General features: G+C 44.0%; 6 protein-coding genes and 1 long non-coding RNA gene across 10 annotated transcripts; 4 read left to right on the top strand and 3 right to left on the bottom strand.

Annotated features, from left to right (window-relative positions):
- Window positions 3,652-7,549, top strand: LOC8055431 (serine/threonine-protein kinase Nek6). The gene is made up of 13 exons (XM_002454047.2): window positions 3,652-4,002; window positions 4,156-4,222; window positions 4,518-4,583; window positions 4,723-4,769; window positions 4,895-4,940; window positions 5,066-5,146; window positions 5,238-5,280; window positions 5,380-5,426; window positions 5,788-5,869; window positions 5,974-6,023; window positions 6,131-6,204; window positions 6,287-6,338; window positions 6,424-7,549. Exons 1-13 carry the CDS (start codon window positions 3,917-3,919, stop codon window positions 7,279-7,281), a joined length of 1,599 nt encoding a protein of 532 aa, XP_002454092.1. The 5' UTR covers window positions 3,652-3,916; the 3' UTR covers window positions 7,282-7,549.
- On the top strand, window positions 11,135-12,762 carry LOC110434823 (basic proline-rich protein-like). Its single transcript, XM_021459560.1, has 3 exons — window positions 11,135-11,170; window positions 11,379-11,467; window positions 11,880-12,762. The coding sequence occupies exons 1-3, from the start codon at window positions 11,135-11,137 to the stop codon at window positions 12,760-12,762; spliced, it is 1,008 nt and encodes a 335-aa protein (XP_021315235.1).
- Window positions 18,993-23,459, bottom strand: LOC110434325. 4 transcript variants are annotated; one of them, XR_002451746.1, is made up of 4 exons: window positions 22,951-23,458; window positions 22,682-22,774; window positions 19,546-21,924; window positions 18,993-19,340 (listed from the first exon to the last, which is right to left on the bottom strand). It is a non-coding gene; the product is annotated as an uncharacterized LOC110434325 (long non-coding RNA). The 4 variants fall into 4 exon arrangements; XR_002451747.1 differs by having other exon boundaries at window positions 22,707-23,459; XR_002451745.1 differs by having other exon boundaries at window positions 22,682-23,458.
- LOC8070582 lies at window positions 26,280-27,709 on the top strand. Its single transcript, XM_002454044.2, has one exon. The coding sequence runs from the start codon at window positions 27,031-27,033 to the stop codon at window positions 27,352-27,354; it is 324 nt and encodes a 107-aa protein (XP_002454089.1). The 5' UTR covers window positions 26,280-27,030; the 3' UTR covers window positions 27,355-27,709.
- Window positions 29,789-31,707, bottom strand: LOC8070581. Its single transcript, XM_002452322.2, has 4 exons — window positions 30,962-31,707; window positions 30,630-30,812; window positions 30,420-30,517; window positions 29,789-30,084 (listed from the first exon to the last, which is right to left on the bottom strand). Exons 1-3 carry the CDS (start codon window positions 31,434-31,436, stop codon window positions 30,447-30,449), a joined length of 729 nt encoding a protein of 242 aa, XP_002452367.2. The 5' UTR covers window positions 31,437-31,707; the 3' UTR covers window positions 29,789-30,084; window positions 30,420-30,446.
- Window positions 33,328-38,740, bottom strand: LOC8055428 (glycerophosphodiester phosphodiesterase GDPDL3). The gene is made up of 9 exons (XM_002452321.2): window positions 38,314-38,740; window positions 37,196-37,489; window positions 36,900-37,012; window positions 36,315-36,813; window positions 36,076-36,114; window positions 35,710-35,997; window positions 35,363-35,502; window positions 34,182-34,674; window positions 33,328-34,085 (listed from the first exon to the last, which is right to left on the bottom strand). The coding sequence occupies exons 1-9, from the start codon at window positions 38,435-38,437 to the stop codon at window positions 33,814-33,816; spliced, it is 2,262 nt and encodes a 753-aa protein (XP_002452366.1). The 5' UTR covers window positions 38,438-38,740; the 3' UTR covers window positions 33,328-33,813.
- LOC8055427 (DNA (cytosine-5)-methyltransferase 1) lies at window positions 54,622-63,318 on the top strand. The gene is made up of 20 exons (XM_002454043.2): window positions 54,622-55,130; window positions 55,244-55,340; window positions 56,494-56,601; window positions 56,681-56,818; window positions 56,903-57,002; window positions 59,654-59,832; window positions 59,915-59,980; window positions 60,063-60,275; window positions 60,417-60,475; window positions 60,550-60,616; window positions 60,707-61,036; window positions 61,127-61,195; window positions 61,267-61,353; window positions 61,416-61,503; window positions 61,621-61,742; window positions 61,820-61,924; window positions 62,069-62,112; window positions 62,196-62,265; window positions 62,366-62,469; window positions 62,634-63,318. The coding sequence occupies exons 1-20, from the start codon at window positions 54,622-54,624 to the stop codon at window positions 62,833-62,835; spliced, it is 2,757 nt and encodes a 918-aa protein (XP_002454088.2). The 3' UTR covers window positions 62,836-63,318.

Below are 70,011 nucleotides of genomic sequence, written 5' to 3'. Positions count from 1 at the left end.
AAGAACGCCAGGGCCCAGCAGCGGTGGTCCGAGTCAAAAGCCTACTACACAGCAGGCGAAAGAAGGTGGCATGCATGATTAGGCTAATCAGCAACCCCCGGGCCGCTGATACAGAGAGGTCTCTGGCTCTAATGTGTCCGTCATGATATTTAAGTATGGTTTGTTTGAGAATATAAGGAAACTTTTGTTCTTTGAAACGGCTCCCGGCCGGGCCGGCCCAACAGACGCCTTATTTTACTAATAACATACTACTAGTAGATAATCCTTTCCTATCCTAATGATTAATATGTTGGCAAATCAGAGGTGTTGAGTCCCGTATAAGTCCACATACATACTGTATACATATAGATATAGTATGTGTCAGGGTGCATCATCGAGCAACCAGCAGTTGGGATGGGACGAGATGAGCTGTGCATTGCGCGCATGCTAGTCTCATCTCAGTCTATGTGTACATCCCTAAATTTAAATTAAGCACGAGTATATTATTGACATGAAAAATCAGATTTGGCTATCTGAATTATATATGTGTGTGATAACAAAGGATGATTGAACTGCGTCCTAACGACGAGACAACATTGTTGAGTCACGTATACCACGAAAAGCCTGTCTTGCTAGTTTTCTTTCGGTCGGGGGCATGGCGTTGACGTGGACACCCAACCTATTTGCAGCGTATGAGAAGGATGCGTGCAGGATGTGTTGTGAACTTGTGGTTTTTTATTTTCACCACGGGTACAGGGCCACGAGATGGGTGGCACACGACTGTTCCTGCAGAGTGCACACCACACACCTGTGTACTCGTTCCAGTGTGAACAGTGTGCCGAACAAATCTGGATATTGACCTTTATGACCACAGATCTGGTGACTGCTGACTGGTGGTGCCGCCGCATGCACGCGTGCCGAGGAGGGCGGCACATGCGTGCCTGGCATGGGCGGTGGCAGTAGGATGGCATTCCTACTGTACTGTACCGGCGCGTGAGGATTGAGGAACGGACAACTCCGGCGCTATTATTTTTTAATCACAATATTCAGCCAACAAATTAGTCCATAAGATAGGGTCCACTAGAGATTAAAAATTATTCTTTCTAACCATCTCATATATCATGACACAAGAGAGAGAACATGGAGAGAGAAAATAACATTTTTTATTGCTTATGGGTAGTCTATACGGCTATGGGTAGCTTTTGTTATAGACCGCTATATGGACTACCTCCACAATGTTTCAGTTAGCTGATAGAGAATATTTTATTCCCTATAAACTACTTTATCTGAACATTGTGGTTGCCCTAACCGATTAACGCCTGTGCCCAGTCGATCACGGCGCCGCGCTTAATTAATTAATTGAATTAGTACTACGGATTACTACTTGTAGTATGACTGTATGAGGCGATCGATCCCAGATTTTACTGAAAGCGAGCGAAGCACATGCATCTGGCAGAGAAGGCCTAGTCACTTTTTTTTTTTGGGTTTGTTTATGCGTGGAAAAGGCCTCGTCACTTGAACGTACATGTGGCATAGTGTTGCGAACCGGCGATATGCCATCCTGCTGCTCAAAGTGCTTACTATGCGCTTAAAATTCAAAAACTTTTTATGATTTTTCATCACATCTTGCGATACATACATAAAACATTAAATATAGATAAAAAATAATTAATTGTACAGTTTATCTATAATTATAAATAAATTTTTTGAATCTAATTAGTTTATAATTAGATAATAATTACTAATACAAATAAAATACATTTAAAAACTTTTGGGCCAGGAACTACCGCTCTAGTAGGTAGACACATACCTAGTCGCGGAGACAGTGAGGCCTTGTTTACTTGCAAAATATTTTACAAAATATAAATAATATTAATTTCGTTTGTATTTAATAAATATTATTCAATCATAGATTAACTAGACTCAAAAGATTTGTCTTAACAATTCCGACTAAACTGTGTAATTAGTTTTTATTTCGTCTATATTTAATACTTCATACATACGTCTAAAGATTCGATGTGACGGAAAATTTGAAAAATTTTACAAAATTTTTTTGATAACTAAGCAAGGACTGACAGTTGTCGACGGCCAGTGGGCCGCACAGGGGCACTTGAGTTGAGTGTGAAAAGGCTACAGTCTCGACTTGAGCGTGGGGAAAGTACGACGAGTACTCCAGTACGTGGTAAAGCGAGTGAGCAGTAGCACTCGATGCACGGTAGGGCCGGTGGGTGCAAAGCGAGCGAGTCCGCCCAGTTGAAGAGCGGCCTTGTTGGCCCTTTGGTTTGTGCTAGTGGAATACTGCAATCCATTCCAGTGACTCAGCGAGACTGACTGTGAGAGCAATCGGTCTCATCCTTTCGTTCCATGTGGGGCACCTTGGTGGCGCCCCTATTTGTTTGGTTGAAATTTAGTTGATAAATCGGCTCATGTTTATTTATTATAAGAGAAAAATATTAATTATATCATGATTAATAAGTTATGCTGATAAAACATGTCGTTTCCCACCACTGCACTGACAGTCGGGGGCAAAGCTACGTAGTAGCTTGTGAGTGTCCAGGCATCCACAAATTTTTTTTAAAAAAATCAATATTAGAAATACATTTTTTATTATAATTGTATATTAAATTTTTATATCTATAAAAGAGAGACACCCATATCTAATTCGCTCTAGCTTTACCACACTCCTAACCGTGAGTGAACAGCCTCCGACCTCCGTCTCTAGACTCGCTAGATTGACATGGAGTAGTAAAAATAAGCTAAGGTCTTGTTTAGTTCCGAAAAATTTTGGGAAATGGACACTGTAGCATTTTCGTTTGTATTTGACAAATATTGTCCAATCATGGACTAAGTAGGCTCAAAAGATTCGTCTCGTCAATTTCGACCAAACTGTGCAATTAGTTTTTATTTTCGTCTATATTTAATACTCCATGCATGCGTCTAAAGATTCGATGTGACGGGGAATGTGAAAAATTTTGCAAAATTTTCTGGGAAGTAAACAAGGCCTAAGCAAAGCAAAACTAAAAACGAAGAGAGAGACGTGGGAAAGGAAAGAAAGGGCCGGGCCATCCGCCACCGCCAGGGGCCAACAAGGGCCCTTGGGCGGGACCCCACCGACGCGACCGTTCCAACGTTCCCTCCACTAGCCAACGCCGCAGCACATCAGCACGGGAGAGGGAGAGGCCAAACATACGCATCACCCCATTGATGACGATGATTAAAAAGAATCGCTAGTAGTACTAGTACCATACGAGTTTGGTCAGTTGCATGTCCAACACGCCTGCCTGCCCTGCCCAATTGCCTTAACCACCACTACTCCCTCCGACCTCCGTCTAATCACTCGTGATCACCACGCTAACACACGCACAGCGAGGCAATTAAGGCCTAGGCCCCCCGTGACCGTGAGTAGACGTTGCTGTTCGCTGCCTGCCGCACAGCAACAGCGTAGCCGCCGGTAGCCCCGCGGCCTCCTACTCCGTCCCGTACCCGTTGCGTTGGCCGGTCTCCGTCCCCGTCTGCCTCCTCCGCATCTGGCGGGTCTCCGCTTGCCCGGGCGGACAGGCTACCCGACACGACACACGCGCAAGAGAGGCAGAGCGGCCGGGCGCAACCGCGCGCCATCATTGCGGCGCGCCCGGCCTCGCCGACTCGTCGCCTTCCTGCCCAGTTTCCCTCTCGCCACACGCGTGCGTGCGCGCGCGCGCACACAAATAATCACGAGGCCCTCGCCGCGGCACCATCATTCATTCCACTGACGGACTCCTCCTCCTCCTCTCTCTCCTTTCCTCACGCACACCCCCGCTGACGGTCGTCAGTTCTCGCAACGGCCGCAGCAGACCACGCCCCGCTGCTCCTTCTTCTTCTTCCTCCTCCTCCTCCTCCTCATCCAAGCAGAGAGGGAAAGCCAGAGGCAGAGGGACGAGCGAGGGTCCCGGCGGCGATGGAGCAGTACGAGGTGGTGGAGCAGATCGGCCGGGGCGCCTACGGCTCCGCCTACCTCGTCCTCCACAAGGCCGAGCGCAAGAGGTGACGACTGACGATTTCCCCCTTTAATTTTCACATTCACCCGTCGTCGTCGTCGACCACTCCCTTCTGCTCCGCTTTCTCGACGTGCTCCGGTTCCTGATTTCTTCCTCTGTTGTTGCTTACCCCCCTCCGCCGCCGATGACTCCTGCGCAGGTACGTGATGAAGAAGATCCGCCTCTCCAAGCAGAACGACAAGTTCCAGCGGACCGCCTACCAGGAGGTAACATAAGCATTCCACCACCCTAAACCCTTCTCCGATTCATTCACGCACCCCCACTCCAGCACCAAGCAGAGTCGTTACAGATGCCTTGCTTCGCCGATCTTGTCCGTGCGGCCTGCATATGCAGTTATGCAGCCAGCAGGACGCGGCGGCGGCGGCGGCGGCGGCAGTAACGACACGTAAAATGAAAAATTGTTTGTCGACGGGGACAAAAAAAAAAGGAACTCGGTGTTTGCTTCAAATTCGCCGCACCCGACTTATTCTTCGTTTCTGGCTGCCTTTTCTGCTGCCGCAGATGTCCCTGATGGCAAGCCTCAGCAACCCGTACATCGTCGAGTACAAGGACGGATGGGTGGACGAGGTACGAACAAACATCCTCCCATGCCCAAATTCAATTCGCCCGATCCTCCTAATAAACTCCTAATCATGCTCCATTCCTGCCCGCACGTTGTCCCGTCGTCGACTGCGAACTCAAAATTGGAATTATTCGGTGGTTGTAGGGGACCTCCGTCTGCATTGTCACTAGCTACTGCGAAGGAGGGGACATGTAAGCTACCACCCCCAACTTCTATTTTCCTTTTCTTTTCCTTTCCTTTTTTTTTGATGCTGGTAAAAGAAATTCAGTTTTAACTGCGTATATAATGTCCTGAATTACTCTCACTGGAACCACAGGGCCCAGAGGATCAAGAAGGCAAGGGGAATCCTATTCTCAGAAGAGGTACACAGACAATACTGTTACTGTGATAAGTAAATGAAATCGTACTACTACTAGTATTTATTAATTAATTACGGCTGCACCCAAAACTCATTACCTCTGCCTTCTTGGCACTTCCGTGATGCCAGAGGGTGTGTCGGTGGTTCACGCAGTTGCTCCTCGCCCTTGACTACCTGCACTGCAACCGCGTGCTGCACCGTGATCTCAAGGTAGAAACAAACTCGCCTGTTCCCACAGGCTCTATTTCGTCAGGTATCAATCAGTGTCTTGACATTTTCCTCGTGTCCTGCTCCCCTGCAGTGTTCCAACATTTTATTGACAAGGGATAACAATATCAGACTCGGTAAGAAGATGTCAAGTGCTGAATTACTGAATCTGTCTTTATCAGGTAATATGTATTTTTTTTACATGAGTAAATAATAATTTACCATCTCTTTGACAGCTGACTTTGGGTTGGCGAAACTGCTCATGGAGGACCTTGCCTCGTCGGTAGGATAGGATTCTCCCTTTTCATTCAAGCATTTTTAATGTAAATAAGTAAATAATACCGGCAAACACTCATTTCTGGGTAGGAATTAGGAAACTGAACACAACTCTTCCACTAGTCATGTTCCCACACTGAATCACGACACGATGCTGTCACATGTATGTCTGTATGGCATTTGATATTAGCGACATTATTTAGAACTGATGTTAAAAAAAAAGGAAATTGCCATTCTGAAAAATAGTCGGCACAATTTCAGCATATCCCCACTAGAATATCCTAACCACCCAATAACGCGTTGAGTAATGTTTGGACAAAACCCATAATGCCTTGTCACTGATAATTTTAGTGTCTGCAATATTTCAGGTTGTTGGAACCCCAAACTATATGTGTCCAGAAATACTAGCAGACATACCTTATGGATACAAATCCGATATATGGTCACTTGGTGAGCTCCACATGCTACGTTTCTTAAATTTTGTTTCTGTTATTGTTTTATGATGTATGCCAGAATTAAACATCTTTGGATGCCTTTCTTCTTTGTACCGTCAGGTTGCTGTATGTTTGAGATTTTAGCACACCGTCCTGCATTTAAAGCTACAGTAAGTGCTGATGCAACACAGTCAAATGATACAATACTTCAGCATCTATACATGTGTCTTGGTCTCTTGGAAAGCCATGAAACATTTTTCTTTTGTTGTTTGTGAAGGACATGGCAGCATTAGTCAACAAAATAAACAGATCTTCAATATCTCCAATGCCCCCAATATACTCATCAGCACTGTGAGTTTTAATCTCATTTTTGTGATTGCCCAATTATATAGATTATAAAAAATCTACTAAACTTGAGCCTTTCTTCCCCCAGAAAGCAGATAGTGAAGAGCATGTTAAGGAAAAATCCAGAACATAGGCCTACTGTAAGTCTAAAAAAGTCAGTTAACTGTTTCGGCCAAGGCTTCAAGGCTGCCGACACAAGGTTAACATTCCCTGAAAATTTTACAGGCTGGGGAGCTGCTGAGGCATCCACATCTGCAACCATATCTGGCTGAATCGTGCAGCTGTTCACCAATCTATCTTCCAGTGAAGCCCAACAAAAGTAACCTGGTAGACAAGCAATCAAAGAAGCCAAGCAGTGGCAGAAAGCGAACTGTGAAAGCCAATGGATCCAATGAAACATTAGATACTGCAGCAGAGCACACTGTGGAAGCAAGAGACAGCTCGACGAACTTTTCAGATGTATCAACTATTGGTACCCAGGAAGCCTTGATTTTGCAAATGCCGGTGGATCTTGATGCCAGAAGCAAAGAACAGCAGAACAGCGATGTTCTATCAATTCAGCATGCAGCAGAGAACTTGATGGCGACAACTGATCAACAGATCAATGCGACTATACGTCTTAAAGCAATACGAACCAGTAATGTAAAAGAGGAGGCCCCAGTCACTGTTGCAAATCAAAAGTTTAATGAGGCACCAATACCAAATGAGGAATTGACAATTGGAGTAGTGCAAGAACAAAGGAAGGATGTGAAGCCACGCTCTTATCCGGCAGCAAAACCAGAGTTGTGCGACACAACTATAACAGAAGAATCATCGCCCATTAGCACACTAAAACTGGCGCATACAGAGAGCGCGCCTGCGGAGTGGGATCATCTGAACATAGTTCAGCAGAGAGCCGATGCCCTGGAGTCACTCCTTGAGCTCTGCGCGAAGCTCCTGGAGCAGGAGAGGCTCGATGAGCTCGCCGGTGTTCTTCGGCCATTCGGTGAAGGAGCCGTGTCATCCAGAGAGACGGCGATCTGGCTGACCAAGAGCCTGATGACTCCACCAAAGTTTGGAGAGTCCCCAACAAAGCTTCTGTAACAGAGATTGTAATTTGTTTCTTCGACGAGTGCCATTTCGAGAGTGTACATAGCTTCAACAGAATTCAAGATTGCTGTGCTTACCGAGGCTTGGGCTTTATTTATCTTGATGTATATGGTTTGCATGACAGCAGCCATTGACCATTGTGAGCGCTGACTATTTATTTACCGGCCTTTTTTATTTGTTGTACAATGTAGCATGAGCATAATTTCTGCTTCTGCTAGTGTTCAAGAAATAATGGAAATCATGCCGACTCCATTTCTGTTTACTTAGTACAACGTTCATAAGAGTGTTAAATCGTTGGCCTCTTGTACCTTCCTCAGCCTATACCAACTGGAATTACTGAATGGCAGGTAGCCTGAACCAAGGAACAGTTAGTTCTGGAATTCTGATCTTGAGTTATTGAATTACTAGAATCCAGTGTATGTAAGTACAATAACAAATGGGCACTGCCTCAAGACCATCATCATACCCTGGCTATCGAGTATTCGAGTGTGAATCTTGTCCTGACTCCATTCCTGTCTGTAGATGAAACTCCGTTTTCTGGACAGGCTTTGCCATTGCCACCCTTTTCCTTCAGCAACGCCGTGAAAGGAGCCTTTATTTGCCGTGCCTGTGCTATGCTTCCAAGGTAGGCCAAGCTATCCTTCCCTTTCCCTTGTTCCCTGTAACAAGCAACAAGTGACAACCCATCCCATGACTGCTCCAGCGCACCAGGAGTGGATCGCTATTAGTAGGCCTCTGATGACTTCCAAGGTAGGCCTCTGATGGGCCGGTCCATGTTTGGGCTATTAGTAGCCCATTAATAAATCCGGTTTCGATCCATGGTACAAGGCCGAACGAAACCTAACCATTTTGGCCCATGAGAAGGTCTGGAACCAGTTGCAATTGCAAAGGGAAAGAGACGTGTTCTTCCTTCCCCGGTCACTCTGAGGTCACGGTCAAATCTGTTGCCATGGAAATCAAATTATCTCAACTAGCACACTGAAATTGGCGCATCCTGCAGAGTAGGATCATCCGAACTGTTCTCGGCAGAGTCGATGCTCTGGAGCTCTGCACGAACCTCCTGCTCCCGGAGCAGAGCAGGAGTAGATCGCTTTGAGGATTCTTGTTTTTCGAGTGCCATTTCGAGAGTGCAAATAGTTTCAAATACGGAGGCTACCTTTACATGGCACCAGCCATTGTGAGCGCTGACTACTTTTTTTTATGTACAATGTAGCATGGGCATCCTGTCTGCTTCTACAAGTGTTAAAGAAATAATAGAAAAATCATGCCGATTCCATTTCTATTTACTTAGTATGTTCATAAGATCTGTAAATCGCTGGCCACATGCTGCCTACTAACTGGAGTTCCTGAATGTTTAAATTAAATGGAAATATACTAGATTCAGTGAATAGCAGGAAGTTGTCTGTGTACAAGTTCGGAATGCTGATATATTGAGTTACTGAATTAGAATACAAACTTCCAAAGTATGAATAAATGGGCGCATAATTTCCAAGATTCTTTTTTATTTTTTACAATGTAAACCAGTAACGCATAATTCAACGACACTATCATATCCTGGCAACCGACCTCTGCATTGTCTTTGATTGCTGTCAGTGGATCAACCCCCTTTCGTGGACAGGCTTGTCACTCTTTGTTTCAGCGACGCCGTGGAAGGAGCCTTTGCCGTGCTTGGAAGCAAGAGGCTTGGACGCTCTGTACTTGGTGCTTCTGCAGGGAAGGCAGGAGAGAAAAGAGAGGGGAACGCCGCACCCATCTCCTTCATTGTGGTCCGTCTGAATGTCTCTAGATTGCTTTCTGCGCGTGCGCATGTTCAGCGAAAAGATTAGAGTTTTTTTTTTTTTTACTGATGAGACGTGCGCAAGTTAATATCACCAATTAGGCCTTTGCGATGGATACAGTTAGATTTAACTTAATCCACATGTGCTGGCCTTCGCGTTGTGTCGGATTCACATCGACATGTGGATTGGGGTGAACTAGAATAGAATTTAAATTAAATTCACTCCAATCTATCTCAACACACATACATTGAGGCGAATCCAACAACTTCCAAACAAAGCCCTAGTTGGTTCTGCACATGAGATGGAGTGCATAATGAACCACAGGGATATTATAATGAACCATGAGGATATTATATTTAGCTAGTATTTCGTGGCTCAGCTAAATCGATGATGTAGGAATCATAATCGAATCGAAGTGCTATTCACAGCAATCGACGGCCCAGAAGCCACTTGCTAGAGCAAAGGAAAGCCGAAAGCGGCACCAGAGGTAGGAACGAAGAGACCAGGCCGGCCCTAAAAAACCAGTGCTTAGTTTTTGTTGGCCTTTTCGAACTTGTCTACCTTGCCCCAAACGATTTTTTTTTGCAGTACATGGCAAAATTTGAGACCATGGCTACGCAACGGGCTGGCCCGGCACGACCCGGGCCCGTGCTAGGCACGGCCCGATGTCATCAGGCCGGCACGACACGTCGTGCCCTACAGGCCATGCCTCTTAGGCACGTGGGCTTAGCCTTCGGCCCAGGCACGACACTATGGGCCATTTTTCGTGTCGGGCTGGCTCGAGGCCCATGTCGTCCTTGCTTCCATGGCCTCGGCCTCGCCGGCATTGAGGGAGGAGGCAGACAGGTCGTGACTGCAGCACTCTAAGGATGGTGGGGTAGGGGAGGAGGCGAGGGGCGTCGTTGACGGAGTCGAAGAAGCAGCGGCATCGGGGAGGTTGGAGGCGGTGGTCTGTGTGCTTCAACTTCGCTCGCGTGTGGGGAAGAGAGCAGAGGTTGCGGCGTCGCGCGCGTTGGGGGAGGAAGGGTGTAGGTGCGGCCGAATGATGCGCTACGCCCGAAGGAGAGGAGTGATGCGGGAGCCGGGAGGAAGGGCGCGGGCCCGACTCACACCTTGCAGAGTCGCAGGAGAAGAGTGGAGGCGGCCGTCATGCACACCATGTGGGAGAGAAAGTGAGAAACTAGGGTTAGAACTTGAAGGATGCATTATATATGTGACGTGGGCCGGGCTAAATTCCAAATTTAAGAGGTTATCAATTTGATGGGCCGTCACCGTGCTTTTCTCTTTTTACCAGGTCGTGTCGTGCCACCCGACATGCGTAGTGCGGCCCCAAGCACGGCCCTAAGCACTGGGTTGTGCCGGCCCGGGCCCAGCCATCACCGGGTCATGTTGTGCTCGTGCCGGGCCAAAAAAGCGGGCTTCATGCTGGGCTACCGGGGCCTCGAGCTGCATGCCCATATATAATGACTACCGATGTGGTGCTAAATTGCTAACGCTTTGCCTCTACTCCAATAAAAGCAGCGAGGCCCTGCGTGCGGGCGGGGTTGGGCAACCACAACAGCCTGTTCACTCGCTGATAAACCATATTTGAAAGTACTATTTGCTAATTTATTTTAAGATAAAAAGACTGTTGAATAATTGGTAGATTCGAATAGGCTTTAGAGTCCGAAGCGACGAAAGTGAAGCTGGACCGTGTTCTATGGTTGGGCTCCACGTTGCGTTCAGCCCATGACTTGGGCAAGGGTACGGTCCAAGAGTCACAGACGACCCGAAGAGCATCATCCGATTCGCCGACTATTCCGCTCCTCTAGCATTTGACATTTTTTTTAAAAAAATCTAACCATCAACCATGCATCGAATGATTGCCGGAGTCGACTAGTAGAGAAGAAAAGGTCCACCTGAATACTAGTAAGCACCTGATATCATGGTAACTTTCTCAAAGAAAGATTTATGGATTGACATTGTTTGTTTGTTGATTTATTTATTCTCTCAAGCAAGAAGTGATGATAGTGACCAAATCATCATCACCAGACATGGAGGCTTTAGCCTAGGAGGAAGCAAGGGAGGTCATGCTGCCTGGAGGGCACCTGCTGTGCTGCTGCCAGGTGAGCGAGCATGCATGCAGCCCTCGATCATTCGATTCGTCTACAAAGCAAAACATTGCTAGATATATCAATAATATCTCCGCATGCAGATATGCTCGCTCGCTCTGTCTTCTGATGAGTAGCGATATGCGTGCGTGCATAGACTATTTAGCAACAGTATCTGTGGGAGTGGGAAGGTACGGTACGCTTTGCTTGTCGGGAATGGCAGGTGCAGATCCAGGACAACAGCATCACGTCGCCGGCCGGCCGGGGGGCGGTAGCTAGGCGTCGCCTCACCCTCACGCCGGGTCTCGATACGTACGTGTCGTGGAGCAGCCTGCAGCACGCGCGGGCCCTCAACGACCTCTCGTCTCATTCAGTTGAGTTGAGTCATTGTCGAAGGGTCCATGCATCATCGATCCATTTCCATCAGGGGTGCTGTGGTGTGTAGCTTGATTAGCCACGAAGCAACAAATCCGGATTGGGATTGGGTTTGCATTATATATAATATATATATTCGCATGCGTTGCTCTCAATCTCAATCTCAATCTCAACAATCTCCTGCGGATAAGGGAATAATAATTTATAATAATCGTGTGGATGAGGATACTCTCTACTATAATTAAAATCTTATCCACATAAATTCTACCTGCAAGATCAACGACTCACAACACATCTCACAGATTTAATGGCCCAGATTAGAAGTATGATCACGACTTTACACCCTCAGCCTCGCGTCAATCACACATCACACACATTCACCACGCGTGCGTCTCCGTTGCCCGCCGCGAGCACGGCCGCTGCCCGCCCCGGTGCTGCGCCACCCGTCGCGCCCGACGGAGCTGCGCCAGTCCGCTCGCCCGCCCGTCTTCGCAGTGCGCTGCCCGACCATCGCCCACCACCCACCGCGAGCGCGACACACGCCACAAGCGCGGCCGCAGCTCACCCGGCCGCCGCTGCTCGGCCACCGCCCGCCGCCCGGCGCGTCGTCGGCCACGAGCGCGACGTCCGACGCGTGTGCGGCTCCGTCGCCCACCGCGAGCGTGGCAGCAGCTCACCCGGTCGCCGCTGCTCGGCCGCCGCTGCCCGCTCCGATGCTGTGCCGCCCGCCGCGTCCGCCGGAGCTGCGCCAGTCCGCTCGCCCGTTCGTCCTCGCAGCGCGCTGTCCGACCATCGGCCGCCACCTGCCGCCGGCGCGCCTCCCGCCGCGAGCGCGGCCACAGCTCACCCGGCCGCCGCTGCTCGGCCACCGCCCGCCGCCCGGCGCGCCGCCGGCCACGAGCGTGACGCCCGACGCGCGTGCGGCTCCGTCGCCCGACATGAGCGCAGCCATTAGCTCACCCGGGCGCCGCTGCTCGGCCGCCGCTGGCCACCCCGGTGCTGCGCCGCCCGCCGCACCCGCCGGAGCTACGCCAGTCCGCTCGTCCGCCCGTCCTCGCACCACACTGCTCGACCATCGCCCGCCACCCGCCGCGAGCGCGGCCGCAGCTCACCCCGCCGCGCTGCTCGGCCACCGCCCGCCGCCCGGCGCGTCGTCGGCCACGAGCGCGATGCTCGACGCCGGTGCTAGAGTCGCGAGACCGTCGCCGTGCTCCGTCCGTCCGTCGTCGTAGACGGAGAGAAGGGCATCCGTGTTCACTTTGTAAAACTGCTAGAGAGAAGAATTTTCTGATTTGGGTTTGATTAATTACAAGAAAGTTTTGTGTTCAATTTGCAAATAGTTCTAGGAAAAAAACCACGCTTATAGTGATTTTACCAAATTAGAATACTAAATTGTTGGAGAGAGATCTTTTTTGACTTGTCAAATAAAATAGCGACTTGCTAAAACTAATGATTACCAAATAAATCTTCATATCATAGTAGTAAAGGGGGTGGCTGCTGCTTTCTTGACCATGGTGGCATAGCAAGCGGATTCCATACCAACTTTAGAAGATTCATGATTTTTTCCATGTTGTATCCTATCCTGTTAATGGCTTTAGTATTTTCATGCAGCATGTTATTTCACTTGAATAACAGAACCAGTTTGATATGAGAATAGATGTGGCTCATTAGCCTTTTTCAGTCTAACTCACCAGATTGTTAGATCAAATTATCAAGACTTGGAATGGTCTCAGTTTGAGTATTTATGCAATACAATTATACAAATTGCTTATAGTAAAATATTTTATCTGGCGATTGCTAAGTTTTGACATAGTAAATGTATTCATGAATTACAAAAGTTAGTGCTAATTTAGTCTTTAATATTTAGGGCTTAATTTATGGTTTTGCTCCTGTTTCGGTATTCAAGACTAAAATTTTTTTGGAACTTTGATGAACTTGGCAGATAGTCCTACCAGCATGAGCATCGCCAAAAATGGAGAGAATATAATGTTACACACTAGAATGCCAACTTTATATGCACCCTTAATTCGTGATGGGGAATAAATAAATTCTATCTGTATATTCTCCTATCTGGAGCAGTTTTGTACAATGATCTAGACCGTTTGAAACTTCTGAACAGAAGTATTTTAATTTCTCTTTAGCTTTTGTCTTCTTGGCATTGCGTGATAGACTGAAGATAGGTGCCTAATTTTGTCAGGCATTTTTTATTTTATTATTCCTTTAATTGACCTCTACATTTTTGTTTTTCTTGCTTGTTTGTCCAGTAAGGCAGGTATACGTCTACGGTTTAGTATATTGCCCGTAGCGTTAGCACGGGCACTAAATATATGTTCCCAAATGAAGTACCGTAATTTTTATATAGACCTGTTTTGTTAGTGGGGTAGGTTTGTTTTTTAGTTTTTTGATTTATTTTAGTTTTATAATTTTTTTCTAAATATCACCGTAACGTTAGCACGGGCAATATACTAGTTAATAATTAAGGCCGTGATCATGCATCTTGGAACAACCACAGACGAGCGCCGTATATGGTCAAAGGAATGTTTAATTTGGCTATATAATCTAGTTTATGTAAGCGGGTAGACCACCAGTTTTGTGGAACCATGCATGATGATGGTAAAATTTAAAGGCAATATAATTATGGATTAATTTCTGAGAATAACTGGACTTATTTAATTAATTACAAACGGTGTGTTGCAGTTCATTTTGTAGGGATGGACTAGATAGTATAGACAGGGATTGTGGTGCACTGTATATATGCTTTCGCCTGCCTGTAGGTACGTAGGAGAAGAGAACAACACAACGCTACACATCTCCTCCCGGCCGGCCAGTCTACATCATATATCAAACAGTCTTTCGATATGCATGGGGAAGAAATTGTTCCATGGGTCCCACACTCCATAAGCGAATAAGCGTCACATGGGCACGAGAGGGAAGCGGGGAAAAAAAACAAAACTAAAGCAAAAACATGTATGACCGCAACTCCTCTCCGAACTAATGCGATCAGATCAGCAAATCAACGACGACTGAGGCCAAACTGCATGATGTAGCTGTGCTGCATCCACAGCCACAAACGATTAAAAAGGATCTAAAGAGTTCCCTCGATTTGTTTGGAATCAAGGATAGATATCGCGAACCTCGGTTGATAGTAACTTGCACAATGGTCATTGATAGTTATTCAATTACCATGCATCTACTATCAGAGGAACTATATATCCAGTTCCACTTTTATTAATTACGAGCAGGAATGTGATGATCCACTTTTATTATTAGCTAGCTGGAATGTGGTGATCATGAGAGTTTGTTATTTGTTGTATGTGTTGGCTTTAGGTAATGGGTCGCATAATTAGGCATCCATGGACCATTAACCTCAGTTAGTGCCACAGTTAGTGCCAGGAAAGTAGTATATCTTCTAGGAGTAGGTTTCTATTTTTGACCAGAGATTTCTAGGTTGGTTTAATCTATTGCTAAATGCTCCACCATTAATTCCATCTAAGGTAACTCTATACCCAGCTTAAGGGAATAATAGAGGGGGACGAAAAGAAGACCTTGCATCATATCCCTCCATATCTCCCTCTTGAGTTCTTCACGAAACCTGATATCCACGTCGTCCTAATAACAAGTCCCAGTGTAACATAAAGCACCGGTTGATGGTATCGAAAGGTACTGAATGTTTGTCTTGTTTGGATGGATCGGTGGTTCAGACTTAATGTTCTCCCGACACTGAAAAGTCACTTCCTTTTTTCCTTCATGCTGTGGTGCTGCCAAAGGGTTTTCACCTTTCCATGCATCTTTTTTGATGATAATGCAATTGATCAACAATGCTAACTATCCAACTATTTCTGGTAAATAGTATTCTCCTTGAGTTATTTGGTAATCCCATGTCTGGCCTTGTTCAGGACCCTTTTTGGGGAAAAAACTTGGGTGGACTCTGGGCTCATTGCCTCCCGGATGCGCCTCCTGACCAGATGCACGACGCGTGCTGTGCCTTCCATCAGACGGCCGTGGGAATAGGGAAGTTCTGGGAATAGATGCCATCGGCTTAGTTTCACGATTCCTTCGTCTTGAAGTCAGCCGGCACCAAACAAACGACGGCTCGGCTTCACTTCCATCGGCTCATAATTTAGACACTTGAAGTCTTCGTTTCGTCTCGTACGAGTACGCCGCCGTCGCCGCCTGTAGCCCTAGGCCCGGTTGCACACCCCACTGCCGCATCCATGGATGAAGCAACGACCTCCATGGAAGATGTTGGAGGCCAAGAAGACGGAATGACAACGGATGATCGGATGGCATCTTCTTCTCTCATGGATTATTCACGTGCACTACAATTTGATGCTGTTGGTGATGGTTGTGGAGAAGAGGAACAATAGGTAGATCAGTTATCTCCTTAAATCGTTCTGCATTTTTTTTACAAATGCCTTTTCTTCTATGTTGTTTGGTTTCTCAGATATAGTGCACATATTTGACAGAACACCATTGTTACCAAAGGAGTAGAGACCAACGGCGCCATTACACTGACATCTGGATCAGTGGAGAATGAATTACTTAATGAAGTCAGTTTTTTTACAATCTTACAGAATGTATGATACTTTTGTTTTACTTTCAGTATATCTTTAATTGAAAATTTATATGTACAGGAGGTGGTTCGTAAAGATGAGCAAAATTTGATCACTCCAACAGTTGGACAGACATTTGAATCTGAGGAACAAGCTTATGAGATGTACAACACCTATGCCGGCAAGGTTGGGTTCAGTATTCGAAAGAGCAAGACAAAGCACCCGAGATGGTAGTCTATGTCAGAAATTTATCGTTTGCAGTAATCAAGGATTTCGAGAAAATGAGAAATCGCAAAAGGATGTTACAAGGACGGGTTGTGATGCTCGTGTCCAGTTTAGTATTAGTAAAGAGGGGATTTGGAGGGTGCAAAAGGTCGTGGAACAACACAATCATTATCTTGCAAGTCCAAATAAGGCACACAAGTTGAGGTCTCAACGACAGGTAATAGAGGCAGACAAGAAATTAATTGGGCAGATACGGGAAGCTGGAATGAAGCCAGCCCAAGTTTATGAGTTCATGAAGGAGTTTTATGGAGGGGAAGAGAACATACCATTTTCTAAGAAGGATTGTGATAATGAGATTTCTCGCGAGCGTAGGCAGTATTTAGAAGCCAATGATGCACAAACACTATCTGAATATCTAAGAAATAAACAGTTACAGGATCCTGCATTTTTTATGCATTTCAGGTCGACAAGGTAGATGGACGTATAGCAAATTTCTTTTGGGTAGATGGTCAGTCGATCATGGATTACAAATGCTTCGGTGATGCTGTGCCATTTGACACCACATTTAAAACGAATAAGTTCGAAATGCCTTTTGCTCCGATTCTTGGTTGCAACCATCACAAGCAAACAATAATTTTTGGGTGTGCACTTCTATTCAATGAAACTATTGAATCATTTGTTTGGCTTTTTGAAACCTTTCTAACGGCAATGTCAGGAAAGCACCCCAACACAATTTTTACGGACCAAGACGCAGCTATGGCAGGAGCAATTGCTTATGTATTCCCAAATACAACCCACCGTCTTTGTTTGTGGCACATTTGCTTAAATGCTGCTAAACATCTTAGTCATGTAATTCATGAGTCAGATAAGAAAGGTGACAAGTTCCTAACAGATTTCAAAAATTGTGTATATGAAGACAGATCAGAGACTTACTTCATTGAGAAATGGCATGGATTGTTGACTAAATACAACATTGAGAATAGCTCATGGATGGCAAACCTATATGCTTTGAGGACAAAGTGAGCTGCGACATACCGTGACTCTTTTACAACAGACATGAACTCAACCCAAAGGAGTGAAGGTATGAATAATGTCTTCAAGAAAAGATTTCGTAGAAAACTTGGTCTTTCGGAACTCCTTATAGAATGTGAGAAGGTTGCAGTTAGTCTTCGTGCAAATGAATTGGATGCTGATTTTCAGTCACGTCGAAAGAACCCAGTTCCATACATTCGAAATCTACCAATGTTGAATACTGCAGTTGAATCATATACAAGGCGAATGTATTCGGAGTATGAGGAAGAATTTAAGAGACAATTTACATTGACTTGTGATTTGTTGGAAGCTGCCGGGACACACTTGACATTCTTTGTTAAGTATATGGAGTCTGATCGTGGAGAGGATTCCACCATTACATGCTCTTGTCGGATGTTTGAATCCATAGGTACGTGTACTGTTACATTTCAATTTGTACATTGTAACATGCACTGTAATATAGGTAGTAATTGGCAGCTATATCTTACAGGTCTATTGTGCAAGCATGCTCTAAGAGTCTTCAATACAAATAGAGTATACAATTTACCATCACAATATATACTGCCTAGATGGACAAAATACGCGAAAACTGGATTCTATATTGAGAAACAAGGAACTGAGAAGGGAGATTTGAAGACACAGGCAGCACTTATATCTCGACAGGCCACATCTCTTGCACTGAAGTGTTCGCCATCACAAGAACTTCTTGATAAATTTTTACAAGCCATACATAACTTGAACTTGGAAGCTGATGCTTATCTATGTGAGATGCATGAAAAATCCAATGAGGTTCCTGCGGTTCCAATTGAAAGTGTTCGAGATGCATTAAATGGTGTAATATCATTTAAAATTCCTCAGATAATAAAAGGTCCAAAAAATACACGTTTTAAAAGTGCTGTTGAAAAGAAGTCATCAGGGAAGAAGAAAAAGGGTGCTCATAAGAAAGGTACTGACCTGCCAAATACCTTTTGCTTATGTCTAAATTTTTACAAAAAAAATCATGAATTATCATATATATTTAATTGCAGGTGAAGATCTGGAAAACAATGTTGTCGAAACAACAGATGGATGTGCTGATCCAGCCCAAAAAACTGTACGACATTAGCTGAACACTTAAATATTGAATTATCATATACATTTTATTCCCTTACAATCATGGTTTTTGAACACTTATACTATATTTGACAGAATTTTAATGGTGGCTCATCTTCATCCATGGATGCTCCTTTCCTGCAAGATGGACATGATAATTCCACAATGACACACTTCAATTTAATTCCAGAACCTTCAACCATGGCTGCTCCATCTATTCCAGGAGGATACACAAGTCTCTTAATGGGAGTTGATCAGGATGCTACAATGCAAACTGTTGTTCGGAAGTTACATTTTGATGGAGTGCAAGAAAAATGAATCCATGTAACTTTGGACTTTTGATGTTACAAAGTCTCTTTTGCAGTTAGAAAGTCTCTTTTGCTCAGAACATGTAACTTTACTCTTTTCCTGTCATGGAGTGCAAACATGTTCAGACTATGTCCTTTGCTTTGAAGAAGAACCTGTTTAGCAGAATCATGAATCTATATAACTGTACATTTCAGAGAAACAATGCATTCCAGACAAATAATGCATTCCAGAGAAATAATGCATTCCAGTGCTGATCTCAAAACATTCAAATATATTTCATAGAGAAGTCACATTTTACATTACTCTTGTGAATCACCATACCCTAAACCTTTCTGTATTTCTTGTGAATCAACTACTCATAAGCAACCAAGCTCGCGCGCAGACGAGTTAATACATCGTGGTACAAGAGAAACATTTAGGCATACACTTGAGACCACCTCTAGTTGCACATGGGAGGTGCTGTGCATTTCAGCTGCTTCCAACGCTTTGAGTGCATCTTGGAGATGGCCAGTGTTGCTTCGGCCTCAGTGCATCTTGGAGAAAATGAATCTCCAGTCGCCCACTTTTGTTTCTGGCACAAATGCCTTAGATATACAACTCTGTGAAAAAAAGACAGTCAATAAATTTGATCTGGACAGTATGCTGAATTTGGTCTCTAGTTAACAAGACTTGTGCTAGTAAGGAAACAATGCTGTTATAGTGTCATGCAAATGCAACTAGACCTGACTGCATCTCATGGGCAATATGGAGAAAAATTTAGATTGGGGAATGTGGAGAAAAAAATTATATGGATACGGCACAAACCTGTAGAGCTCCTCCATGAACGGCAACCTATGGAGCTCCTCCCCGGAATACCCCACGGACCGCGCCGCGCAGCCGGCGAAGGGCGCAGGCGCGGGTGCTCCGGCGGCGGGGAGGCGGAGCAGTTCCCGACGGTGAGGGCTCTCTGCCGAGACGACATCGGCGATTGGGGAGGCATCGGTAGCCAGGACTAGGCCGGGACGGGGGACAGGACTGCGGCGGCGCCGGAGGAGCGTCTCTGACGAGCGCGGCGGCAGCTGGAGGGGCGCTCGTTGCGAGCAGGAAGTGCGGCGGCTGGGGCGTGGTTTGGGAGGACGACTGATTCCATTTGGAGCCGAGCCGCCTGCTGATGGAGCCGATGGGAATTAGGCCGCGTCGTTTGCTGCTGTCGTTGGATGAAGAACGTGTCCACGCGGCAAGCATCGAGGTGGGGGGCGCACGCAAGACACGGAGAGCCCATCGCCCACCCAAGTTTTTTCCCTTTTTGGAACCCATGAACTCGATAGGAATTTTGTAGAAATTAGTTTATTTTTAAAGAAAAAAAAATCTTGTGTGCCAAAAGGAACCTTTTTAGGGCTTAAAATTAGCAAGATTGTAAACTGATCTTGGTATCTATATCAATGTGTGGGGCTCTTGCAAAGTTGTTAATTTATTAAGATATTAATCCTAGAAAAATTTCCATATGTATATATTCTGTCAGCATCATGAGGACCAAGGCTCTCTACGTATCACCTACATCCTCTGAAGCATATAGGTGTAGGCCTAGCCTATATCCACAACACCATTAAAAAACTATTGACCAAGTTTTTAGTATCACCAATGGTAAAAAAATACCGCAAGGGAAACCATTTTTGCGGCAGCAATGAGTTCATTTTAGAAGAAAAGCAAAATGTTTGCTTAACCCTCAAACTATCAGCCTCTTGCCTATAAAGTACTCCCTCCATCCCCGAAAGCTGCAATTTCTAGAGTTGTCCTAAGTCAAACTTTTACAACTTTAACCAAATTTATAGAAAAAAATGCTAAGATTTATAGTACCAAATTAATACCATTAAATTTATTATAGAATATATTTTTGAAATATACTTATTTATGTCATAGATATTGATACTCTTTTCTATAAAGTTGGTCAAAGTTAAAAAAAAGTTTGACTGGCACGGATTCTAGGAGTTGAAGCTTTCGGGGACATAGGGAGTAGTTATTCTACCCTTTAAATTAATAAAAACCATATAAATAACCCTCCATGGCAGTTTTGAAGGTAGTTTTGTAGACGTGTGTGGGATATGTACCTATGCTTGCAAGCACACCCATATGTTCCCTCCCTCTCTATGGAGTTGTTCCAAATTCACTTCAGGATATTGGTCGGGCTTCTGACGGAGCGAAGCAGAGGCCCGTTGCTAGGGTTTTATGGAGACTTGATTCTCTTGTAAGCCGCCATAGGCCGTGGTTTTTCCCCTTCACATTGAAGGGGTTTTCCACGTAAATCATGTGTCTTCGCTGTGATTGATTTTCGTTTACTTCATATTACTATACATCGTTCATAACAACCCACGGCCCGACAAGTAGCATGCGACAGCCTATCTCTCACTCCACCTCCCGGCACTCCTTGATGGCATTGAGCTCACGCACCATATCTACGCCCTTGTCATTCAAACCCCTCCCACATCTTCCATCCGGTCACTTATTTGGCCCTTTAGTTTTTTAGGAGGAGAAAGCAAGAGGAAAAAGTTAAGAGGAGTCGATGGCAAGGATGCAAGTGTAGTGCATAGTTCAATGTCACCAAGGAGCGCCATGAGGTGGAATAAGAGACAATACACTACCAGAGCAGCGGAAATTCCTGTCGGCTAGAAACCGTCAGGAAAAGCATTAAAACTGTCAGAAAACATATTCCTGTCGGCCTGCCGTCAGGAATAAACCGACAGGAACGACTCAACAGGAAATATCACTTTTTCTTGGCGGTTGACCGTTAGGAATCTTTTCCTGACGGCAGTTCCTGACGGCCAACCTAAGAATAGCCCTGGACTAAAATATTGGCCAAATCCTGACGGTTATGCCGTCAGGAAACCAACTACAGAAAGTTAAAAAAAAAATACAGCAGCAGACCTCATTCTGAATTACAACCTCAGCTGTATGATTTGTACATACAGTTCAGATCCATCCATCAAGTTATTGGCATTAGAATGAAAAAAAGAATACTGCACAAAAGATTGGCATTAGAATGAAAAAATGAATACTACACAAAAGTCTAAATGAGAACTCCAAATGAATGACACCTCAATATGACTTCTAGTTAACTGTGCTAAAAGTTCTCTACAGAAGTTGGTCTAAACTTGAAATGAAGCAGCAAAAGGATGAGTTTGCAAGGTGCCCACAGCTTTGAATTTGCTGCAATAAAATAAAATAAATTTTATTAGATCAACTATTTGGTTCGACATGTCATATACATATATTGGTTATGAATCTGCAAGGTGATATTTTTAGAATGTGTCATACTACCTATATTAGTTCTGAATTGAAAAAAAATGAAGGCATCAGCATGTACCAACACAATGTAGACAATTTCAGTCACTTCTCAGATGTGAAGAAATAGAGTATGTGCATTTTTCACAGAAAATGTTTTGATAATAAATTTGCAATGAGCTTTAGTACTAAATCACCAAGTATATATGTGCAGGCTCCTATCTCGTGATCAAAATATACCAGATAACAATGACTGACTGTAGAAAAATTGATGCAGTACTTAATAATAGAAAAGAGATGACAGCTATGAGAAAATTTGATACAACAAATCTTGAACTAGTACACCATTTTCCTTATGTTACCAATGAGAAAATTTAGCAACCTGGAAGTTTAAATTTAAAACCTAATAAAACACCAAAATGAACCTACGAAGGACACTGCATTGTTTATTTCTCTGAATATTGTGCATTCACATTTTACTCTAAAGTCATTGTGCATTCACAATTTACTCTAAACATTGAGCAAGATCTCAACCAAGATGAATCCTGATTTTTTATTTGATTAACCAAATCTATCCTCTATATCTCAATCTGAACAAACCAAACTTAATCTAAAGGTTGCAGAATCAAGATTATGGAAACTAAAATAGAAGAAAATAATCGCAGTCCCTTCAGATAATTACCTTGTGGAGATAATACAAGCATTACCTTGTGAAATCCATCCTGTGCCACTTTGGCCTACCGTCCCAGTCACAAGCTAAGCACTAGATCTGCTTCTGAAAAATTCCAATTTCGTTGAAATCGATGTGTATAGAGTTTCAACTTGCATATGGCAGTGCTCCAACTATTCAACAATAAAGTTCAATGCATGTATCGATTCATCCCTAGCAGATCTATGTATTTGAGAAAAAAAAATGCCTAGCAGATCTGAGAAATAGCAGTAGGGGCTCACCTTCAGATGGGAGCACTGGCGTTCTGGAGGAGCTCAAGATATGCAGACTTGGAGGCGAAAGCATGGCTTGGACGGACAAGCTCAGCCCCGGCCTGGGTTGCAGCACGATCGTAGGCCTGCAGAACTCGCCTCTGGGGTGGGGGCGATGGTGGGATGAGACGTACCCGAGCTGTGGCAGTGCAGGGTCGGGACGGGAAGCGAACCACTACCTCTCCCTCCGCCTGTGCCTCGCCTACGAATACGCGGCGTCGACGTCCTCCCATCTGGATCTGGGCGCCGGGCCGCCGGTTGGTGGAGCTGCTGCAGGTGGAGGTGCGCCCCATAGGGCTAGGGCACCGACACAATTGGAGCGCATGCCGTGGATGGGGAGGAAGCGAGGGTGGCGGCGTGGATGGGGCGTTGTCCATGGCTGCTGAAAGCGCTAGTTTGGTTTTGGATAATTGATGAAACCCTAGTACTAACTTCTATACTAAGTGTGTAGACTTAATGAGGTTAGTACATGCCAAGTGATGGAGCAAGTGATGATCATGGTGATGACCACAACATGATCAAGTGCTCAACTTGAAAAAGAAGGAAGAGAAAAACAAAACCCTATGGAGATCAAGGCAAAGGTATTGCTTAGGATTTTGGTTTTGGTGATCAAGACAGCATAGAGGGTGTGATCACATTTAGGATAGATAGCCGTACTATAAAGAGGGAAATTCTTTGGCTAAGCGGTTATCAAGTGCCACTAGGTGTCATTGTTTATGTGCATGTATTTAGAACCTAGTGAGCTAACTTAACTCCTTCAAAGAAAATGATTGTGAAAATGCTAACACTGTGCACTTGTTGGTTTTCACATTGTGGTGTTGGCACACTTTGAGAAGGAGGTGGAGTTTGAAGGTTAGAGAGAGGATGGGTTCCTCTCTCCCTCCCGCCGAGCTTGCGAGGCGGGATTCGGCGCTTTTGAGAAAATGAAGTGCATATTTTCTATTGCGCCGGTGTGAGTTTTGGAGAAGTCGCGGGAGTGTTCCTCACCGGACGCTGGCTCAGAGGCACCGGACGCTGTGTCTGAGCGTCCGGTGTGCAGACTGCCTGGCTCAGGTAGGGTTAGGCACCGGACGCCAGGCATCGGACGCAAGCTGGAGCGTCCGGTGGTCTGAGTCCAGTGTCCGCGCATTTTGCAAACCTCTCTGGGTGTGAGTCCGTGAGCACCGGACGCTCAGGGTGCGTCCGGTGGCTTGCGTCCGGTGACCCTGCGAGTTTGCGGAGCTCTCTGCGCATGAGTCCGGTGTGCACCGGACGCGTCCGGTGCACTGCAGGTGACCGTTAGACTCTGACACGAGTTTTTCAAAAGGGGACACGTGGCTGACGTTGGAGCACCGGACGCAGGTGTTGAGCGTCCGGTGCCCCTTTAAGCGCGTCCGGTGACCCCGAGTTTTGTCCAGTGAAAGAGCCAAAGGCTCTTTTTGTTTGAGGGGCTATATATACGTGTTTGGCCGGCTTGGGGCTTACTCTCTTGGCATTCTTGACTACTAGACATCCTTGTGAGCCTAAGCAAACACCTTCCACTCATCTCCTTCATAGATTAAACATCTTTGTGAGATTGGGAGTGATTCCAAGTGCATTTGCTTGAGTGATTGCATCTAGTGGCACTTGGGGATCGTTCTAGCTGCGGTTTTCTTGTTCCTCTTGGTGGTTGCCGCCACCTAGACGGCTTGGAGCAGCAGAGGAGGATTGGCACGAGTTGGTGATTGTTCGTGGCCATCTCCCGGTGATTGTGAGGGGTTTGTGCCTACCTCGGCGGAGAGCCAAAGGCAACATTAGTGGATTGCTCGTGTCATTGAGCTACCTCACTTGTGGGTAGGTTCTTGTGGTGTCCTAGTGAGGACGAGGTTCGTGCTACACCTCTTAGCCACCGAACCACCAAGTGTTGGTCGACACAACGGGGACGTAGCGTGCCGGCAAGCACGTGAACCTCGGGAGAAAAATTGTGTGTCTCCATTGTGATTGTTTATTGGATTTCTCTCGGTGATTGGACTTCATTTTATTGATTGGTTCATCCCCTCTACGCGGCGGTATAAAGTTAAAACCATCTCTTTTACATTCCCGCAAACTAGAGTAGCTTACTTGTATAAAAACTTTAGGTAGCTTTCTAGTGTAAGTAGTGACATAGCTCTTGTGTGCCTAGTGATTATATCAACTAGAATTGTTGGATAGGTGGCTTGCAAACACCCCATTAGAGCTAGAGCAAAAAGCTTCGCTTTGTTATTTACTAACCTCTTGCTCTAGTGAGTTTGTAGAATTTTTAAATAGACTATTCACCCCCCCCTCTAGCCATATTAGGACCTTTCAGCTGCGCGAAGGGGCGGCCGGTGGTGGCGCGTAGCAAGTGGAAGAGAAAAGATAAGATAGGGTTAGGACTTCTGTGGATGAGGATATTTGTGTGCTGGGCGGGCCCCAGTTCCTGACGGTTTATAGTTTTCTGACGGCAACTGCACAACCGACAGGAGAAATAAGTGTCTTTCCTGTCGGTTTTGTTCAGCCGACAGGAAATATTTCTAATCCTGTCGGTTTTCATAGTACCGTCAGGAATAAATAGAACCGTCAGGAATGATCCAGAGTTATACACCACTTGATGCTCATCGGGTGGTGGTGAAAGCCTAGAAAGAGTAGGGAAGGGAGGGAGCATATGGGCTTGTATTCAAGCATGAGTAAGTGTGGTGAGATACGGTGTCCAAACAACCCTAAAAAACCATCAAAGGTGCCATTTAAATAGTATTAAATGCTTTAAGGACTGCAATATCAGGTTTTATGGTTGAGGGGATTATATGTTGATTCTTGATATATTAGGGTGTTGTAGTAAAGACTTTTTACTATTGTTTATTGACTCATTGCCATGTGAGCACTCACGTAATATATGATGTTAGCTAAACCACCTTAGGCGTCCCCAACAACAGTTTTCTAGTACCTATTTGACGACAAGACAGAGAGAAGGTTAAAAAAACAGATCGCTAGGACTAAGTTAGTCGGTTACCCATAAATGAAGTGTCTTTGCCTAGATGGCCCACTCTAATATGTTGTGTGGCTAGCTAGGAACATTTTTTTATTTGTTTATGTCTTCTAGCCTCATGATTTCATTCTCCTCGTTGAGAATGATCTAATGATGGTTTTTCGTAGTTTAAGGGGGACAAAATATCTGGTTTTATAGGTAAGAGGGTAAGGTATTAAACTACCATCAATAGTTCAAGAGGTTAAGTAGTTTTTTTTTCCTTTTAGAAAAACACCTCATCAAATTAGCGCTGGTCCAATTTTCTGTAAACCATTGTTTATTAGCGATTCCGGATTCAGTCTACAACTCTACCAAACATGCTAAACAGGAGGTTAATTATTGTGGCATCTAAAGCCCCGTTGGCCCGTTCCGCGTTTGATGATGCACTGAGGGGGGTGAAAGAAACAGGCACCATCGCCACTACCCAGCAGAATCCTCCATCCCACTACCGAGTAGTTCGTGATAACCTTTTCTTTAGCCAGGGTAGTGCTCCCCTCACCCCACCACCACTATCCCTGCCTTGTCCTCCTCGACCTAGATCGACCCTCTCGCTCCTCCGTCCTCCTAGCTGATCATGCTGTTGAGTCCTCTGCCTCTCTCGTTCGTCAGTGTCCCGGCCTCCCCCTGCTCCAATTCTCCTCTAGCATGCTCCCCTCCATATATACATATCCCACGGATGTTGCTTGCTTCCATGAACTAGCTATATAATAACCTGTCAAGCAGTCTCCTGCATAGCTAGCAGCAGAATCTGTCGTCCTTGTATATATACTAGTGTACTAGGCTCTGGTCGACAATGGCGTGTCTGAGCCAAGGAGGAAGACAGCAGAAGCTAGCAAACAGCATGAGTGGTGCCATAGACATGGTGCGAGCCGCGTGACCCAACAAACTACACACACCTGCTAGGAGAGACCAAAGAGATTCAGAGCTCCGAAGCGTGCGTGCACGTAAGGATGATGTGCTGAGGAGGAAAAGAGAGAGGGAGGGAGAGAGGGGAGAATTAATAAGGTTCTCGATCGTACCGTCTTTTTGCTGCCTGTCGGTCATCGATCATGTGGGGCTTGGTGCGGCAGGGCCTGCGATGGGGCCGGCGGCGGCGGCGGACGGCGCGGGTGGTGGACGAGAGCGCGCTCGGCGCAGACGGCGACGTTGACGGTGGTGCCGCTCCGGCGGCCGCGGGAGGCGCGGTGGTGGCGCCGACGCTGGGCGGCGCCCTGGCCAGGGCGCTGCTGGCGCTGGCGTGCGCCATCCGCTTCGACGGCGAGGACGTCGGCGCGACCGAGGAGGCGTGGGCTGCCACCGGGTGGCGGCCGCGCGCCGACGAGGTCAGCCACCTCATGGTGCGCGAGAGCATGCGCTACGCCATTTACGCGTAGCTAGCCGTATATATACCACGTACTCTGCAGAGTAGAATTCTTCTACGTTCCTATATATATATATAAATACGTATCCATGCATGCATGTACCATTTGGGTATGTAGGTGTTAAACAACATATATGTACGTAGCAGGTTGAGATGGTGCATAGTGTATCGAGTACTGTATCTCGTATTCTTGTACGGGATGGTCCCTACTATCTAGTCTACTAGGGTCTAGGACGTACAATAAAGTTCTGTGATGTGGAATTCTTGGTCTTCTTTGGAGTTTTGTTAGTTTTGGCATTTAGAACTTGGATTTCAGCTTTTGTATATATGAAGTTTCATCTGGTGCAAAAATGCTCTTTCTTCGAGAATATGGTCCGAAAATGATGTGCACTATGACAGATCTTTGGGGTGAAGAAAGACAAGTTGGCCGGGCTTGCAATTTCAGAAGTTCCCCACTATTTTATTTCTACCAATTTGATCTAATTAACTGCTGCAAAAGTTTCTTAGGTACTCAGACCAAACTTCAAAGGTAGGCTGACCAAAATCTTTTGGTCTCTACCAAAAAGTAGAACCTTTGCTCTGTTACTTTCTGTCCTCAATAATTCCTCTGCCGTAGTACTGCAAAGAAGTTTTCAAAAGTGTGTTTGCTTAGGTTATCTTTAGAGCAAAGAAGTTGTATTTCCCATCAGACAGAGAACTTTGGCTACAAGGATTTGTGTAATCTTTGTTTTTCCCCCTTTCATGTAACTTTTTTATTTATAATAACCAGTAATTGGAAATCACTCCTGTTTCATCGAAAGATAATTCATGGACCGTTACATGTCGGCATGGTGAAGGTTACTCCAAACTCACCTCAGTGGGCAAAAATGGGTTGATGGTGTGCGCGTGGCAAAAAAAAAGTGTATTTCGTGATAAATCGTGCAAACTGTGTGTAATTTTGTGATAGTTTTACGGTAGGCGCATAAGTGTACTCTTTCCAAATTTACTTGGATTAGAAACAATTTCAACATGAGCCCGCAGGTGATAGAATAGAATGTTCATGAGCCTTGACTTGGGCAGCACCGCAGCAGATCAGATTTGACAGTGAAGGTACAGAGGTGTGAAAGAAGATCATCTGTTGCAGGTCACTTGAGGCTTGAGCTGAAAACCAACCACCCCTAGTCTGAAACTCTGAACTGAGAAGATCATCAGTCATCAGACCATGCATAGTCTGTGCAAGCAAGCAGGGCCCTCCAGAAAATCCATAGGAACCATCTTCCTGAACAGACTTAGTATGCGTCTGCACAAATACCAGATACGTGGCGCCATGATGATTAATTACTGCAGGCCTGATTGGTTAGCTACCAAAACTTGTCATGTCTTGGCAAGCCATGATTTTGGCTAGTATTTGGTTGGTTACCAAAACTTGTCAACTTCTCACATTTGGCTTGCCAAATCTTTGGCAATTTTTTTGCCCAACTTTTAACTTGCCAAATCCTTGATATGGTAAATTTTAGTAGCCAACCAATTAGGCCCCACATTTCCATCAACTTTCCAAAATTGTCAATCAGCATGTTGAGTCATGCCGCAGCATGATCTGAAGAAGAACAAACATCATGTCATTCAAGACTCCCCTTTACCAATGCAAGAATACTTCTGGATTCTGGTTGTCTCCGTGGATTGCATGCCTGATTCACCAACGTCCACAGATAGTGCTCGCTTAATTAGCTAGTGCTGCAGGTAGAAGTAGTAGAACCTAAGGTGCAGTGCAGGCAGAAAGCTCTTTGTGTGAATTGGTGATGGTGGCCAGCTAAACACGGACAGTATCTTCTTCCTCTGGTGCGTTCATGTCACAGGCTGCTGCCTGCCTGCCTGATTTGGCTGTGCAGGTAGGGCAGGGGCACGCAGCACGCACCATCTGCGGTGGATGCAGCGGGGTCATCGATGGAGTCGATAGATTCACACAGAGCTAGATGCACTTATGTGTGGTTGGTGGATCATATAGACTCTGAGAATTGAGTTGATGATAAGCCTCTGGATCAATCACAGGCTTCCAGATAAGGGAGGGTTAATGGCCTCGCCTACATGCCCTGTCTCCTCCTTTCAGGCTTCAGATAAGGGTTAATGGAGAAAAGTCGTTGCATTAGTCAACGCCCGATCTACCACCATTTGTCGGCGTCATCATGGTCATGGCACGAGTAAGCACAGTGAGTGCAAGTAATTGGTTTGTTGTTTCTGGGGTTGAGATGAGATGGATGGATGAGGTGGTGGGGACTGGGGACGTAGGGGCAAAGGGGGCCTGCAGTGGCGGTTGGTGATCATGTATTCTCAGGACACCATGGGGACAGCTTTGCCACTGCTTGAGAAGCATTGGTGCAAGGGTCAACCATCAACAGGAAGATTAGTACCGGAAAGAGTGGGCTTTGTTATGGGAATACGGATGATGCATTACATGTTGTTGTCTCAAGTTGAGGAAAAAATCGGACTCTGTTTTCTTCTGAAGGAGTTGGCAGGGTGACCTACTGTTCAGTTCAAGGTAGGACTTCGACTACTTGAGGAAAGTATTCAGATGGCAAAAGATGCTAACAATAGATTGAGCCAACAGATTCTTCTAGTCCAAAGGATTTCACCTGATTATGTTACAGATCAATGTTACTTCAGATTTGCCTTGATCTTCAGCAAAGTGAAGCCTCATTTCTTTGTTACACCATTGCCTTGTCTGGGGTAGCTTATTATACTGACGGTGGGTATTTAGATCATCCATCTACAGGTAAGACGACGAGTTAGTAACTCAGAAGCATCCGAGCAAAAAATTCAGACGAACTCTATCAGACAATCTGCAACGAGGCTGGACAAACAATCACTCCCGAATTACGCAGAGGTTGCCTGTTACCTCGACCAAACTGCATCAGTAAGCATAGTATTCTTTTTTTTTTCAGGAAACGATTGCATCATCAGATTGCGCACGCGCGACGTCACCAAAGAATTGGAAACCATATCTCCAATCTCGATGGAGATTCAGTACACACTCGCTAGTGCGCCACGAGAACGAAGGAATGGAGGGTCACTGTACAAAAGGAAAGAGAGAGGCACTCGCACCGCGGCGGCGCCGCCCCGCTGGTGGTGCTAGCTGCCGTCGCCGCGCAATCGGAGCGACTCCAGGACACGTTTTTCACCTGTCAGCACCTCGACCAGCCCTTGGCGATCCATCCACGAAACAAAACAAAGAGAGAGGGTGAGACGGATCGCACTACCACGGCGATTTTGCAATGGCGATGGATATGAATGAGGGCGGCCCTGACGGATTACCGTTAGTGTAGTCCCGGCAGTCGTGCTCCCCGACCACCAGGCCGGTCGGCCACCGCTCGCTGAACCTGCCGGCGGCGGCAACGGCATCGTCGTCCCCGTCCCCGTCCCCGTCGCAGCAGCAGTGCCCGACGAGCCAGCACCGCCGGTCCGGGACCCGCCGTAGCGTTCTTCGACGAACCACGCCTGAACACCCCATCCATCCATTGCAGTTGCAGATCCAAGGACAAATAAATCCTCGCCCATCCATGGCAGGACAGACAGATAGGCTCTCGCCATGGCACGAATCGATCAATCGATGAACCGCGAAGGAAGGCGGAGGGTTTCTACCATACCAGGGATCTCTCTCCGCGACAGCACCGCGAGCGCGGCGAGGGCGTCCTCCGGGTCCCGCGGCTGGAAGTCGAACACCAGCGCCTGGGGCAGCGCCGGGTCGGGGCGGAGGAGCACCATGAAGTGCTGCAGGTCCCACATGCCCAGCGAGTAGCCCGCCGACATCAGCAGCTGCGCGGGGCCTCTGGGCGCCCGCAGAGGCACCGCCGCCACGTACACGGCCGTGTGCGTCGCCGCCCGCGGCGTCGAGGCGGAGAGCGGCATGGCATGGGATGGGATGGGCGACGACTGGCTGCGGCAGCGCCGTGGCCACACGCGAACTCCTCGGGTTTGGAACGCGGCGTGGCGTGGCGTCCCGAACTCCCAACGGATGGTGGATGGGGTGGCGCCCGCCAGCCGGTGGACGTCGCTCGGCTCCTCCGATGTCCGATGGCTGCTACTGCTACTCTTCTCACTCGGCAGCTCTTGCATAATCATGTTTGTTTCAGGACCTGGAGATTGTGTGGCCTAATTGACTGCTCCAGTACAAATCTCCAATGTGCATTCCATAGTCCGATCCAATTACATCCTCTTCAGATTGCAGAACAGAATGAACAAATGCTCAGTTCCGGCGAGATTGTAACATTACGACCTCATTAACATGGATGGGCGTGTCCGGATCAGGGCTAGTTGTAGTCCAACTGAATTTAGGCGACCAGAGTTTAACATTACGAATTCAGTCATACATCGGCGGGAAGATGGACTAACAAGTACTCCCTCCATCCTAAACTGTAGGTCATTCCAAGAATCTTGGAGATTCAATTTTTTCAAAATTTGACCAAATTTATATGATAATAATTATTATTATAATACCAACTAAATATCATTAGATTATTCCTTAATTATATTTTTATAGTATACTCACTTTACGTTACAAATCTTAGTATTTCACTCTATAATTTTGGTCAAACGTGAAAATGCTTTGACTCTCCAAAATTCTTGGAATGACTTACAATTTGGGATGGAAGGAGTAGCAACTATTTAGACTACGTCCTATTTAGTTCCCTCTCTTGAAAAACTTTTCACTCATCTCATCAAATCTACCAGCCATTCAGCGGTATTTTTCTCTCACAATAAATCAACCAAACCAACGGTACTTTCTGTCATGGCTTATCAGCCAGACAAACAAGACGATATATTTGGATACATACCTGAAGCATTAAATGTAGATGAAAAAAGAACTAATTGCACAATTCAATTATAAATCGCGAGATGAATCTTTAAGCCTAATTAGGCCTTGTTTAGTTTTAAAAAAATTTAGATTTCGACACTGTGGCATTTTCATTTTTATTTGATAAACATTGTCCAATCATGGAGTAACTAGGCTTGAAAGATTCATCTCATGATTTACAGACAAACTATGCAATTAGTTTTTATTTTCATGTATATTTAATGCACCATGCATGTGCCGCGATATTCGATGTGACAGGAAATCTTGAAATTTTTTGAAAACTAAACAAGGCCTTAGTTTATGATTAGCCATAATTGCTACAGTAACTCCACATGTGCTAATGAGAGATTAATTAGGCTTAATAAATTTGTCTCGTAGTTTCTAGGTGAGCTATATAATTATCGATACCACAAGTATTAAATACTTCTAAGTATATTTAAAAAATGAAATGATACATATCGATACCATAAGTCCATAATGCATGTGCAAATGTACTTTGTTGCTAGGTTGAGATGTAAAATCAGTTTTGTATAATAAATTCTTATGAAAGCTGACCGGATTCGAGGCTGCTGTGGCCACACGCGAAACATGGCATATCATTTCAATTTTATGCCCAAAGAAAGAGTAAAAATTGCAATGGAGATGTATTAACACAAACGGACTCGGCCACATTCCAGGTGTCCGACTTCTATACGGCTACATCAACATGGTGTCCGTGCATGTCGCCTTTCCAGCCGGAGGACAATCAGGACATGCTGCCGGACACTCGGCACCTGTGGGAAGCCTGTCTTCCATGTGCGAGCCAAGCTGGTTTGATGCGGAAACTAATCACGCCCCACATGACATCTAGCATCGATGCTCATGGAATGTGGAGCTAGTTTGTCAGAACGCCACGGCAGCGGGCTTGGTTAGTCCCTCGCCGCGACTCCGTCGGATGGAGTTCGAAGAGGCGTTGGCCACGAAGGAATTTTGGATGCTACTGTGCATGTCACATCAGATTTAATGGACAATGAGGTATAGAGCTGCAATGAACCGCTTAAAAGGTAAAAACAATATATATACAAATTTAGAGTTGATGGACTGCTTAAAATGTTTATAGGCTAAATAAAAAATACAATTTTAGAATTGGTAGACCTAGATAATACTGCTCACAAGTTATTGGGCCTCAAATATATTTTACTCCTTTTCAAAGCTCCCAAGCGCTTGTTTGGAATTTTGGATACACACAAATTCACCCCCAGTTCACACGGGTTGGCAGAGATTATGGTAGAAAATTAACTAAGTTTACACCACAATCCCTTCGAATCCATGTGGATTGAGATGGATTGGAGCGCATTCTAACAAACCCAAGTAATGTTGCAGTCAATATCTTGCCCTCCAGCGGCAGGTTGGCAGTAGGAAAGATGACCTGAACAATGTATCACCACACATATGTACCAAAATGTACCTAGAGGCAGCGGCAGCACACACAGGTGTCACCGTTGGGGTATCAAGCTGAACATCCATCCATCCTCCAAAACACCGGATAGAACAAGAAAAAGAATCGCTACATAAAGGTGGTGGAAAGAATTGCTATTAGCAGCTCAATGTGAAATCCTCAACTCTAATGCGCCACGCCGCGTATGATGTTGTGCAGGACTATCTTCAGATGAGGAGGGAAGCACATAGCATCAGCAATGTGATGAGGATCGAGACATCAGTCCGCATCATGAGGGCAGCATCCGAAGGCGATGCAGGCGTGGTGGTGTTACTGACTGGAGGTAGGGCTGGTTCTGCGACGTCAGCATCCGTCAAGAGCGGCATTGGCGCCGCTGCTGGTGGTTGTGCAAATGGGGGCATGGTTGTAAGGAGGTCACCAGGTTTTGGAGGCGACATAAAGGGTGGTGCGTTCTTTCCCATGCTCGTGCAGGAGTTCACTGCAGAAAGTGACCAATAAATTCATCGAGAACTTCATATATTTGAATCACTTAACAAATGATACAGTACTTGTGAAATTGTAATCAGGAACTTACATTTGTATCTGTGAGCAGTCCCAGGGAAATCAGTGATGACCCCATCCACATTAGCACCTCGCACATGCACATAAGCATTAATCTGTACAGTGGCGTCTGCGAAGAAGTCATTTGGTTGAGTACCAAACTCATTCATGAGCACGTAAGCGTAAACTTGGAGGCCAGCAGACTTAAGGGACTTAACAAGATTATTGGTCTGGTTTGTCAAATAATAATGGTCTTCCGGGAAAACAGATGTGGTGCTAACAGAAACAGCACTAGCAAACTTCTTAATATCTGCAAGGGAGGAAGGTGCAGCATCTCTGACATTTTCTTCAATCATGTAGACAAGGTTGTACTTGGTTTCCTGCTTGAACTTCACTAGAACTGAGCTGTTGGTTGACTGAATCATAACACTCTGGGCAGTCTGCTTGCTATAACCAGAGTCATCAAGGGCTTTGATCACTGCATCTACCACACCAAATCCAAGCTCCTCTGCCATGAAGGCAGCATGCTGCAAAAATTAAAAAGAGAAGGGAGAAAGAGGTGCGGTGAGGACTTGCAAGAACTCCACCACATGAGACACAAAAAAGGGATTGGCTTTGCTTTGGTCATCCTTTTGTAGGGTAAGTTTACATATTTTAAACCATGTCAAGTGTAGCTAGTTAGGGGTAAAGTCACATTATTTACTTTAACTTCAGGTTCTTCACAAGCAAGTTCTAGACATAGAAATGCTAGTTAACCTAGTGAAGGATTACGTAGCTAAAATGTCTATGAACTGGTCACTGTGGTTTTTAATTCTACTAGATTACTTGTGGGCTTGTGGCAGGGTCAAAACTAGACTAGATGGTGAGGCACAGGGTTCAGTGGCCCAACTATCAATCCTCTCATCAAGGTTCTGTACCAGAATGAAGTTTGTGGGTCACTAATCTAGAAATATTTGTCATTTATTTGGATTCTGCCAGTCTAGTCTTTAATCATATAATAAAAAAAAATCACTAACTGTACAGGTTGTGTTTTCAGATCTGTGAACTTTTTTCTATGAAAAAAATGATTATCAAGTAATCCCTAAAGCAATTGATCTCGGTGCAGTATACTTGATAAATGGTAAGAGATTTGGAACAGCACTATAGCCAACTTCATATCACTCAAATCTAGGTTCACACTAGATATAACATTTTTCCATATCATTAATTTCTTACCTCAACAGTTATCATGATTCCTGACAAATCCTTTCCCTTTGCAAAGGTCAAAAAGTCTGATAATCTCATGAAATTTCCTGCATTCTTGTTTCTGGGATTTCTGTACTGGTTAAAGCCGATCGCTGGGTTCGATATCATGGCTGCCAATAAAAAATGAAGCAAATGCATGATCAGTGCAAGAAAAATTACAGATGGGCCCATTAACTGTTCACTAGTTATCAATTGCACAAAAAAGATGCCTTAGCATAACCATATATACATGAAGATATCTAAACGTTTGACTTCAATTTGCAAAGCAAACATTCAGGTTTACGAAAAGTAGGGGTAATGACATAAAATCAACTCACGCTTTAGGTTCTTAGAAATATCATCCCAAGTGAGGTTGAAGGTGAAGACTCCAGGCCCAGCCTTTAGATCGTTGATGGTAGTTACTTGCGAAGCAAATTGTGATTTTGCAACAGTAGTAGCATTCATGAGGTCAACAGAACTCATGCATATCAGTATGCCATCTTTGGTCACTTGAACAGGACAGTCAATGACATCTGCACCATCAGCAACTGCCTTTTCATAAGCTTGGTCGGTGCAGTCTGGGTAGTCACCGCTAGCACCATTATGAGAGATAACTAGAGGTTTAGCTGCAGTGTGAATGTGTGACGAATTTCAGTAACACTATAAAATAGGTGAACGTGAAGTGACAAAGGAAGCAGGTGTACCATGATCGATCTTGCTGTTGTTCAGGTTACTAAAGCAATCTGCAGGGGAAAAAGAAGAACAAATCAAGACCAAATAGGTCACGATCCATGCTACATCTTTGATCTTGTTAGGAGATTCGTGCCAAAAGTTTTAAAATAACTGAACCATGATTCCATAACTATTCTAAGTAAAAGATCACACTGACCTAGTGGCTACCTTATTAATAGCATCATGAGAAAAAAAGGATAGATGGACTCACCAACTGCCTCTGAAGGAGTAATTGGAAAATCACTCAATACACCATCGACAGAGAAGGCACCATTATCAATGAAGGAAAGATATTCTGCTAATGGATCATAGCTGTAGTTATAGCTGATAGTAAAGTCATTTGCAAAATCAGCAGCATAGATTTCTAGCCCTGCTTTGTGAGCATCATCAACAACTGAAGTATAAGGCAGCAGGTAATTATCTGGTGTAACAGGCCAGATATAGCTTTTGGGAACAAGTATTCCAGAGGCAAAAGTCTTGACAAACGTTAGATTTTTCAACATTGAGCCATAAGTCTGATTTGTCGATGGCTCAATAGAGCGTTCGTCAAGAAAGCGGAACACAAGCTTCGTCTTCTTGCTAACTCTTCCAGATATACTGGTGAGGAAGTTCACTTCAGGCGATGAGATGTAATCGACAACAAAATTTTTCAATAAAGACAGGATATAGCTTCTCATGCTAAGCTTAAACTGGCTGTAGAAACTGTCTTGCTGCAATTTGGAAAGAAAACAAATGTTCAGGTGGGAGGAAAATCGCCTACTTTTTAGTTCAACGCTAGATAAAGTTTTATCCCTACCTGGACATTTAACCAAACAGCAACGGGATTAAACTGGGTGTAAACATTTTCAACAGGAATTATTGGAAAGATACCATCATATACACCGGTACGAGATAGGACCGATTGCTTCACTGCAAATATCAAAATGGGTTAATGAAGCATGACATCTGCATTTACTAAGTGGCTTAAGATTCAATGCACAGACATGAGACATCTGAACATATTCCTTTGAGTGTACAAAAGGAATACCATAACAGTTAACAAGATCAAAATGCTCAAGACAATAGGAAACACAAATTTGTAACTCCACTTACGAGATACATTTAGCAGATCAGTGCTTGTGTAGTCCACGGAGAACCATCCCACCGTAGATACACCATTAACATTGTAGGTCTTCTTCCCTTGTGGAAAAAAATTGGCTATCGTTGTGCAGTTATCCATGTCTATGCTTGGTAGGCAGATACCACCGCCATCCTTTGTCAACCGAACATCACACCACATGACTGTGTCAGGGGAGCTAAGACTCCCAAGAATCTGATAAGCATATAGACTGGACTCAGGAAATAGACCAGAGAACCCGCCCTTAGCAACGATTACTGGAGCCTTGCCTGGAACAATGAGATGAGTGTTACTGTTAGGGTCATGATGGCGAAAAGTACTGGAACAATCCTAAGCGCTACAGCAGAAACTAAAAAACCAAAATTACCGGACGGACATAAAACTGGTAAACACGCATGACCATGTGAAATTATCGGCCATTATCACCGTTATAAGTCAAAGCACCACCCGAATTAATATCCATCGAACTGATCCACTCCCACCCCATTCTCAAAACAAGCAATCCTCATGGGCCCATAAGCAGGCCATGAACAGTAGGCGTCAGCAGCTAATGATTTACGAGTATTTCTCACTAAGAAAGTGATTATGCATAGGCTTGTACTTAGGGCAGGGTGATGTAAACAGTAAAATGAACACAAAAGATGCGGCTACTGAATCACAACCAAATGCCACTAAGCTGGAAAGGCTACCGTGCTTCTTTTTTTTTTGACGAAATGCTAAAAGGTAAGCATCATAGCTGGCCCCAAGCTTCCAATCAGAAATCTAGTCCCCCAAACAGTGCTAAAGACTAACAAAACTATTTTACTGCAGAAGCCCTAAAAAACTATTTTTATTTTAACATAAAAAGAAAACTATTTTGCTGCGGAAAAACAGAAACTTGAGCCCCCCCCCCCCCCCCCCCAAAAAAAAAGAACTAAATGCGCAGCCAGTTCACGTTCATCCTGAAGATCCAGGCCAAGCTGTAGGACAAAAACCAAATTCGCAGTTTACAGGCAAAAAAAGGCTGATCTTTAAGCGAAGAGCGACCAGATCAGATCACATACACACCAACTTTTTCAAGAAACGAAGTGAGAGCGGAGCAAATCGAGCTTACCGCTGAGGGTCTTCCATGTGGAGCCCTTCTGGGCGGCGGCGGAGCCGAGCGCGAGCGAGAGCAGCAGCAGGAGCAGCTGGGCGGAACCAAGAAGGGAGCAGGCGCGGCTGCTCCTTCTCCCCATTGCGGGCCGCCACCACCTACGCGACCACCGGCGGCGGCGTCAGCAGCAGACGCAGGCGCAGCTCAAGGAACCGGAGCTCCAAGAACGGCCCCTGGGAGGGGGAGCAGAGGAAGAGGTGGCGATGATTAGGAGACGAGCCAGGGAGGGAGAGCAATGCGCGTCCGGCGGCCGCGTTGGCGTTGGATTTTTAAGACTGGAGATAGAGAGAGACAAAAGAAATCGGGGGCGAGGCGATGCGATGCTGCTGCTGAGCTGTGTCTGGGTGGGATACAGATACCGGAGGAGAAGGTGGCATCAGGGTCAGGGGAGGAGGGGGAAGGAAGGTGGTTAGAAAACTGCGAGTGGCGGTGTGAGATGCTCGGAATAGGTCTGGTTTCCAACCTTTGCCGAGGAAAGAGAAATGATTAGTTTCAATTATTATCCTTTTTCTTCGTTGAAAATGTACCTTCTGCAAAAAAAAATTACTTGACGTTTTCTCGATGATGTTGTGATGTGCGCGAGGTGAGAGGCTGCGTGGTTCCGAAGGTAAAATGATGTTCGTGTTGGTTTAAGCTTACATATGGAATCTGTCTCTCATAACAAATTAGCGAATAATATTTTTATTTATGACTTTTAGGCTCATTATTACACTCGTTAAATAAGTACATGACTACACTAAGGCCTTGTTTAGTTCACAAAATATTTTTCAAAATTTTTCACATTCTCTATCATATCAAATCTTGCGGCACATGCATAGAGCACTAAATATATATAAAGAAATAACTAATTACATAGTTTATCTGTAATTTGCGAAACGAATTTTTTGAGTCTAGTTAGTCCATGATTGAACAATATTTGTCAAATATAAACGAAAGTGCTGCTTTATTTCTATTTTGCAAAAAAAAATTGGAAGTAAACAAAGCCATTGTTGATAAAGAGCATACAACCTCATCTTCGAGTGTTTATGGAGTAGGGTTTTTTTAATGAAAAAGAAGTTTATGAAGTTAGAGACGAGCATATGTCCATCAATTCAATTCTTAGAGCTAATGTATACCATACTAGTGATATTTTAATTTAAAAGAACATTTTAGTTTAGGCATTTGTTAAAAGTATTTGTATGTTATCTAGTACTGCTATCTCCATCGTTGGAAGTCTTGCATTCTTAGAAGCTAAAAAATATTAATTTGGTTAGAAGAATAATCTATATCTAGTATTAGATTTAGGGCTTGTTTGGAAGAACATGACTGCAAGTGCGGGGTCGCAAATTTAGATATTTAATTAAATTTATTATAAAAATATATTCCATAATTAATATTTATTATACATCATAAATAGTAATATTTTTATACATTTTAGTTGCTTTTTTTACTCTAAGAAAATGAGACTTCCATTTTTTTGATATGTATTAATTGCTTTTCTCAGCGGCGTGGGACTGTGGGAGATGCAAGCCGGCTGGCTCATCCAGGGGAGGGGGGACCCTTTTTCCCAATTTATGGTTCTACGAGGGCAATTAAAAGATTGCATGTGGTTTCGTACTGGATCGTAATCATCATAGCTCATCATAGGCTGGGCTGGGCGGTGCGCTGTGGCTGGCCGCCTGCCGTTGGCTGTGGCTGTGGCCGTGTAGGAGAGCCGGACGCCTGCTTGCAGCGGCCCCCCAGCCGCGCGATTGGCTGGTCCGCCTCCTCTCTGTTCCCCGGACCGTCCGGGCGGGCGGGCGGGCACAAGTGGACTCGTGGGGAGCCCGCCCGCATCGTGTTCGTGTCCTCGGTCCGCCGATCCACCATGCACCAAGGTGTATAGGATAGGATAGGATAGGATGATGCTGGTGCTGATGCTGACTCGGCGTGCATGGGCTGTGCCCGCGCATCGGTGCTTGACGCGGGGCAGCGTGTCGTGTTTACTCACCAACCGACGGTTTAACTAATCACGGCCGGTGTCTAGATTAAGGCTTTGTTATTTTGTAAAATTTTTCAGATTTCTCGTCACATCAAATCTTTAGACGCATGCATAGAGTATTAAACATAAACGAAAATAAAAAATAATTGCACAGTTTGATCGAAATTGACGAGACGAATCTTTTGAGCCTAGTTAGTTCATGATTGGACAATATTTGTCAAATACAAATGAAAGTACTACTATTCATATTTTGCAAAAAAATTTGGAACTAAACAAACCCTAACCAATTTTTTTTTTGTGTGCTGTCTCGGAACCCGGTCGTCCTAGTTGTACTGAGTAACAGCGGTTGCGTTGAACGGCGCCGTCACGTTGCTCTGGCTGCATATTCTACCTGCTGCGGCTTGGCGTCCCCCAGCCCAGGTAGAGAGAGTCAGCGAGCCACTGGACCAGGAACTTTTATTCCAGGCGCACCGCACATGAAGCCCCCGCGCGCGGAGGAAATGGGCATCGTGTCCGTTTGCCCTGCCCTACCACCACTACAGGATAAGGGTTGGTGGGTAATAGTAGCAGCAGCCTCCCCATCTCTCCTAGCTAGTCCTAGCGGCACAGACGATCGGGTTACAAATGTAGGCATTGTTTAGATGTGAAAAGTTTTTAAATTTCGCTACTATAGTATTTTCGTTTGTTTGTGGCAAAATATTGTCCAATCATAAACTAACTATGATCAAAAAATTCGTCTCATGATTTGCAGACAAACTGTGTAATTAGTTTTTATTTAATGCTTTATGTATATGCCGCAAGATTCGATTTGACAGCTTAAATTTTTTTTCATTTTTAGAGTGAACTAAACAAGACCGTAGAGTTGCAGGGTAATGTTGCCACAGGGCCTTCTGCAAGGGCAGATCAGCGTGACCATTATGCGCGCGGGCCACCAAAGGAAGGCCTTGTTTAGTTTCCAAAAAATTTTGGATTTCCGTAATATAGTATTTTGTTTTTATTTGACAAACATTGTCTAATTATGGTCTAACTAGGTTTAAAAAATTTATCTTGTGATTTACAGACAAACTGTGTAATTAGTTTTTGTTTTTATCTATATTTAATACTCTGTGCATATATCGTAAGATTCGATGTGATAAGGAATCTTGAAAAGTTTTTGGATTTCGGGGTGACTAAACAAGGCCGTGGAATGGAATAAAAACCCAAGTCCCCTCGCAAAAACGTACAAGGACGACGAATAAGACCATGTGACCGTGTGGCAACGGCAAGTGGCTCATGCGTAACCCATGAAGCAGCAGCGGCTTGTCTTCCCCGTGCCCATCTCCTAATGCGTCATGTTACTAAGGGCTTGTTTAGATGCAAAAAGTTTTTGGATTTTGACACTGTAGCATTTTTCTTTTTATTTGACAAACATTGTCTAATTATGGAGTAACTAGGCTTAGAAGATTCATCTCGTGATTTACAGTTAAACTGTGTAATTAGTTATTATTTTTATCTATATTTAATACTTCATGCATGTGCCGCAAGATTCGATGTGACGGGAAATCTTGTAAAGTTTTGGGTTTTTGGGTGTATCTAAACAAAGCCTAAATTTTGGCCGAGTCGGTTAGACATGTGTCATGGCTAGTTGATTCAATCAACTCTTTCGGCTCTAAATTACTATAGTCTATCCTAGTAATTCCTAACTTTGTTTTTAGGTTCAAATTTCTCAAACTCTGGTCATGTCTATGGCAAAAATGCGCTGACTTCTATAACATCAAATTAGTTTCATCGATATATATAAAAATATGTCTTGATAGTGCATTTGTTTGAAACTTCCCGATGTTATATGTTTTCCTTTGGAAAAAGCTTAGTTAAATATGGGAAAGATCGATTTAGGACAAAACTAAAAGCAAATTACTATTTATAATGAATGGAGTAACTCCCAAAGGTTCATCAAGTATTCTCGATTTTCTTTTTTTTTAAATCATATTGTGACTTTTGAAAGACTTTCAAAATGTACTATGTCAAGGAGTCGTGCCAAAACAGCCTCTAAGGTGCTTCTAGTGGCCTTCACCAATACGCCCGCGAGATGCACACAAATTGAGGCCTTGTTTAGTTGGCAAAAATTTGGGTTTTTGACTATTGTAGCACTTTCGTTTTTATTTGACAAACATTGTCTAATCATGGAGTAACTAGGCTCAAAAGATTCATCTCACAAATTACAGATAAACTGTGAAATTAGTTTTTATTTTCGTCTATATTTAAAGTTCTATATATGCAACTAAAGATTCGATGTGACGGAGAATCTTGAAAATTTTTACGAACTAAATAAGGTCTGAATATAAGAAAAGAGAAGTACCAAGAGGCAAACAATGCGAAGAAGAGAGAGAGGTACACACATATTTTTACGGAATGCTATGCGAGTATAATGTTTTGCTTGGTGCTAGCGAGTTGATTTCTTGCGATATCTCTTCTATACGAATAGTATAAAAAAATGTTCCTCGCTGGCTTTTTGAAACCTATTAGGAACACCTGCGCCTTGTTTAGTTCCAAATTTTTTTGCAAAATAAGAGCATCTTCAAGAGACTAGCTAAAATTATATTCTAATTTACAAGATTTAGCCATTGTGTAAAATAAAAAACTCACTCAAAGCATAGAGTTCCACAACAGACTTTGTATAGGATAGCTAGTGAGGACGACATGCTATATATGACGAGCGAAAGTTTAGGAATAGCAAACTTGCTATTTTAGCAAACCAGATAGTACATCTGTTGGAGTTTAACTTTTACTTTAAAAATGTAAAAATAGCCTAGACAAGATGGATAACATATCTGTTGGAGTTACTCTAAGAATAGTAACACTTTTGTTTGTATTTGACAAATATTATCCGATCATGGACTAACTAGGCTCAAAAAATCCGTCTCGCAAATTACATGTAAACTATGTAATTAATTATTTCTTTTATCTATATTTAATGTTCCATACATGTGCCGCAAGATTTGATTTGATGGAGAATCTGAGAAATTTTGTAAAATATTATAGGAACTAAACAAGGCCCTAAGTCAAAAACTGTTTTGCAGGCGCACCACTATGATGGTGGATTGTTCATAATGTTTTTTTTGGCAGCTGGTGCTTCAAGATTATATTATAGTAAAGAAGCTTAATAATTTATTGAACCAACCAAAACATTTGACTGGCAGCTTGCAAGTTCGTAGTCGTATACTCGTACGCGTCTGCTGCAGATATTATTCATATCAGCGCCATAACTGGCGCGTATCAACCTCCAATTGCCAACCTTTCATCAGCCCTATATATATAAAAGTAGTAATAGTAACTATCATTTCCAAAAATAACTAAACATGGCGCTGCCCCTCTTCTGATCATAGTTCCTTACAGCCGGAAAATACGCGACGAGATTTTCCATCCTCACACACACACACACGAGATACATACAGTACAGCACAGGGGACCAGCTGGAAAAAGGGTGTTCTCGATCAGGGGCGAAGGATGTGAAAAGCGTGAAGCGTCCACAGAATAAACAAACACTTCCTGGAAAAGGAGGACAGGAGGTCCCCAGAGCCCAGAGAAAGGAGGAAATGGTAATTTCTCTCTCTCTCAAAAAAAAGGAGGAAATGGTATTTTTCTGGAGTATATACGTACTCCAAGATTTGGGTATATACGCAGAAAATTCGTACAGCTAGCTCACGCCAGCCAGATGTCCCAGCTTGGCGAGAGAGACGACCGCGGCACCGGCGCGGCGCACCCCCACATGACGCCCATGTTGTGGGCCCCCGCTGCTCTACGTGCATGCCGCTACTGGCCTACCTGGGTCATGGGCCCCGCAGCGAGCGCCAACAGGCGGGGCCGCCGGCAGCGGTCCCGCGTGGGGCCCCCGTCGTGCTCGCCTCTCGTTCTTTTCTTTCTTTCACCGGTGGCGCGTGCGCCGCGTAGCAGTTGCGGCGGGCTGCGCTGCGACGCGACCGCGACCGGGCTTTTGGTCTCGCTATCGCTTCTCGCACGCGTGGCGTGGACACGGACCCGTCTCGACGTCGGTGGACCGGGCGCGGTGCGCCGGAAGCACAGGGACGCCCCCCGCGGGGCCCGCGTGTCGGTGACGGAGACGCGGTGGACGCGGGGTCCAGCGCGACCCGGGCCAGGCGCCGGCTGCGTGCGCGCGCCGGAGTTCTGCCGGGCACGACTGCGACTCGCGGGGGGCGGCGGCGCTCGGCTGGCTCGCACTCGCGCAGTCGCGCTCGCGTTTCTCCACCCGCCAACCTGCGTGCGGCCGCAGGCGTCTGCACCGGCAACGGCGACGGCAACGACGCGTCCGGCTCCGGCCCCGACGTTGATGCTGCATGTTGCACTTTTGTCCTTTTTTGTAGCGCAAGCCGGCGAGCCCAGCGATCCGGTATAGTAGATTATTTGTTGAATGTATTTTTTTATAATAAATTAACAAACAGTATTTTTTAGCAAATAGTCTCGTGTGCAAATGCAGAGGTGTGTGCATAAGCTTTTGAAGGGATCAAATCAAACCGCACCAAACCGCATTCTTAAAAAAAAAAAAAGCAACGGGAAAGGATGCTCAGAACAAAGTGGTCTTTTTCGTAGCCTGGACGTACTTGGATGTTTCGTATGTGTTGACGAAACAGACATAATTTTCACACACATTCGTGCTTGGATTGAATTGATCGTTCAAACGGTTGGTCTTCGAATTGGACGTTCGGGTAATCGGCTAAATGTTTGCATGGCATGGCCCTTTCCATGCTGGACTTTCCATTGCCAGAGGTAGCCAAATCCATCGCGTTTTCGCGTGAGACATGTACTGTTGACCCTTTTTAGCATGCAATCCGTTGAGCCAAGGCGTGAATAGGATTACGTAGCCATGAGAACATGAAACGCACGTAGCAAAAACAAAAAGAAATTAAAGAAATGAATGGATGAATGAATGAATGAATGAGAGAAGACAAAAATTACTGGTTGATGGAGAAATAACCTGACGATCCATCCAATAAATGCTTAAGCTCACACAACCTAAGAGCGTGTTTTGATTAGTTTAGAACTAGTTATTATTAGTTCAAACTAAAAATTACTAGTAGTCACTACAATTTAGCTATCTAAGAGGTAGCTGCGATGTGTAAGATTCTCAACTAAAAGTTTCAGGGGCATCTATTAATTGGTCCAACTATATTTGCCCATAATAGATTAAGTAGTTGTTAGTTGGGTCCAAACTACAAATTAATTTACCTACTATTTGTCTGTATTTTTAAATAGACTATAACTATTTTTAGCTAGTTATATACTTATATTAGTCTAAACGATCAAAGAGGCCCCAAACCAGTTCCTCGTGTCACGCTTAATAGAAAAATCAAGAATCAACACGCATTCCATAGGGCACTGTTCACTCGTCAACTGTTTGTTCACGATCATTGTATAGTGTAATTAATCAACACTACCATCGTAGCTATTTGGGCCGTTTTCCATAGGTTTGGGTCAGAATTTAGTAATGGGCCGACAATGCAACACATCGCGTTACCCATGTTCGCTTGTCACTGCCTTCACTCTTTTTTTTTTGAAAAAAAGTTCACATCACCTCTTTGAAATTCAAAATCGGGCAAAACATCTCTTTGAACTTTTAAAACCGTTCATATTACCTCCTTGGCTCTATTATAAGCAGTTTTGAAGGTGATTTTGTCTTTTTTATTTATTTCGGTTGAATCATTAAAAATTTATAGTAAATTATAAAATGGAAAAAATCCAATTTTATTGGACTATACATGAGTAGATCTACAAAGTGAATATATAATATGGTATATTTTAGTACATTTTTTGTTATGACTTTAGACCTATGTTTTTCTATAATTAATTTTAATGATTCATAGATGCAGTTTCTATGGTCCAATTCTGGTGAATTTTTTATGGTGGGCTAATTATTGTATGATTGAACTGTAGCAAAATTTTAATACTCATTGGATCATTATGCTTAGTTATAGATTTATTTATATTTAACAAGTATAAACCCCAAAAAAATCTATAACTAAGTTATACATGATCCAATGAGTATGAATTTTTTGTTACAATTTAAGCATACAATAATTAGCCCACCATAAAAAATTCACCACGATTAGACCCTAGAAACTACAACTATGAATTATTCTATTTAATTATAGAAAAGCATAGATCTAAAGTGACAACAAAAAACTTTATACTAAAGCATACCATATTATATGTTCACTCTGTAGATCTACTCATGTGGAGTCCAAAAAATTGGATTTTCTATTTTATGTTTTTCTATGATTTATTATGTTTTTTTAAAGATTCAACCAGAATAAATTAAAAAAAAGACAAAAACCGCTTATAGCAGGGCGAGGGAGGTAAGATGAACGGTTTTAAAAGTTTAGGGAGGTGTTTTACCTGATTTTGGAGTTCAGAAAGAAAAAATGGATTTTTGAAAGTTAAGGGTGGTAGTGTGGACTTTTTCTCTTTTTTTACTCCCTCCATCCGCAAAAAGAATGTAATTATAGGAAATATGTTGATCAAATTAGTCTAAGTTTGACCAAGTTTATAGTAAATAGTATTAATATTTATGTCTCTAAATAAATTTATTATAAAAATTTATTATACGACTAATCTAATAGTACTTATTTTGTATTATTAATGTTTGTACTTTTTATATAAATTCAGTCAAAGTTCTAATGGTTTTACTTTTAAAAAATAAGAATTGCATTTTTTTGTGGAAGGGGGGTATATGACATGACCTTGGGTAGAGATAATATTTGTGTAAAATTATATTGTGCACAAAATCTAATTTCGAAATGACACGGCACTATGGAAAGGGACCATTACTCTTTTTATTCACATGCGATTACTCTTGTGTGATGATTTCACTTATTTTTATTAGTACCCACTAGGAGACATGCAAGTGTGGCACACACGTGTCTATCACTCTATCTAAAAAAACCCCATTCATAAATGAGAAATTAGAGTGGAGATTTTTCAGTCAAAGGAGGAATCCAGTCAATCAGGGTAGTCACAGTATAGTCAATCGGGTTTCGCTTCCATCTGCCTATTTTTATCTTAATGTTGTTTCAGTTAGTTACTGGTTCCTCGGGAAGCTTCACAGTAAAATCATCAAATCCAATATCTTCTTCTGCCTTGGCCCCATATAGAAATGAAACATATAAATAGCCCAAATGTAAAAGGGACCCATGTAAAAATACCTTTGATTTTTCGTGTAAAGTTGTTTGCTCAAGCTGGTTTATATGGAGTTCATCTTCAAGTTTTCAGATCTAAGAACATTATAGCAAGGAACAACTACAACTACTTGGTTTTATATTTTTATATATTTAATAGTTATAAGCAACACATGTATAAACAATAAGGACCATTGACAAACACTCCACATGCCTTTCTAATGTTAATCAACGTTCTGTAGCAACCAGCAACAGATTAATATATTAAGGGACTCACTTGGGTGACAATAATAGTTAAAACAATTGGCAAGGAGTAAATCCTTCATAATGAAAATCATCTCTTAGTATTTCTTTAAATGATGACGAAAACACGATCGGTTCTAAGTTCCTGACATCCTTTCTAATCAACAAGGAATATAAGATGTTATATACTAGCAAAATGCGAAGAGATCTATGTCACTCCCATTAGAGCAACTCCAACACTACCCTAAACTTCACTTGGCAAATCTTGGATTTTGCCAAGTGTAAAGCTCAAATGTCAAGTGAAAAAAAGAGGCTTCTCCAACAGTTAGCTATTTTTTTTGGCAAATTTGGGCTATCTTGTGATTCCTGAAAAAATCAGAGAGACTTTTATGCAAAAGTTGCAATCTATTTAAGGCATGCGTGCATGCTGAATGTGTGGGTCCCACCGCGTAGGCAGGATGCCAAGCGCTCCCAACGCTCCTAAATTTGAACCAGTTGGCCCTCTTTTTGCCAAGCATCCTATTTTGCCAAGTGCATATAGGGTAGTGTTGGAGGAGCTTTTTCCATGTTTTGCCAAAAATTAGAATTTGCCAAGTGCATATAGGGTAGTGTTGGAGTTGCTCTATATATGTATCCGATGTTGTCTATTCAACTCTCCATACTTATATCTATTCTTTTCTAAATGCCAACTCTACTACGAACGGCTCGACCACGCTCCTTGGTGCCAAGGAGCTATGGTAGACTAAAGCCATGTTGAGTGTTAAATTATTTTTCTGGCTCACACTTCACCGGTGTCTATGGACTGTGGAGCCGCGAAAGAGAGATGGTCTCCAGGACGACGATACATGTGTCCTATGCGGTCAAGAGTGGGAGGCCAACGATCATCTAATTTTGGGTTGTGTTCTGACCATACAACTTTGGCTCGCCCTTCTCTTTCCTATCGGGCTCGAGTCCACCCCTCGCGCCATGATGTTGGACTAGCTGATTGGTGGCTCCGTAATAGATCGACGCTCAACTCTAATATGTGGGCGACACTGGACACAATGTTGCTGCTCACAACTTGGTGAGTGTGGAAGGAGAGGAACAACAGAACCTTCAATAGGTCAGCGACAAGATTGCAAACTATGTTCCTTGATGTGCTTCGGGAGGCCGATAACTGGATTAGCACCGGGATTTCATTGTTGAATGTTGTGTTACCCTCTTGGTCACTAAAAGATCCAAATGGCTAGAGGGGGAGGGTGAATAGCCTATTTAAAATTTCTATAATCTCAACTAGACAAGTTGGGTAGTAAAACAAATGGCAAAGCTATTCTAGCACTAGCACAGCTAAGATATGCAAGCCACCTAGATAAGTCTACCAAGAAGGGTAAACACTAAGTCATAACAACAAACTACAACTGAGGGCTAGCTACACTCCTAAACAAGAAGACTAAGCTACACAAGTTAAACAACTAGCAAGGTTTACAAATAAGTAAAGGAGTAGGGAGTAATTGTTATATCGACGTTGTAGAGTAGTGATATATCCAATGAATCACTCACAATCATAATCACAATAGAGAATCCCCAGCAAGAGATGACACAAGATTTTTTAATGGGGTTCACTTGCTTCCTGCAAGCTAGTTCTCATTGTGGTGATACACCCACTTGATGAATCATGAGTTAATTGGTAATCCAAAGCCAAACCCTTAGTGAGTGCCACATATCTACTCACAAGATGAGGATCCTCCAAGCCATGAGTAATCCACTAGAGTAGCTAATTGTGATCTCCCATGAGGAAGGCTCAAGCACCTCTTACAAATCACTTGATGAGGCTTGAAACAATCTCTAATCACGAGCTCAACACCTCTGCTACTTCACACTGTCTAGGGTGTCGAGAAACACTCAAGAGTAACAAGAAATCCATAGTAAACTCAAGAATCAAGTGTTACTAGATGCAACTCTCAATGCAATGCATTTGAATCTCACTCAATCTCACTAGGATTAGCAATCAAGCAAAAATATGAGTGGAGGGAGTGTTATCTAGCTTAAAGTATATCTCAAGTGTTCAAAAGTGCAAGGGAGAGCCCCCAAATCCGGCCACCTTCTATTTAAAGAGATCAGCCTGACAACTAGCCGTTAGAGCCTTCTACAGGGGCGTTAGACGCTCCAGTGCTAACCCGTCGAACGCGGTTGAGCATCCGACGCTCGCTTGCCTCGCTTGTTAGATCGTTGTCGCCTGTCTCTCTTTAAACATGGACCATTTATCACCATGGTCACTGAACGTTAACGCTTCGGAAACGCAGAGCGTCAAACACGTCACATGCCAGGCATCAGACGCGCCACCTCACGCTGGACGCTCCTTAGATAGGTCTGTAAACTCGCAGGGCCATCGGACGCGTCCGACGAAGGGGCATCAGACGCACCCTCAGCGTCCGGTGAGTTCAGAGACGAAACCCTACTACTACTGTGTGAGTATCGGACGCTCTGATGCACAGTTCGAGTTGTGCCTCACTACGCTACATGCGTCAGATGCAGGTCCAGCGTCCGACGTTGTCTGACCCAACGTTTGACGAGTGTTTCTCGCTGAGAAATACTCACGTGACTTTTCTGAAAACTTCCTCCAACGCAATGGAAAAATATGCATTTTATTTTTCTAAAAGCGAGAGGAACCCAAACTCCTCTCTACACTAGGAACTCCACCTCCTTTGTAAATGTGCTATGGCCTTGTTTAGTTGTGAATTTTTTTGAATTCCACTACTGTAGTATTTTTCATTTTAATTTGATAAACATTGTCCAATCATGGAGTAACCAGACTCAAAAAATTCATCTCATGATTTATAGGCAAACTGTGCAATTAGTTTTTGTTTTCATCTATATTTAATGTTTCATGCATGTGCCGCAAGATTCGATGTGATGAGGAATCTTGAAAAGTTTTTGGTTTTTTGGGTGAATTAAACAAGGCCTAACACCACCAAGTTTCTACCACCATTGTGCATGTGTGTTAGCATTTCACAAACATTTTTATCAAAGGAGTTAGATTAGCACTTTACTAGATCCTAATGCATATGCTCAAGATATGGACCTAGTAGCCCTTGATTCGAGAGACGACCATGATTTCTCCTCTTGATAGTCGGCTATCTATCCTAAATCCGGTCAATCACTTCTCTACTCAACTTAGACCGGCAAAAGCAAAAACCCTATGTTTATACCTTTGCCTTAATCACTTTACTCATTGTCTATCACCATGATCTTCACTTCATGCTTCATCTCTTTGTGATCATGTGTCCACCACTCTATATCACATTTCTCCTTTATCACTTGTGTTGCTATGTCTAACTCAAATCACTTAAATACAGTGTCATTATCAACTTGGTATCATTAATTACCAAAACCAAACTTGGGCTTTCAGTCGCAAAATTCGAATCTCATGTAATACTTGGTTAGAGGATCTAGTAGATAGGAGGCAGTAGATAGGAGGCAGGGTTGTGGGATTGATGGTCTCTCGCCACCATTGGCCAGCGCTCTTGTGTTGTTTACAAACTGTACTCCCTCCTAATGACAAACAAGTACAATGCCCGATAAAAAAGGCAACTCTACTGTCGGCTTTAAAAGAAAAGGCTCCAAAAGATTATCAAAAGTTTCACTTGATCGTGATGTGCATTTGCTGACCCAAGGAGTTCACTTTCTATGAAAATTACTTCGCATCCAGGTTGACAGAGTAATAGTGTGAACACAAGAACAAGGAGAATAACCCAAGCACTTTAGTCTTCAAAAATCAGAATACTATTTATTAAGGAAGAGGCCAAGGGTTTGACATGCACTCGAACTGATCGAGTGTACATCTACTCAACGTCACAAGTCGTGTAAACATTCAGAAGTGACATTGCCATAACAAGAACTATAAAGAAGCTACAAAAGAGATGTCACTTATATTTGCAGTACATCAACAAGCAATGTAATCATGTGGTCATGTTCATAATGTCATACCAACAAAAGCATACATAAACGAGATAATGGTTAAGGTACACATATGAAGCTAGACCATAATGCAAAGACAATAACCTGTCTCAAGTAGCATAACGCCACTTACGAATTAGCATGTTTGCCACTTACGAATTGATGCTAGCATGGACATGATAATAGTGGTTGCAGTATGATCCTAAGATGGTCCAGTTGCAAAGTAAAAAGAAAAAAAAAGAAATTTTCTCTAACACAAAACATGAACAGATTTAGATGTAGCAAGATTTTCACTTTAAAAACATATGAAGCATCTCCTAATGTGTTTAAAGTTATTTGAGCCAAACAATTAATGTAACATGCTTTGTGAAATTTATCAATTTATATTCTAAAACTCAAGCAAGTCAATGAAAAACCAAGGGAAACTTATTTTGTTTCAAAATACATCACTGTCTAATCTTAAATTAGCTAAATATCCTAAATATCATGTGCACGAAATTGAAACATATCAAATATTAGCACGTGGAGTATCATTGGATTATCACAAGAGACAATAATGTTGGGACCATGGAATTTGGGTAGTCCTTTTGCATCAGTTAATAAAAAATTGCTTTGGTCGGACTCAACACATTTCTAATGTCATCAAATCATGCTAGAAGTTGTAAATTAGACGGTCAGTTTGCATCAAAGAATCAAAAATGTTTTTTCTTTGTTCTGTCTCGGTAAATTTCTGAAAGTACATAGATAACAAAGAGAATGTATATAGGCAATTAACATGATTAATATCACCATAAACTTACAGACATCTCAGGAAGCAATTTGCATGCAAGAGCCAAGACTAACCGTTTACTTCCTGCACGATCTGATGTCTCCACATATGCAATAGGTAAATCAACTAGTATCTTTTGGAGATCACAAAAGACACATAAATGTATGTAGAAAAAGATCAAATCAAACGAGATTATATATGCTCCTTGATGGGTCCTCCGGTGAACACAGATCAAACAACAGTTCATCAATATACAAGAAAAGAAGATGAAAACTGAGATACAAAACATGACAAAAGATATGGTTCAATCTCTAGTGTCACCTCATCAGCACATAACTGGTCGCAATAACTGCACGAAATAGCAAAAGGAGTATAAATAGGTCATTTATGCCTAGATACATCTAAAAACCCAAAACTTTTACAAGATTCTCCATCACATCGAATCTTACGACACATACATGAAGTATTAAATATAGATAAAAAGAATAACTAATTGCACACTTTACCTGTAAATCACGAGATGAATCTTTTAAGCCTAGTTACTCCATAATTAGACAATGTTTGTCAAATAAAAACGAAAATACTACAGTGTCAAAATTCCAAAACTTTTTGCATCTAAACAAAGCCTTAGGCTGAGGCCTTGTTTAGTTCCATTTTTTTTGGAAATCGAAACTGTAGCGCGTTCATTTTTATTTGACAAATATTGTCCAATTATAGAGTAACTAGGCTTAAAAGATTTGTCTCGTGATTTACAGGCAAAATTGTGTAGTTAGTTTTTATTTTTATGTATATTTAATGCTCCATGCATATACCGCAAGATTCGATGTGATAGAGAATTTTGAAAAGTTTTTGATTTTTGGGGACCTTGTTTAGTTCATCTTAAAAACCAAAAACTTTTTAAGATTTTTTGTCAAATCGAATCTTGCGGCACATGCATGAAGCACTAAATATAGATGAAAATAAAAACTAATTGCACAGTTTATATGTAAATCGCAAGATGAATCTTTTAAGTTTAGTTAGTCTATAATTGGATAATAATTGCCAAATAAAAACAAAAGTAATACAATACCAAAAACGAAAAAGTTTTCATAACTAAACAAGGCGTAAACATGTCTGCAAAAAGCTGGACAGTCCTGCGTGGCCACGACCGACTCGGGAGCGTCCGCCGGCAGCGGGAGCTCGAGCCCAGGGCCTGTCTAGATTGGGAACGAAAATTTTTTGGGTGTCACATCAGATGTGTCGGAAGGATGTCGGGAGGGGTTTTTAGAAACTAATAAAAAAACAAATTACATAGCTCGTCAGGAAACTGCAAGACAAATTTATTAAGCATAATTAATCTGTTATTAGCATATGTGGGTTACTGTAGCACTTAAGGCTAATCATGGAGTAACTAGGCTTAAAAGATTCGTCTCGCGATTCTTAACTAAACTGTATAATTAGTTTATTTTTTATCTACATTTAATGTTCCATGCATGTGTCTAAAGATTCGATGGGATGGATGAAAAAATTTTGAGTAGGGAACTAAACAGGGCGAACAGGGCGACGCGCGCAACGTTGGCGGTGCTTGAGGGGTGGGCCAAAACAGGGCGAACAGGGCGACGCGCGCAACGTTGGCGGTGCTTGAGGGGTGGGCCAAGCGGACAGGCCTCGCGTCAGGGTCGGAGGCACGCCGGCGCACCGCGGCGGCCGCGCGGGTTCTTCTGGCCTGCGCCCACGACCTCGTCTCCATGCGCGTCGCCATGGCCGCCGCCCTGTACCGGGAGGTGGCGGGGCGTGGTGGGAGGCTACAGTGCACGCAGGCGGGGAGGGCCGCCACGGCCCACGGACGCCAATCTTCGCGTCCGACCGGTGGATGGGCCAGCGGCCGAAAAGCCTAGGCGCGCAGTCCGGCTGGCACCCTCGCTCTCGCGGGTGACGAGCGAAAATTCGCATCCATACACTCCCGCTGCAGACGGGCCCCACACCGTCAAAAATTGGACCGGCTCCCGCTCCCTCGACGTTTTGGGTTTCGTTTTCCCACCGCCCGCCCGACCCCCGCGTCCGCCCTGCCCTGTTTTCACATTTGAGCGATCCCCTTTCGATTCGATTTCTCCAGACTCCAGAGCTCTAGAGAGCATCGCATCAGCAGCAGTCCCCGTCTCCGGACCCTAGAGAGCATCGCATCAGCAGCAGCTACAGCATCCCCTGCCATGGCGCCGAGCTCCCCGTCGTCCGCCGAGCCCACGCGCGTCTCCGGCCGGAAGCGCGCCGCCAAGGCCGTGGAGATCCACCAGAGCCAGGAGGAGGAGGAGGAGCAGAAGGTTGTGGCGGCGTCGTCCGCCAAGCGCAGCCGAAAGGCGGCGTCTTCCGGCAAGAAGCCCAAGCCGACGCCCAAGCAGGCCAAGGCGGGTAGGAAGAAGAAGGGGGAGGCCGAGAGGAAGGAGCCCGTGGAGGACGATGTGTGCGCCGAGGAGCCCGACGAGGAGGAGTTGGCCATGGGCGAGGCGGAGGCGGAGGCAGAGGCGGAGGCCGATGAGCAGGCCATGCAGGAGGAGGTGGCCGCGGTCGCTGCCGGGTCGCCCGGGAAGAAGAGGGTGGGGAGAAGGAGCGCCGCCGCTGGCGGCGACCACGAGCCGGAGTTCGTCGGCAACGCAGTCCCTGCGGTCGAGGCGCGCAGCAACTGGCCTAAGCGCTACGAGCGCAGCACTGCCGCAACGAAGTATTTTCCCCTCCCTACTCTGCTTTGCTTTTGATTCGATCCCAGAAGTTTACTCCCTGTTGTGACTTGTGAGCTGAGCAATCCCCCTGTTTATCGATTCATGGCGTGTGCAGACCGGAGGAGGACGAAGAGCTCAAGGCCAGGTGCCACTACCGGAGCGCTAAAGTGGACAACGTCGTCTACTGCCTCGGGGATGACGTCTATGTCAAGGTCCTTGTTCATCGCTTTCATTACCTTCTTTATTTGCCATGATGCTGTTGCTGCTCTCATTTATTATGCTCTGCTCATGTATTTGTTAAGGAAGCAAGACTTGTTTGATTTTTGTTGTCCATTTCCAATGATGAGTTGTGCGTATGGTCAGAAGTACATCGTGGTACGCTGTCTGTATGTACATTTGTCATCGATCAGGAGCTTACTTATGACCTACTCCGTATGTTTGGAAGTTGGAGCTGCTTCAGTGCTTTGTGCAGCAAGCTCGGCAATGATGATGAGTTTTGGCCGCTTTTAGTTGTTCCGTTCTTTTTCTCATCGTGGGTTAGTTGTGCTCTGTGATGGTATTGGTATAATTGTGACTGTGACCATATAATTGCCATGGAAGGAAGCATTGAGCTTTAAATCAATCCCTAGCGATGTGCGTTTAACAAGTGGTTTATGGTTCCAATGGTCATGAGTAGAACAAGATTTGGTCAAACCTTAAAAACTACAAACTTCAATAAGTATTACATTATTTAGTTTGAAAACGTTTAAGTTCCATGTGTTGATTTGTATTCAACATACTTGAAGATTATATTATAAAAGAAATTAGTGGTCAAAGATATGCATGTAAGGTTGCAAGGTCAAATACTCAAACGTGTGAAGTATCTGTGACTAGAGGGAGTATAACGTAAAGGGGTGCCCTAAATGTCTGTCCTCTACACAATGCTATGTTTGGTGCATAGCCTGCTCCCATAAGCTGGATCCTTTTGATTCTGTTGAAAAGGCACTGTTCAACAATTTCAATGCCTAATGTTAAGAGGATGTTATTTTTAATAACAAAAATGCTGCTTAACCCTGCATCTATTTTGCATGTGCTAGTGATTGCTTACATTATGTTACAATCCCTGAGATTATTTGAAAAATTTCTTGTCTTATTTGCCTGTTTATGAGAGGGAAGTGTTGTTTGTCTCTTAAAATTTAGTTTCATGTAAGTTCTTAGTAATTCAACTGAACATAAAAATTGATGATGCAGTGAACAAGAATGCTCAAACTAATGTTTGTGTACAATACCACTGGATGATTTTGTTTTCACATCACATCTTTATTTTTATGTTCTTTAATAATAGTTACTGACCTTAAGTTTATGATTCTTTTTTACCTGTCTTAGGCTGGAGAAAATGAGGCAGATTACATTGGCCGCATTACTGAATTTTTTGAGGGGACTGATCGGTGTCACTATTTTACTTGCCATTGGTTTTTCCGAGCAGAGGACACGGTGCGTGTTTAGCTTTGTGTCATTTCTATTCATGTCAAGAGGTAGCATAGAACTTTAAAATACTAACATATCAGTGCAGGTTATCAATTCTTTGGTGTCCATTAATGTTGATGGCCACATGCATGACCCTAGACGCGTTTTTCTTTCTGAGGAAAAGAACGACAATGTGCTTGATTGCATCATCTCCAAGGTCAAGATAGTCCGTGTTGATCCAAATGTAAGTTCCCTGCTGAGAGCTTTGTGATTTTTCTATGCACATAAAGTTTCTCACTACAATTGTGTGTGTGTGTTTTTGCCTTAGATTGATCCAAAAGCCAAGGCTCAGCTGATAGAGCATTGTGACCTATATTATGACATGTCGTACTCTGTTGCATATTCTACGTTTGCTAATATCTCATCAGGTAATTGCTTCCACATCATCCTTTTTTGGTTGACTAGCTGAGTGCAATTTACTTGCTTAGTTGCTTTGCTAAATTAGTGTGACGTTACTACTTATCAAATACTCCCTCCGTACATAAAAAAGGTCGTTCTGGGCTTGTTGCCTATTTTCATGAAGGAAGACGTTCTGGGTGCCAGGGTCACGAGTTGGACGTGTTTACCCTTCTGCGCATCGTCTCTCATTACATGGCCGCCGCATTTATAGCAGGCATGGGTTGACACACCTGTTCGGCGTCGCTTCTTACTAGCCAGCTCGTTGGCACTCCATCAAAAACGAGGACCAACTAGGCCCAAACGTGAGCAAACACGTCCACACCAACACAGTGCAGCACGAGTGGAGCAAAAAAAACTGCGTCTGCTGAGTTTTGACCACAGCACCTCATAGCTCACGCCTCAACACACTAGCCAGATAAGTTGGGGAACTTTCTTGGATAGAGAGCACCCGTGACTGTATTTAATAGGGGCAGACCGGGAAAATACCCCCTCATTAATCACTTCTTGGTAAGCACAATCATGTCCTAAACGACTTTCTTTTTAGGTATGGAGGGAGTAGCTTTTTCTCCCTAATGCCTGTTACAATATTTGACATCATCAATATTAGTGTTTTTATATAAAGTTAGTTAAATTTGAAGTTGTTTGACACCTTGGGAAGTGAGAATTGCATTCTTTTTAGGAGAGGACACAATCATCTTCCAGTAATGTTGAAGGATAACTGAAATGTCCACTTTAGGCATATCTGTCTCAACTTTTGATTTTGGCTACCAGTCATCCAACTTTAAACATGAGATTATGATGAAGCCAAAAGCCGTCCTAGAGGTGCTTTCCCTGTCTTTTGTGAGATTAGCGATAACAATGTCTATACTACCGTATGGTAGTACCATTCCATACTCACACCCACTAGTCAAAATTCTATTTGCCATACTTGTGCAACACGTACCCAAATGTATACCTTTTAAAAACAAAAAATCCTAAATATACCATATCTTTTAAAAACAAAAAATCCTAAATATATCATATTATTTAAATCATATACAGCGTCAAGTTTTTGTAAATAGAAACTGATAATGATAACATCGCAACAAAACTTCACCAATATAGTGTAATAGTTGTAGATCTATTGGATACATTTGTATTTCGTATTCCATACCTGCCTCTTTATTGGGTAAAACTCGTCGGGCAGTTGGGTTTTGGGTATCCATTATCATCCCTATGTGAGATATTGTTTTGAGGGGTATTGTGTATTAGTTATTTATTCATTCAAAAGCTAATCTACAAAAACAATTTTTATTAAAATTAAAAGCTCAAACAAACATGCCTTTACTCCATTAGTTTAGGTTTATTGGGTTAACTTTTAGTGCATGCAGTGTTGAAGTATAAGTGGAATTGCCCACCTTTGCCTAACAGCTCAAGCTTTTGGTTTGAACTGGTTGGTGCATGCCACTCAACACTCAATACGGTATCAGTGCTAGAGGTGAGAAGTCTTGAGTTTGAATCTTGGCAAGTGCAATTAAATAAAATAAATGTAGTTGACCTCTATTTCCATAGTATTTGAGGTATGACTGAGCCTGCAAGGAGGGAGAGTATTGAAGTATGAATGAGCTGTCCACCTTTCGCGCAAAAGTGGTGGGGGCATGGGCTGATCTTGTGCCAAAATTAAGACTATGTCGGAATGGATTGAAATGAGCTCCAACATGGCTCATGATGCCTAATAGAACCATTGTGTGTGACCGGAAAGACTTCCAAGCATGTGATATAGTCAGCGCGAATCATGGCCTGATCTTGCACAGACCCAACTCTATGAATGATGAGTATCTGGTCATCTTGGTCGCCTTTCTTCGTGACATTCTTCTGGAAGTAGATTGCTGTTGCCTTCAACTCTTCGCTCCTTGCTTCATTTGCCTTTCCATGTCCGGCTCTTGCAAGCCTGCCCAATAATCAATAAAGGAGTGTGTCATATAGATAATCTTAGAGGGAGATTTGATTCTTTTGTCCTCAAAACAAACAACATTTCTTGTGCATCGTATTGCTTGACAAAGAGCAGCCAGCCCCACTACATATACCGGTTTACCATTCGGTAAACAAAGCTTGATCCAAACCCAAAACTGATCAATATTACAAGGTCTGCAACTGACTCCAAGGGTACAACAATCAGATTCCAAATGTATTTCGCCGCCATCCATCCAAAAAAGAGACCTTTCCACTGATTCTTTTTCTGTGTAAAAGGCATATATTTCATTTCCTTTCCAATTTCTTCTTGAGAGGTTGCCCTTCATAAGGATAGCATTTTGAAGAAGCCACATAAAGATTTTAATTTGTAGAGGAATTTTGGCTTGCCAAATATATTTCAAGTTTTGACCCTGATCATTATGACATAAACATTTATATAATGATTTGTTATTTCCTTCTATTTCACGTGAGGGCGACCTTCCATGTGATAGGTGTTAAATACAACTGAATTGAACGCATTTCCTTATCAGCTTAGGCTTGTGAATGCAATGATTGGTGTATGTAGCTCAATAACTAAAACTGGTTTGAACAGTCTACAGTGACTAACTTTGACACTTGTTAAATGTGTATGTTTTTTTACAAACCCTGACACTTGTTTTTCTACTAGAAAATGGGCAGTCAGGCAGTGAAACTGCTTCGGGTATTTCTGATGGTGATGTGGATCTGGAGACGTCATCTAGTATGCCAGAGAGGACAGCCACCCTTCTTGATCTGTATTCTGGCTGTGGGGGCATGTCCACTGGTCTTTGCTTGGGTGCAGCTCTTTCTGGGTTGAAACTTGAAACTGTAATCTTCTACCTAGTTATCTGTTGGATAGAATATGTTCATGATCTCAGCACTAATCCTACTGTTCTGACTATGATTGCAGCGATGGGCTGTTGACCTTAACAGTTTTGCGTGCCAAAGTTTAAAGTACAATCATCCACAGACTGAGGCATGAGTAGTAAACTGCATCCTGGATTCCATCTGTTCTGTCCAGCTGCTCTCACAAAGTTCCTTTGGATCTTTGAATGTAGGTGCGAAATGAGAAAGCCGATGAGTTTCTTGCTCTCCTTAAGGAATGGGCAGTCCTATGTGAGAAATATGTCCAAGACATAGATTCGAATTTAGCAGGTTCAGAGGATCAAGAGGATGAAGGCAGCCCTCTCGACAAGGACGAATTTGTTGTAGAGAAGCTTATTGGGATATGCTATGGTGGCAGTGGAAGGAAAAACGGCATCTATTTTAAGGTACTTAAGCTTTATCTGTTGATCTGTACTTGATTCCAAGAAAAGAAGTTCAATTACTATGGCAATATAGAAAAAAACTAAAGCTTTTCAAGCAATGGATATTTCTGTGTATTTTGTTGTAATAATGCTAGATTTCTGCAGGTCCAGTGGGAAGGATATGGTCCTGAAGAGGATACATGGGAACCGATTGATAACCTGAGGTTAGTATTTGGTATGTCATCTGCTTGTTGCCTTGTACATCTATTTGCACTCTAATCCTTGTTTCACAAACCAGTGACTGCCCACTGAAAATTAGAGAATTTGTACAAGAAGGGCACAGAAGAAAAATTCTCCCGCTGCCTGTGAGTATTTAGTTGGGTGTGGTTTTCCTCCCTGTTTGTTTAGCTCCCCATTTTTTTGGGTGATATCTAACTAATCTATTCTTTCAAAAGGGTGATGTTGATGTCATTTGTGGAGGCCCACCATGTCAAGGTATCAGTGGGTTTAATCGGTTCAGAAACCGTGACGAGCCACTTAAAGATGAGAAAAACAAGCAAATGGTGACTTTCATGGATATTGTGGCGTACTTGAAGCCCAAGTATGTTCTCATGGAAAATGTTGTGGACATACTGAAATTTGCTGATGGTTACCTAGGAAAATATGCTTTGAGCTGCCTAGTTGCTATGAAGTACCAAGCACGCCTTGGAATGATGGTAGCAGGCTGCTATGGTCTGCCACAGTTCAGGATGCGTGTGTTCCTCTGGGGTGCTCTTTCTTCGATGGTCTGTTTTGTACCTTGCTGTTTTATATCCTTTGCTAGATTTATGTTGCATTGTTGACTGCTGGCTAATCAGGTGTATTTGACAATGTAGGTGCTCCCTAAGTATCCTCTGCCCACATACGACGTTGTAGTACGTGGAGGAGCTCCTAATGCCTTTTCAGTAAGTGCAATCACTACTTTGAAATCCTTTGCAATGTGTAAAATTTGTTGACCAACTGAATTTGTTTGCAGCAATGTATCGTTGCATATGATGAGACAGAAAAACCATCCCTGAAGAAAGCATTGCTCCTTGGGGATGCAATTTCAGATTTACCAAAGGCAAGTGTTTTGTCAAGTTCATACATTTCTGAATGTGCATGCAATCTTACTCTTCTCTGCAGGTTGAAAACCATCAACCTAACGATGTAATGGAGTATGGTGGTTCCCCCAAGACAGAATTCCAGCGCTACATTCGACTTGGTCGTAAAGGTAAAAGGCCCAGTGAACTTTACTGGTTGAGCTTCTCCATGAATTTCAGAAGAACCATCTTTTTTTCTTGGTCCTTTGCTACTATTGCAGCAAGTTCACTCTGTTTTATTCTTTCAGACATGTTGGATTGGTCCTTTGGTGAGGAGGCTGGTCCAGATGAAGGCAAGCTCTTGGATCACCAGCCCTTACGGCTTAACAACGACGATTATGAGCGGGTTCAGCAAATTCCTGTCAAGAAGGTTGGTGGCTTGATAGCAGTTGTGCCTTCCCTCGTTGTTTCTCCTCCTGAAACAATCATCACTCTTTCCTATGACAGGGAGCCAACTTCCGTGACCTAAAGGGTGTCAAGGTTGGAGCAAACAATATTGTTGAGTGGGATCCAGAAATCGAGCGTGTGAAACTTTCATCTGGAAAACCACTGGTATGTGTTATTTTGTGCTGTTGTTCCCATAACAGTGCAACATTTATGTTACATATTCACACTCATAACTGATGAGATGCTGCAACTACTGTAAGATTCATAGTTTAGACATGATAAGATTTTGCACAAATCTTTGTTATCTAGGTTCCTGACTATGCGATGTCATTCATCAAGGGCAAATCACCCAAGTAAGTTGCAAAATGGTCCCTTCTTTTCTTTTCTTGGAAAAAAGTAGGTTCTTGGTTACTTGTCCTTACATATGATGTTGTAGGCCATTTGGGCGCCTGTGGTGGGACGAGACAGTTCCTACAGTTGTAACCAGAGCAGAGCCTCACAACCAGGTCAGCTTCAGTACAAACTATCCCTTTATGTTAATTCCTGGAACTGTATTTAATGTTAGTGTTGTCCGCATATGACCCTGATTGAACATGTTGTCCACAGGCTATATTGCATCCGACTCAAGCAAGAGTCCTGACTGTCCGGGAGAACGCAAGGTTACAGGGCTTCCCTGATTACTACAGATTGTTTGGCCCGATCAAGGAGAAGTAAGTTCCTCTTTTCAGTTTGCCTGTACCTGATCTAGTCACTCTTGAAAGTTGTCAGCAGTAAGCCATTGATCAGTCAGTTACAGCTCTTGAAATCAGAAGCAGGATCATGCTGCATTGTAATCCTTGCCTCTGAACATGTGTACTTTCTCTGATGGCGATAGGTATATTCAAGTCGGGAACGCAGTAGCTGTCCCTGTTGCCCGGGCGCTGGGCTACTGTTTGGGGCAAGCCTACCTGGGTGAGTCTGAGGGGAGTCACCCTCTGTACCAGCTGCCTCCAAGTTTCACCGCTTTGGGGCAAACTGCGGTACAGGCGAGGGCCTCTTCTGTTGGCACTCCTGCAGGCGAGGTGGTTGAGCAGTAAAAGGATACAGAGCTGAGCTGAGCAGGGCAACAGCCAACGGCAGGAGCATCTCTGGTTGGGTCCGATTCAGACCCATTAAATAGCATGTTTACCAATGAATAATCTGCGTATCGTGCTGATTCTTATGATTGGAGATGAATGTAGGGAGGGTGCACTTGAGCTCGAGTGCTTGTCGTACTGTACTGTACTGTAGGTTGAGGTTTCAAAACATTAACTAGCCATGTATCGTGTTGGAATATGAGTTATTGATGGTGGCCTTATCTCCCGTTGATAGATTGTCATCCGGGAGGGAGAGGCCTACTGAAAGGATGGTTTGCTGATCGTGCTGTAAAGAGATCAACAGTTCCTGCTTGATGTTTGCCAAAGAATTTTTAGTGGACATGCAAACGCTTGCACTTAAGATGTACTTGGCTATTTGGTTTTGTTCCTTTCCGGATTATGTATTGAACTGGAATCAATAATCGCTAATAAGTGATTTGCCCAGGTCGTGGTACAACCTGAATTGGTATTTTCTATTTCAAGTTAGATGCTTTGCTGAAATGTTCATTCTCTGGACTTCAAAAAATAAAATTGGCTACAGGAACACAGATCACTATGAGAAGAATTTTGTGAAGCTGCCCTAATTAAGTAGTAGCATCAAAATAGGATTGATTTGAGAATCGAGCCGTAGCTTGAGTGGTAAGGCCTCCAGGTGGTGGAACGGCTGGTCGTGAGTTTCAAGCTTTGCTTGACTCATGATTCTCACTGCGGTTTCGTCCTCCACGGGCTCCTTCCTCTCGGCCTCCCCTTTCTTCTTCCTACCCGCCTTGGCCTGCTTGGGCGTCGGCTTGGGCTTCTTGCCGGAAGACGCCGCCTTTCGGCTGCGCTTGGCGGAGGACGCCGCCACAACCTCCTCCTCCTCCTCCTGGCTCTGGTGGATCTCCTCGGCCTTGGCGGCGCGCTTCCGGCCGGAGACGCGCGTGGGCGCGGCGGGCGACGGGGAGCTCGGCGCCATGGCAGGGGATGCGGTAGCTGCTGCTGATGCGATGCTCTCTAGAGTCGGCAGACGAGAGGGTTTGGCAGGAGAGGGAGAGCTCTGGAGTCTGGAGAAATCGAATCGAAAGGGGATTGGTCAAATGTGAAAACAGGGCAGAGCGGACGCGGCGGTCGGGCGGGCGAGGGGAAAACGAAACCCAAAAATCGAGGGAGCGGGAGCGGGAGCGGGAGCCAGTCCAATTTTTTACGGCGTGGGGCCCGTCTGCAGCGGGAGGGTATGGATTCGAATTTTCGCTCGTCACCCGCGGGAGCGAGGGTGCCAGCCGCACTGCCCAAGTGCCCATCCACCGACCACCGGTCGGACGCGAAGATTGGCGTCCGTGGCGGCCCTCCCAGCCTGCATGCGCGGGCGCGCGCCTGGGACGTGGCGACCGCCAACACACAAGCCTCCCACCGCGCCCCGCCACCTCCAGCTACAGTGCGGCGGCAATGGCGACGCGCGTGGAGGCGAGGACGTGGGCGCAGGCCAGGAGCACCCGCGCGGCCGCCGCGGCGCGCCGGCGTGCCTCCGATCTCCATGCGAGGCCCATCCGCTTGGCTCACCCCTCGAGCACCGCCATCGGCGCACGCGCCTGGGCTTGGGTCCCGCTCCCGGCCGGCGCGCGAGCCCCCGCGGACGCCGCCGAGTCGATCGTGGGCACGCATGAGGACTGTCTAGCTTTCTGATGACATGTTTACTTTTGGCCTTAAACCCTAAAACTTTACAAGATTCTTCGTCACATCAAATCTTGTGACACTTGCATGAAATATTAAATATAAATAAAAAAATAACTAATTACACAGTTTATCTATAAATCACGATACAAATCTTTTAAGCAAGCCTAGTTACTCCATGATTGTTGGACAATGTTTGTTAAATAAAAACGAAAATGCTACAGTGTCAAAATTCAAAAAGTTTTTGGATCTAAACAAGGTCTTATTTAGTTTTTATAAGGGCACTCACGATGCAGACTCTATCATAGAGTTTAAAATTATTTATTATCTCGAACAATGTAGACTTAGAGTCTAAATAAGATTTGAAGTCTTATTTTTTTCTACCTCTTTCTTCAATAAATATGTTGTCACATCAGCAAATACTATAAATAATATATAATTAATTGTCTTGGACTCTGTGATAGAGTCTTGCATTGTGAGTGCCCTCGTTTTTCAAGATTTTCAGTCATATTAAATCTTATAGTATATGTATAGAATATAGATAAAAAATAAATAATGTAGCATTTATCTATAATTTGCGATACGAAACTTTAAACCTAGTTAGTTTATAATTAAATACTATTTGTCAAATACAAATGAAAATGCTATAGTATTCGAACATAAAATTTTTCGCAAACTAAATAAGGCCTTTGTTCAGGTCTTGTTTAGAATCCATTTGTTTGGCCGTATTTTTTCTGTCAGTCAGCAGCGTTTCTGACAAACAAACGGAGCACACTGGACGATAGGCATCCATGTTGGTTGAGTGATACGGAACTGCTAGCGCTCGAACGTTCGATCCGGATACCAGTGTCCGGACGCTCGAGCTATGTCTAATCACGCGCCCGCATGCACGCATGTGTGCTTCACATGGGGCCCATGACTCTTCGATTCTCATGCCTCTATTCGACATAGTCAGACACTCTCTCACGTATCGAATTGAACACACAATCACGTCCACTACACAATCACATCCGCTGCACCCGCTCAAACATGAGAGCACACCAACTGCGCCCGCTCAAACATGAGAGCACACCAACTGCGCCCGCTCAAACATGAGAGCACACCAACTGCGCCCCATGTCGTCAGACGCCTACGCTCCTACTCCCAACCATGAGATGCAACACAAGGTGGGAGGAGAAGAGATGCAACACCCGATCTAGTTTTAAAACATCTCAAAATAACAGTTGCAACATACATTTGAAGGCAGTTGAAACATTTGAAACAATTGAAAAGCATCCTTGAGACACACTTGAAAACTATTGCGACCATACGCAAACATATGAATAAAAACACATGCAATATTTGAAATACTCAAAAACATACTGCTGCAACATGCCTCTGAAACAACTACAACATCCTTCGATCTACTTTTGCAACATTCATATGCTTACTGCAACATACCTCTAAACTTTTTGAAACAATTGAAACATGCAATTGCAACATAGGGTGGTGAGAGAGATCCTAGCATAGAGAGCGCCATGACCGTTAGGTTTGCGGGCATTGGGGGCTCCCTGTGGGGGAGGATGCTAGTGTAGGGAGAGGGGCGCAACCGAGGTTGGGGAAGGAGTCGTCAGGGTTTGGGTAGGACGACGGGGTGGGGAAGGAGGAGGATGGGGTGCTGCTGGCTAGGTAGGGAGTCATCAACACGTGATAGAGGAGGGGCCGCTTGAAAGCCCTAGTTTGGTTTTGGATAATTGATGAAATCCTAGTACTAACCTCTATACTAAGTGTGTGTAGACTTAATGAGGTTGGTACATGCCAAATGATGGAGCAAGTGATGATCATGGTGATGATGGTGATGACCACAAGATGATGAAGTGCTCAACTTGGAAAAGAAGAAAGAGAAAAACAAAACCCTATGGAGTTCAAGGCAATGGTATTGCTTAGGGTTTTGGTTTTGGTGATCAAGACACCATAGAGGGTGTGATCACATTTAGGATAGATAACCGTACTATAAAGAGGGGAATTCTTTGGCTAAGCGGTTATCAAGTGCCACTAGGTGTCATTGTTCATGTGCATGCATTTAGAACCTAGTGAGCTAACTTAACTCCTTCGAAGAAAATGATTGTGAAAATGCTAACACACGTGCACATATTGGTTTACACTTTGTGGTGTTGGCACACTTTGAGAAGGAGGTAGAGTTTGAAGAGTAGAGAGAGGATGGGTTCCTCTCTCCCTCCTGCCTAGCTTGCGAGGCGAGATTCGGCACTTTTTGAGAAAATGAAGTGCATATCTTCTATTGCGCCGGTGGGAAAGTTGGACAAGTCGCTGGAGTGTTTCTCGCTGAGGAACACTCACCGGACGCTGGCTTCTGGAGCACCGGACGCTGAGTCTGAGCGTCCGGTGCAGTTAGTGCCTGGCTCAGCTAGGGTAAGGCACCGAACGCCAGGCACCGAACGCAGGCTGGAGCGTCCGGTGTTCTGAGTCCGGTGTCCGCACGTTTTGCAGAGCTCTCTGAGTTTAAGACCGATGAGCACCGAACGGTCCGGTGCTCAGCGTCCGGTGATCCTGCGCGTTTGCAGACCTCTCTGAGTTTAGGACCGGTGTGCACCGGACGCGTCCGGTGGTAACTTGCTCAGCATCCGGTGCTCTGCAGGTTACCGTTAGACTCTGACACGCGGCTGTTTCTAGAGCACCGGACGCGGGTGTTGAGCGTTCGGTGCCCCTTTAAGAGCGTCCGGTGACCCCGAGTTGTGTCCAGTGAGAGAGCCAACGGCTCTATTTGCTTGAGGGGCTTATAAATAGTTGTTGGCCGGCTTGGGGCTTACTCTCTTGGCATTCTAACATACTTGACATCCTTGTGAGCATAAGCATACACCTCCCACTCATCTCCTTCATAGATTAAACATCTTTGTGATATTGGGAGTGATTCCAAGTGCATTTGCTTGAGTGATTGCATCTAGTGGCACTTGGGGATCGATTTGGCTACGTTTCTTGTTACTCTTGGTGGTTGCCGCCACCTAGACGGCTTGGAGCAGCGGAGGAGGATTGGCACGAGTTGGTGATTGTTCGTGGCCATCTCCCGGTGATTGTGAGGGGTTTGTGCCTACCTCAGCGGAGAGCCAAAGGAAACATTAGTGGATTGCTCATGTCATTGAGCTACCTCACTTGTGGGTAGGTTCTTGTGGTGTCCTAGTGAGGACGAGGTTCGTGCTACACCTCTTAGCCACCGAACCACCAAGTGTTGGTCGACACAACGGGGACGTAGCGTGCCGGCCGGCAAGCACGTGAACCTCGGGAGAAAAATTGTTTATCTCCATTGTGTTTGTTCATTGGATTTCTCTCGATGATTGGACTTCATATTATTGATTGGTTCATCCCCTCTACGCGGCGGTATAAAGATCAAACCATCTCTCTTACATTCCCGCAAACTAGAGTAGCTTACTTACTTGTATAGAAACTTTAGATAGCTCTCTAGTGTAAGTAGTGCATAGCTCTTGTTTGCCTAGTGATCATATCAACTAGAATTGTTGGATAGGTGGCTTGCAGACACCCATTAGAGCTAGAGCAAAAAGCTACGCTTTGTTATTTACTAACCACTTGCTCTAGTAAGTTTTGTAGAATTTTTAAATAGGCTATTCACCCCCCTCTAGCCATAATAGGACCTTTCACCGCTGCCGGCCATGGAGGGAGAAAGCGAGGGGGGACTGGATGGAGAGGAGCGGGCACACGTGATGGAGAACGGTTGGTGTGTTGTGGAGGAGAGTAAGCAAGGAACTCTATGGGCAAATATGAAAGCGGCTACAAGTGGGGAAAGGTCGCAAGTTGCCCTTTGGTCCAATATGCTTACAGGGCCACAAACGAGGTGTCCGGACGGTCGCACGTATGGATCGTATCATTCCCGTGAGGGATGAATCATGTGCTGCAAAATGAGGTAAAGTAAATGGGCTTCAGCCCAAGTAAGCCTTTGTTCAGGTCCTATTTAGAATCCATTCGCTTAGTCGTACTTTTTTCTGTCAACTAGCAATGTTTTTCTCTCACAACAAATCAGCAGACAATACTTTCATAGTTTGTTCGCTTATGTGAAAAGCCATGGCTGAAAGTATTATTCGCTGATTTATTGTGAGAGAAAAACACTGCTGGCTGGTATAAAAAAATACGGTTTATAAGACAAGTGAATGGAAGCGCGACAAGCATCCATGCTGGTTGAGGGATAAATTATGTGTTGCGAATCGAGGTAAAGTAAATGGACTTCAGCCCAAGTAAGAAGCCCAATGAAATGTTCCTTAGCCCAAGTGGTCGAGCAATTTAAATATTTGCCCTCCTTACTGATGGCTCTTATCCAGTTGTCCTTCTTATAACTACAATTAGAGATTTGTTCCAACAATCTCTCTAGTGTTGCATATTTACCCCTTTTTAGCTTCATAACTGTCCAACTCAGCCTGCCTCCATGGATCAGCCAGGGAAAAAGACCTCCCTGCCCTCCCTCTATTTTTCTCGCGCAGGGGCCAGTCGCAGTCCACTTCTCTTCCCTCGTCGTACACTCGTATCTCACGCGCGCTCCTTCTATTTTCCCCGTCGCGGCCCAACCAAAAGCAAGTGAAAACACAGGGAAAAGAGACGGCCAAGCAGGCAAGCGAAAAGAAAAAAACCACGAGCTGAGAGAAGTGGAGAGGCAACCACACAATCCATATGTAAAAGATGTGGTGAAGCTAGACATAGAGAAGGTAGTTGGAAGTGTAGCTTCACGAGAACTAAGAAAAGATAGGAGTCAATACATTTAAATTTACGATTGTTATTGTTGTAATGTACTAAGAAGTGTCAAGCCTGAGAGAAAGATGAGCAAGACAGGAGATCTCCCTACTCTCGAACAAACCACTCTAAGGCAATGTTATCCTAAACGCTAAACGGTAAACAGTCGGTCACCCTTCTTTTAGCGTTTAAACTGTTTAGACGGTGTTTAAATGGATTAAAACGGTCTAAACGGTTTTACACAATATTACAAAAATGTGCATATTTTTAATGTAAAATCAATCATTCTATCATTTATACATATTTATGCAACTAAAAACCATTAATTTTATTATGTATATATGTTTATGCATGTTAGAAGAATTAAATATACATATTTATGCATGTAACAAATCAATTTTATATATTTATAAATATAATAAATTTAAGTATACAAATTGTTGATATAAAATTCAACTAGATTCACCTGGTGTTTGCCTAAACGGCCGTTCAGCCGTTTATCACGTTTAGTACCGTTTACAACCGTTCTGTGTAGGCCGTTTAGACCGTTTTCCCTGTTTTTTGACCGTTTAAACGGTCAACCGTTTAATTTCTCGTTTACCCCCTGAACAAAACAGTTTGCCACCGTTTACCGTTTAATTGGCCGTTTAGGTGAACACTGCTCTAAGGACAAGGCTAGCATTAGCAAGGGAACCTACAGTGAGGGCAATGCTGCAGGCAGAAGAAGCTCAACTCAGAGCTTCAGAAGCTATGGGA

This window comes from Sorghum bicolor, chromosome 4 (assembly GCF_000003195.3).
Source record: "Sorghum bicolor cultivar BTx623 chromosome 4, Sorghum_bicolor_NCBIv3, whole genome shotgun sequence".
NCBI classification, from domain to species: domain Eukaryota; kingdom Viridiplantae; phylum Streptophyta; class Magnoliopsida; order Poales; family Poaceae; genus Sorghum; species Sorghum bicolor.
The sequence above is the reverse complement of the archived record's forward strand: the minus strand, read 5'-3'. Positions and strand labels throughout refer to the sequence as shown.

Bases quoted from the DNA above. Each gene is read 5' to 3' on its own strand.
- LOC8070581 (XM_002452322.2), bottom strand. From the start codon at position 31,436: ATGATTATGCAAGAGCTGCCGAGTGAGAAGAGTAGCAGTAGCAGCCAT. The intron at 30,813-30,961 runs GTATGGTAGAAA...TGGGGTGTTCAG, and splicing joins GTCGCGGAGAGAGATCCCTG to GCGTGGTTCGTCGAAGAACG. The intron at 30,518-30,629 runs GTAATCCGTCAG...TGGATCGCCAAG, and splicing joins CTGCCGGGACTACACTAACG to GGCTGGTCGAGGTGCTGACA.
- LOC8070582 (XM_002454044.2), top strand. From the start codon at position 27,031: ATGTGGGGCTTGGTGCGGCAGGGCCTGCGATGGGGCCGGCGGCGGCGG.
- LOC8055427 (XM_002454043.2), top strand. From the start codon at position 54,622: ATGGCGCCGAGCTCCCCGTCGTCCGCCGAGCCCACGCGCGTCTCCGGC. The intron at 59,981-60,062 runs GCATGAGTAGTA...CTTTGAATGTAG, and splicing joins ACAATCATCCACAGACTGAG to GTGCGAAATGAGAAAGCCGA. The intron at 62,113-62,195 runs GTAAGTTGCAAA...ATGATGTTGTAG, and splicing joins ATCAAGGGCAAATCACCCAA to GCCATTTGGGCGCCTGTGGT.
- LOC8055428 (XM_002452321.2), bottom strand. From the start codon at position 38,437: ATGGGGAGAAGGAGCAGCCGCGCCTGCTCCCTTCTTGGTTCCGCCCAG. The intron at 37,013-37,195 runs GTAAGTGGAGTT...TGATATTTGCAG, and splicing joins TGATCTGCTAAATGTATCTC to TGAAGCAATCGGTCCTATCT. The intron at 34,086-34,181 runs GTAAGTTCCTGA...CACTTTCTGCAG, and splicing joins GACTGCTCACAGATACAAAT to TGAACTCCTGCACGAGCATG.
- LOC110434823 (XM_021459560.1), top strand. From the start codon at position 11,135: ATGCTGCCTGGAGGGCACCTGCTGTGCTGCTGCCAG. The intron at 11,171-11,378 runs GTGAGCGAGCAT...CGGGAATGGCAG, and splicing joins ACCTGCTGTGCTGCTGCCAG to GTGCAGATCCAGGACAACAG. The intron at 11,468-11,879 runs GTACGTGTCGTG...TTACACCCTCAG, and splicing joins CTCACGCCGGGTCTCGATAC to CCTCGCGTCAATCACACATC.
- LOC8055431 (XM_002454047.2), top strand. From the start codon at position 3,917: ATGGAGCAGTACGAGGTGGTGGAGCAGATCGGCCGGGGCGCCTACGGC. The intron at 4,941-5,065 runs GTACACAGACAA...CCGTGATGCCAG, and splicing joins GAATCCTATTCTCAGAAGAG to AGGGTGTGTCGGTGGTTCAC. The intron at 6,205-6,286 runs GTGAGTTTTAAT...TTCTTCCCCCAG, and splicing joins CCAATATACTCATCAGCACT to AAAGCAGATAGTGAAGAGCA.